General features: G+C 40.4%; 2 protein-coding genes across 4 annotated transcripts; one reads left to right on the top strand and one right to left on the bottom strand.

Annotated features, from left to right (window-relative positions):
- Nucleotides 1-13,847: 13,847 nt before the first annotated feature.
- On the top strand, nt 13,848-23,990 carry GABARAPL1 (GABA type A receptor associated protein like 1). The gene is made up of 4 exons (XM_023195226.2): nt 13,848-14,258; nt 19,399-19,477; nt 21,329-21,447; nt 22,653-23,990. Exons 1-4 carry the CDS (start codon nt 14,169-14,171, stop codon nt 22,716-22,718), a joined length of 354 nt encoding a protein of 117 aa, XP_023050994.1. The 5' UTR covers nt 13,848-14,168; the 3' UTR covers nt 22,719-23,990.
- A 12,335-nt stretch (nt 23,991-36,325) lies between these two features.
- On the bottom strand, nt 36,326-69,670 carry LOC111528483. Of its 3 annotated transcripts, XM_023195223.3 has the most exons (8): nt 69,405-69,655; nt 68,429-68,524; nt 66,580-66,663; nt 59,052-59,126; nt 47,959-48,016; nt 46,346-46,430; nt 40,461-40,571; nt 36,326-37,291 (listed from the first exon to the last, which is right to left on the bottom strand). In XM_023195223.3, the coding sequence occupies exons 1-8, from the start codon at nt 69,484-69,486 to the stop codon at nt 37,208-37,210; spliced, it is 675 nt and encodes a 224-aa protein (XP_023050991.1). In that variant the 5' UTR covers nt 69,487-69,655; the 3' UTR covers nt 36,326-37,207. The 3 variants fall into 3 exon arrangements, with proteins under 3 accessions (XP_023050991.1, XP_026311568.1, XP_023050993.1); XM_026455783.1 differs by lacking the exon at nt 66,580-66,663 and having other exon boundaries at nt 69,405-69,670; XM_023195225.3 differs by lacking the exon at nt 40,461-40,571 and having other exon boundaries at nt 69,405-69,649.
- Nucleotides 69,671-72,089: the final 2,419 nt, after the last annotated feature.

Raw genomic sequence — 72,089 nt, 5'->3', positions numbered from 1 at the left:
GGTATGGCTATAAGATCTTTATTTTATTTTATTTATTTTTTATTTTTTGAGACAGAGTTTCGCTCTTGTTGCCTAGGCTGGAGTGCAATGGCGCAATATTGGCTCACTGCAACCTCTGCCTCCCAGGTTCAAGAGATTCTCTTGCCTCAGCCTCCCAAGTAGCTGGGATTACAGGCATGTGCCACCACGCCCAGCTAATTTTGTATTTTTAGCAGAGATGGGGTTTCTCCATGTTGGTCAGGCTGGTCTCAAACTCCCGACCTCAGGTAATCCGCCTGCCTCGGCCTCCCAAAGTGCTGGGATTATAGGCGTGAGCCTCTTTATCAGTCTGTATCAGTTAATTAGCATTGGCTTGCATTTACTTGCATATGAGAGTACGGAAATAAAGCAGAAACAGGAATTGTTTAACAAATGTAAGTGGCAGGAGATTGAAATGGCAAACTCTGGCGAAGGTATGTTTTGTTTTCTTTTCCTTGGGTAAAGTAGCTTGGCTGGAAGGTAACAAAGAGGTCAGGGCAGGATATCTGCCCTTGAGCAAGCCAACTGGGAAAATGATTTCAGTGATGATTTCAGTGATTTATGGATTGTCTAAGATACATGGAGAGTTCAACTGTGGAAAATATGTAACATGCTGTCACTGAGTAGTGGTGGCCAATGTCCTTCCACTGGCATCTCCACCTTGGTTAACCCAGAATTGTGCTATTTCCCACCCCAGGGTGCCTCACAACTTTAGAAGTCTGGGAAGGGTACTATGAAAGTAAGCAGTGTAGGGCCGGGCGTGGTGGCTCATGCCCATAATCCCAGCACTTTGGGAGGCTGAGGCAGGAGGATCACAAGGTCAGGAGATCGAGATCATCCTGGCCAAGATGGTGAAACCCCATCTCTACTAAAAATACAAAAACTAGCTGGGCCTGGTAGCATGTGCCTGTAGTACCGGCTACTCGGGAGGCTGAGGCAGGAGAATCGCTTGAACCCGGGAGGCGGAGGTTGCAGTGAGCTGAGATCGCGCCACTGCACTCCAGCCTGGGCGACAGAACAAGACTCCGTCTCCAAAAAAAAAAAAAGTAAGCAGTGTTGAAATCTAAAGGATATTTGAATTTTAAACATTAATTACAGGTATAATGGCATTTTCTGTTTATAAGAAAAGATATAAAAAATTACAATGTGAATCATGGAGACTGGCGAAAATTCCAGGAGTGATGTGATAGGAATTAATCTGGAAGACAGGTTGGTTTCTTTTTATGGAAGGCATTAAATGTGAGCTTGAGCAGTTTGGACTTTATCCTGCAGTTGATGAAAGCCATCACAAGTTCTTGAAGAGGAAAAAGGGATAATGTAACTTTTAAGATGCTTTGGTTGTCACTAAAAAATGAATAAGAGAAGTAAAATACAGGAGACAGGGTGACCATTACGGCTAAGGAGCTACCCTAAAGGCAATATCTCTTTAATTTCTATGATAAAATCTTACTTATGGACAAAGTTATGAAATAAGGCAGACTCAGTTAACGCCTCTTCTCTCTCAGCCTCCGAGTACCAAACCTTAAATTGTTTCTGTTACCCTTTGGTTCTTGGTATTCCTGTTTGATAAATGATACTAGTGCTACAAGTATCTAGACTTTTCTTTAATCCAACTTTGTGTATCTTACACTATAGTTAGGAGCTGCTCTCCCCTCCAATATTAATACTAATTACCATAAATGATAAAGTTGAGTACTCTCCTCTCTCTCCCAAAGAGTTGTAACTTCAAACTCAGTAAATACCTAAGTTGATAAATGCAAATCCGATTCAGTGAGAACAAAAGTTGATTAAGAGGATGGGTATGGTGGCTCACATCTGTAATCCTAGTACTTTGGGAGGCCAAGGCGGGTGGATCACCTGACGTCAGGTGTTCAAGACCAGCCTGGCCAACATGGTGAAACTCCTGTGTCTACTAAAAATATAAAATTAGCCAGGAGTGGAGGCGCTTGCCTGTAATTCCAGCTACTTACTTGCCTGTAATCCCAGCTACCTGGGACGCTGAGGCAGGAGAATCACTTGAATCCAGGAGGCGGAAGTTGCAATGAGCTGAGATTGCACCACTGCACTCCAGCCTGGGCAAAAAGAGCAAAACTGTATCTCAAAAAAAAAAAAAGAAGAAGAAGAAGAAAAATCCTGACCTCAGGTGATCTGCCTGCCTCAGCCTCCCAAAATGCTGGGATTACAGGCATGAGCCACTGCGCCTAGATCCTCTTATTTTTTAAGTTTTATTTTTTAAGATTAAATCTATGTATCCTTACAGATTGAAAATTCAAACAGCCCCGCAAGGCTTGTGAAGAAAAATAGCACCTTCCCACCACACACACATTTTCTACTCCCTACTTTTTAGCTGGTATTTTTAGGCCTACAGTTCTTCAAATACTATACATATGTTGCTATTCTTGATTTTTATTTTTGGTTTGGAAACCATCTATTGACTTGCCATTACAGAAGATGAAAATGAGGCTCTTTTTTTACCACCACCTCCACCTTTGCTAGCATCACACATCTGAATATTTCTCATGCCCTCCTATCATCCAAATATGATGATGTCTTAATTTTGATTAGATGAGTATAATTAGAAGCAAGAAAGGGAGCATTAATGGTTAAGAGCCTGAAACTGGGCTTTAAGGGTAAAAATTGTGGCTCTGCTCTTTACTCCCTGTCCAATCTTGCTGTAGTCACCTAATCTTTCTAGCTTCAATTTCCTCAACTGTAAAATGATGAAAAATTAGTACATTATATTATATGAGGACTATAGGAGTTGATATATATATATATTCATATATAATAACATATTTAAAACATGTATATTAATATACTAACATGTATTAATCACTTTCATTATCTTATAGATTATCTTTCATCTCTCATCATCTCTTTCTAAAAGGAAAATTCTGCTTCCTTAATCCCACATCTTTTCCTTTCTTGGTTTATTTTCTCATTGTGGGGGTTCTTAGTGAAAACAAGAACATTAAAAGTAAATTTTGGGGACTGGGCAAGGTGGCTCACGCCTGTAATCCTAACACTTTGGGAGGCAGAGGCGGGTGGATCACCTGAGGTCAGGAGTTTGAAACCAACCTGGCCAACATGGTGAAACCCCGTCTCTATTAAAAATACAAAAAAATTAGCCAGGCATGGTGGCACATGCCTGTAATCCCTGCTACTTGGGAGGCTGAGGCAGGAGAATTGCTTGAACTCGGGAGGTGGAGGTTGCAGTGAGTCAAGATTGTGCCACTGCACTCCAGCCTGGGCGACAGAGCGAGACTCAGTCTCAAAAAAAAGGTGAATTTTGGGAGAGTTTCCATGTCTAAGAATGTCTTGAGCTTCCCCCACACTTAAACAATACTATAGCTTATTATAAAATTATTGGAAGAAAATAATTTCCCTTAAAACTTAAAGGCATAGGTCTTTAAATAAAAGCTGATCTCCTTCTCTTCCGTCATCTCTCTGAGAGTCCTATTATTTGAATGGCGGATTTCTGACATTTCACCTCTTTAAACAAATCTGACCTCCCTCCCCTGTTGCTTCTCTGTGATTCCTCGTATTTGAATGTGGGACTTCTAATTTACCTTCCCTGCCCCCTTTTCTTTTTTTTTCTTTGGTCTTACTGCTTTACTTTCTAGGACATTTCCTTTAACTTTCTTCTAATATTTCTCCTGAATTTTTTCTTCTCACACTTTCAATTTTTAAGATTATTTTCTCTAAATGTTATTTGGCTGAAGCTGTTTTTGTTTCATGGAAGCAATCTTTCCTCTTCTTTTTCTGAGGATGTTAATGATACAATTTTTTGGTGTTTCTATCTCCCTGAGTAATCTTTTATTTTCTTCAAATTGTTTTTATCTTACTAAGTCATATTGGACCTTTTCTTCAAATCCCTGGTGATTTTTGACTACTTGCTGTCTTCTTATATTTGAAAGCAGGATGCTACAAAAGCTCATTTGAAATTCTGCATGCACAGCCCGGTGCAGTGGCTCACGCCTGTAATCCCAGCACTTTGGGAGGCCGAGGCAGGCAGATCACTTGAGGTTAGGAGTGGGAGACCAGCCTGGTCAACATGGTGAGACCCTGTCTCTACTAAAAATACAAAAATTATCTGGGCGTGGTGGTGAGCTCCTGTAATCCCAGCTACTCAAGAGGCTGGGGCACAAGAATCACTTGAACTGGGGAGGCAGAGGTTGCAGGGAGCCGAGATCGCGCCACTGCACTCCAGCCTGGGTGACAGAGTGATACTCTGTCTCAAAAAAAGAAGAAAGAAAGAAATTCTACATGCATGCAAACAACCTTGTAGAATTCTACATGCATCCAACCATGGTCTTCTACTGGGCAGGTTGTTGGCTGGGTTGAGTAACTGGAACAGACTCGAAGGAAGAAGGTTGGGGATTTAGGAGTCAGTATGGAAGTTCTCACTTAATATTCCTGTTTTCAGTATGGCTGTCTTCTACGGAGCCCTTTTCCTCTAGCTTTTCCAATTCATAGACTCTTTGTTTCTTCTCTATAAAGAATAAATCTCAAGACTATATGGGGATGGGAGAGAGGAAATTACATGGCTATATAGGGCTAAGGAGATAACTTAGTAGTAAAAATGCCTGTGCCTTTCTAAATCATCTAATGAGTAGGCTACTTTAGACTTTTTTTTACTGCCAACTTCAGATTCCGTTCCTTAAGTCTACTTTGTAAGTTATTTATCATTTGTTAGCCTTCTTTCTAGAGTTTAAAATTGATTCCTGTTTCCTCCTTTTCTCTGATGTAGTGAGGTTGTTTGTTTGTTTTGAGATGGAGTCTCACTCTGTCACCCAGGTTGGAGGGCAATGGCGTGCTCTCAGCTCACTGCAACCTCTGCCTCCTGGGTTCAAGCAATTCTCCTGCCTCAGCCTCCCTAGTAGCTGGGACTACAAGCACACGCCACCATGCCTGGGTAATTTTTGTATTTTTAGTAGAGGTGGGGTTTCACTATGTTGGCCAGGCTGGTCTTGAACTTCTGACCTCAGGTGATCTGCCAGCCTCAGCCTCTCAGAGTGCTAGGATTACAGGCATGAGCCACCGCACCTGGCCTGATTTTATGAGTTTTTTACTTCCTTTTTTCTTTACAGTCTATCTTTATTTCCTAGAGCTGCTTTAACATAGCACCAACAAACTAGATGGCTCAAACAGCAGAAATGTATTGTCTCACTGTTCCAGAGGCTGAAAGGCTGATATTAAAGTGTCAGCAGAGTGAGGTTCTTCTGAGGACTGGGAGGAAGAATCTGTTCCATGCCTGTCTCCCAGCTTCCAGTATCCTCAGGTGTTCTTTGGTTGTGGATGACGTTCTTCCTGTGCTTCACATCCCTTTTTTTTTTTTTTTTTTTTTGAGACGGAGTCTCGCTCTGTCGCCCAGGCTGGAGTGCAGTGGCCGGATCTCAGCTCACTGCAAGCTCTGCCTCCCGGGTTTATGCCATTCTCCTGCCTCAGCCTCTCGAGTAGCTGGGACTACAGGCGCCCGCCACCTCGCCCGGCTAGTTTTTTGTATTTTTTAGTAGAGACGGGGTTTCACCGTGTTAGCCAGGATGGTCTCCATCTCCTAACCTCGTGATCCGCCCGTCTCAGCCTCCCAAAGTGCAGGGATTACAGGCTTGAGCCACCGTGCCCAGCCCTCTTTCCTTTATTCATGCCTGTTTTTGTGTCCAAATTTCCCCCCTTTTATACGAACACCAGTCATATTGACTACAGTCCACTCGAAAGATCTAATCTTAATTTAATCATCTGCAAAGACCTTGTTTCCAAATGAGGACACAGTCACTGACAATGGAAGTTAAAGCTTCCACATCTTTTTGGATGACATAATTCAACCCATTACACAGTTGTTTTAGCGCCGCCTCAGGAGACAGCAAAGCCAAAAATACCTTTTCATTCCACAGTCTTAAATTAGAAGTCTATCCTTTGCTCCTTTCATGATGCTATATTGTGTATTTTGAGTCTTTGTGTCATGAGTTATCCAAGGCCCTGACAACATAAAAACAATATATGCTGTTTTTGCATTCTTTTATGAGGTAGTCAGTCAGGGAGGACACAAAAGGAGACAGAGGAGACTCAGGAAAACATTTTCTGACAAGTAATTTTTGTTTACTTATGAGTAACAAAGTGGCTGGGCGCGGTGGCTCAAGCCTGTAATCCCAGCACTTTGGGAGGCCGAGACGGGCGGATCACGAGGTCAGGAGATCAAGACCATCCTGGCTAACATGGTGAAACCCCGTCTCTACCAAAAATACAAAAAAACTAGCCGGGCGAGGTGGCGGGCGCTTGTAGTCCCAGCTACTCGGGAGGCTGAGGCAGGAGAATGGCGTAAACCCAGGAGGCGGAGCTTGCAGTGAGCTGAGATCCGGCCACTGCACTCCAGTCCGGGCGACAGAGCGAGACTCCGCCTCAAAAAATAAAATAAAATAAAATAAAAAAGAGTAACAAAGTTTACTCACAAGTTGCAGAGACAGAAGTCACAGCATGCCATACAGGTCACACATCGGAAAGACACCAGGGAGGTCAGGGGAAAGAAGACAGGAGCCAGGGTAAGGTTTAGGTCAAAGCTTTCAATGGGGTTGCCATAGGAAAAACAGGAAAGGGAAGGGTAAACAATTTAGTTTGAAATACTTCTATGGGCTCTAAACCACAAAGGTTGTCCCTGGTTGCCTGGTAACTGGTCCTCCTATAATTAAGGCAGAGAAATGTTGCCTCCTGGAATATACAGGTTGGATATAGGAGGTATAGCTGTAGATTGGTGAGTTTGCATATCAAAGGCATGTTCTCAGCTGAGCCCTTGCTATCTCTAAGAACTGGTTAGCTCTGGTAAAGACAGTCTCTCCCCAGCCAGAATTTTTTTTTTTTTAAATGTCAAACAGCATAATATACAGAAAATAAGAAAAACTATCTCTCTCTCGCTACTGGAAGAGACTATCTGAAACTAGGAACCTGGATGCCATTAGAACTCCCCCAAACTCTGTATGTATCTCTCTCTCTCTCTATCCCTATCATATACCTTGCCTTTCTGAGTGTTATCTTTATCTATCTCATTTATCTGGTGACTGCTTGAGACCAAAACAATAGCAGCCCCTGATCTCATGTCATCCACTGTGGTCTGAATGTGTGTATCATCTCCAAATTCATACACGGAAATCCTAACCCATAAGATGATATTATTAGGAGGTGAGGCCTTTGGTAGGTGATTAAGTCACGAGAATGGAACCCTCATAAATGGATTAGTGCCGTTATAAAAGAGGCCTGAGACAGAACCCTCTTTCTTTCCTTCTGCTAGGTGAGGTTGGAGTGAGAAGACAGCTGTCTATGAGGAAGTGGGCCCTCACCAGATAGTTAATCAGCTGGCACCTTGATCTTGGACTTCCCAGTCTCCTGAACTGTGAGAAATGAATCTCTATTGTTCATAAACCACCCAGTCTATGTATTTTGTTATAGCAGCTGGAATGGACTAAGATATCATCTAAACTTCATCATCAAAGAAGAAGGGGCTTCTTTAGTTCATATGTAAGAAATTCTAAGGAAAAATTCTGATTAATCTCATGGTCAAGGCAGTGAGATTTTATGATTGGTGGGTTCCACTAGAACCATGTGGTGTCAATGTAAAAAGAGCAGTTACCTCTGAAACCATACATATATCCCACCCCCCACCAAAAAAAAAACAAGGAGATGTCATGGGCATCATGTTTTTTTTTTGTTTGTTTGAGACATAGTTTTGCTCTTGTTGCCCAAGCTGGAGTTCAATGGCACGATCTCGGCTCACTGCAACCTCCACCTCCCAATTCAAGCGATTCTCCTATCTCAGCCTCTCGAGTAGCTGGGATTACAGGTGTGAGCCACCATGCCTGGCTAACTTTTTGTATTTTCAGTAGAAACAAGGTTTCACCATATTAGCTAGACTGGTCTCGAACTCCTGACCTCAGGTGATCTGCCCACCTCAGCCTCCTAAAGTGCTGGGAGATTACAGGTGTGAGCCACCACACCCGGCTGGCATCAGGTTATCTAATGAACAATGCATCATTATAAGTGCTATGACAAAGATAAGCACACAATGCTTTGCAAGTGCCTAGAAGGAATTCAGAACTCAGGTAAAGGAGATCAAAAGTTTCCTAGAGAAGACGATGTCTGAACTAAACCCTGAATGTTTTATAGAAACTAATCAGAAAAAAAAAGGGAAGAAAATATTTTCACAGGAAGGAGGCTTTGAATATCCAGTGGTGTGAAACAATAGCAATACAGGGAAAATAATTTAGTATGCCTGAAACGTAGAGTGCGATAATAGGAAATGGCTATATATGAGGCTCAAGAGAGAAACAATAGCCTGACTGTGAGTATTCTATTTCCCTTGTAAAGAATTTGAACTATCTCCCAAAGATTGCAGAGAACGCTGACCACTGAATGATATCAACAAGAGAAATGACACAATGAAATATAGTTTTATTACATTTAGTCTGGCATCAATGAGCTCTCTTTTTCCTAGAAGTGGGAAGGACAAAACTGAACACTATTTACTAATGTGTTTGAGTAATAATGCTGTTTTTTCTTTTCTTTTTCTTTTTTTGAGATGGAGTTTCGCTCTTGTTACCCAAACTGGAATGCAATGCTGTGATCTTGGCTGACCACACCCTCTGATTCCCGGGTTCAAGTGATTCCCCTGTCTCAGCCTCCCAAGTAGCTTGGATGACAGGCATGTGCCACCATGCCTGACTAATTTTGTACTTTTAGTAGAGACGGGGTTTCTCCGTGATGGTCAGGCTGGTCTCGAACTCCCGACCTTACGCGATCTGCTCGCCTTGGCCTCTCAAAGTGCTGGGGTTACAGGCGTGAGCCACCACACCTGGCCCAATAGTGGTGATTCTGAAGCATATTCTCAGATTCTCCAATACTTCCTCCAGGTAAAAGTGGAGTCTGTGGCACCTTCCTTTGAATCTGAGCAGAACTGTGTGACTGCCTTGAGAAACAGAATGAGGCAGAAGTGTCCCTTTGAAACTAAAGTGACTAGATTACAAGAGGCCGTGTGCTTTCTGCTGAATTCTTTTGGCAAATTTGCCCAGAGAGCCCCTAGGCACCATGAAAGAAGTCTAGCTAGCTTGCAGACACTATGGGAAAAGACCCATGGTGAGATCCTACAGAGAAAGAAAGAGGCGGCTGAGGAACGCCAATTGTTTGAGTCTTCCCAGTCCAGCTACCAAAACTGCTAGTGAAGAAGCTTTCTAAGAAGACGCTATCACCAGTCACTAACTAAAACCAAAGCTGAACCCCATTACTTCAGATTGGTGAGCAAAATAGATGATGCTATTATTTTAAGCCATTCTTTTGAGGTGATTTGCTATATAGCAGCAGATAATCAGAGCTAAGCCAAAATTTTTAAAAAATGAAGATTAAACTAAGGTAGTGGCAGCTGCAATGAAGCAATGTGAGCACACAAATTATTAAGGAGGAAGATCCACTCATGTATAGTTCAGGCGCAGGAAATATTTTCCTAGTCTTGGAGTCAGCCAGGCACATCCTGGTGGTGTTTGACACTTGATTTGCGGATGGCAGCTTATTAAAAAATTCAAATTAAGTAATAAAATCCCTTGTTTAAATTCCAAATTTAGCAAGCAAATTTTGAAAATGGCTGTGAATAACTAAACCTCTAGCTATTGTATTTCTCATTGGAGACCAATGCACTAAAATTCTGGTTTCATATATCAATTTAAATGTGATAATATAAGAGACCCTGGGCCTGGTGCAGTGGCGCCTCCCAAAGTGGAATCCCAGCACTTTGGGAGGCCGAGGCGGGTGGATCACCTGAGGTCGGGGGTTCGAGACCAGCCTGACCAACAAGGCGAAACTTCATATCTACTAAAAATACAAAATTAGCTGGTGTGGTGGCACATGTCTGCAATCCCAGCTGCTTGGGAGGCTGAGGCAGGAGAATCACTTGAACCTAGGAGGTGGAGGTTGCAATTAGCCAAAGGGCAAAACAGTGAAACTCCATCTACACACACACACACACACACACACACAAAGACAGAGACCCTAAATTAAAGAAATCAGACTATCTTTATAGTAAATTCCACCTGTTTTCAGATTCAAATGCTTGATTGGGGGAGAAAAAAAGCATGTTTGGGGCAATTGAGGAAATATAAATATAAGCGCTATATTAGATAATGGAAAATATTAGTGGTTTTTAAGGTGTAATAACCATTGTGGTTATGGAGGAACATGTTCTTATTCTCAGGGGGATACAATTTGTATATTGGGGTGGTGTTATGTTTCTAATTTACTTTTTTTTTTTTGAGACGGAGTCTCGCTCTGGAGTGCAGTGGCGCAATCTCGACTCACTGCAAACTCCACCTCCCAGGTTCAAGCGATTCTCCTGCCTCAGCCTCCTGAGTAGCTGGGACAACAGGCACCCGTGGCCACACCTGGCTAATTTTTTATATTTTTAATAGAGATGGGGTTTCACAGTATTAGCCAGGATGGTCTTGATCTCTTGACCTCGTGATCCACCCGCCTTGGCCTCCCAAAGTGCTGGGATTACAAGCGTAAGCCACCATGCCTGGCCTCTAATTTACTTTCAAATGGAAAAAAATCTAGGTGAAGGGTATATTGGTGTTTATCATACTATTTTTCAAAAGTCTCTACGTGTTTAAAAATGTTCATAAAAGACTGAAAAAACTTCTAACCCTTGAAATCATTAAAAAAAGTGCAAGAAATATTGAAAAAATATTCGAGAACATGTGAGCTTTTTAATGTAGTATTTTGGTTTTGGTTAAACAAGACATTTTGAAATATTTTACTTGATTGTGTTAACTTAAAATTTACTTCTTTAGGCCAGATTACACCTGTAATCCCAGCACTTTGGGAGGCTGAGGAGGGTGGATCACTTGAGGTCAGCAGTTCGAGACCAGCCTGGCCAACATGGTGAAACCCCCATCTCTACCAAAAACTACAAAGATTAGCCTGGGGTGCTGGTGTGCGCCTGTAGTCTCAGCTATTTGGGAGGCTGAGGCAGGACAATCACTTGAATCCGGGAGGAGGAGGTTTCAGTTGGCCAAGATCATGCCACTGCACTCCATCCTGGCGACAGAGCAAGATTCCGTCTCAAAAATAAATAAATAAAAATGTAAAAACACACCCACAAAATACAAGCAACTAAGTTTCATTACTGGCACAAGAAAATGAATCATATAGTCCCATTTCCTCATGTTATTTTTCTCCATGGCATCTTTCAGTCTCTATGTATGAAAATCCATGAGGGCAGGACACATTGGCTTGCGCCTGTAACCCTAGCACTTTAGGAGGCCGAGATGGGCGAATCACTTGAGGTCAGGAGTTGGAGACCAGCCTGGCTAGCATGGCGAAACCCCGTCTGTACTAAAAATACAAAAAAACTAGCTGGGCGTGATGGCGGGCGCCTTGTAATCCCAGCTACTCAGGATGATGAGGCAGGAGAAAATTGCTTGAACCCGGGAGATGGAGGTTGCAGAGAACCTAGATGGAGCCATTGCACTCCAGCCTGGGGGACAAGAGAGAAACTCTGTATCAAATAAATAAAGAAAATAAATAAAGAAAATCCATGAGTTATTGTATCACATTATATGTTTATAATTTTTAGGTCTTATTTTCAAATTGAAAATAGTTGAATTTTCAGTTGCTCATTTTAGGTTTTTTTGTTTGTTTTGGTTTTTTTCTGAGATGGAGTCTCGCTCTGTCACCCATGCTGGAGTGCAGTGGCAGGATCTTGGCTCACTGCAAGCTCCGTGTCCTGAGTTCACACCATTCTCCTGCCTCAGCCTCCCCAGTAGCTGGGACTACAGGCGCCTGCCACCACGTCTGGCTAATTTTTTTGTATTTTTTAATAGAGACGGGGTTTCACTGTGTTAGCCAGGATGATGTTGATCTCCTGACCTTGTGATCCACCCACCTCGGCCTCCCAAAGTGCTGGGATTGCAGGCGTGAGCCACCCCGCCTGGCCTCATTTTAGTTTTGATGCAAATATAGCTAAACCCTCCCTGCTTCTCCCTCCAGGGTTCCAAGTGATTCTCCTGCCTCAGCCTCCGGAGTAGTTGGGACTACAGGCATGGGCCACTACGCTCAGCTAATTTTCTTTCTTTCTTTTTTTGTATTATTAGTAGAGGCGGGGTTTCACCACGTTGGCCAGGATGGTCTCTATCTCTTGACCTCGTGATTCATACACCTCGACCTCCCAAAGTGCTGGGATTACAGACTGAGTCAACGAGCCCGGCCTATTTTTATTTACTTACTCTTTTTGAGACAGAGTCTCGCTCTATCTCCCAGGCTGGAGTGCAGTGGGCGATCTCAGCTCACTGCAGCCACTGCCTCCGGGGTTCAAGCGATTCTCCTGTCTCAGCCTCCACAGTAGCTGAGACTATAGGAGCGCACCACCATGCCTGGTTAATTTTTGTATTTTTTGTAGAGACAGGGTTTTGCCATGTTACCCAAGCTGGTCTTGAACTCCTGAACTCAAGCGATCCTCGGCCAGGGCCTCCCAAGGTGCTGGGAGAACAGACGTGAGCCACCGCGCCTGTCCCCCTGTGGGTGTTTTTAAAATTAGAGACACTGAGACCCCGACTGAAGAAGATAGGCCATGGGGCTGCTGTTGTCTAATATTTCTCAGAACTCACCCGGCTTGTATGGGCAACGCAGCCCCTTTTCACTATTCTTTTTCTTTGCAATCTCCACGGTCCTCCCTGTGGCTGCCTACCGTACTGGTTGGAAGGTCTTTGTTCTTTTACTCTAGGTGGGGAAAGCCAGAACCAGGCTTCGCCGCACCTGCCGCAAGGCCCAACGTTCCACCAGCATTCCAGGCAGCGCTTTCTAGTCACGTGAGGGATACCTAACCACTGGAACTAAATAAGATGTGGGGGAACAACTGAGGTCATCACCTAAATTGCTTGATACTCTTCTCCAGAAGACAAGCCTCCTTTCTGAGTTAATGGCAGAAAGTGAATCATTTCTTTCTTTTTTTTCCTTTAAGACGGTGTTTCGCTCTTGCCGCCCAGGCTGGAGTGCGATGCCGCGATCTCGGCTCACCGCAACCTCCGCCTACCGGGTTAGAGCGATTCTCCTACCTCAGCCTCCAGAGTAGCTGGGATTACAGGCATGGGCCACCACGCTCAGCTAATCTTGTATTTTTAGTAGAGACGGGGTTTCTCCATGTTGGTCAGGCTGGTCCCGAACTCCTAACTTCAGGTGATCCGCCTGCCTCGGCCTCCCAAAGTGCTGGGATTACAGGCGTGAGCCACCGCGTCCGGCTAGAAAGTGAATCATTTCTATATTTGTTTGTACGTGAAGCCCTCGGTAGTCCTGACTGACATCACGTCTCCTTTGGACCTTGATTACACTCCGTGTCCTTCATCTGACTCCTCTCTTCAGATTCCTGAGTCACGCTCTGTTTATGTTGCCGTTCAGGAGCGAACTGCGGCGCGGCCCAAACACTGTGACGCCAGCGCGGGAGGAGGGCCGCGGGAGGGGCAACGGAAAGCGCAGAGGGCACGGTGCAAGCACGGGACAGCTCTGCTTTGGCCAAAGGGATCCCAGGAGGCCTGGGCCTCTTTTCCCCTGAGGCTGGATCCCAACCAGCAGGAAAACGCTGGATTTTCGCCTTTTGTATTTGTTTTGGGGCCAAACCAAGAAAAACAGTGGAGGGGGAATAAAACATATTTAAAATTGTTTTTGTCTTAAAACTATCTTTCACGGTCACAAAGTAAAACACAACTAGAATGTTTTGATGTTTGCAGTGACATCGATTTTGAAAAATGTTAGCCAGAAAGGAAACGTAGTTAAGACAGCACTCGGCCTCCCACTGCCCTGGGCGCCTGGCGCGTGGGGGGCGGGGCGGGGCGCGCGGGGTGACGTCACAGCCCGACGCGCCACCCGACTGTTTTTGTGCTCCCAGCTCTGCGAGAAGCCGCCGGTATTTCTCCACCTGGCTCTCCTCTATCTCCAGGCAAGCTCACCCGAGATCCCCCCACACCGAACCCCGTCTGCACGCTCGGCCCAGCGCTATTGCCCCGGGAGCGGACGTTTCTGTAGCTATTTGAGCACACCTTGACGTCGGCTGAGGGAGCGGGACAGGGCCAGCGGCGAAGGAGGCAGGCCCCGTGTGGGGAATCTCGGAAGCCCTGCGGTGCATCATGAAGTTCCAGTACAAGGAGGACCATCCCTTTGAGTATCGGAAAAAGGAAGGAGAAAAGATCCGGAAGAAATATCCGGACAGGGTCCCCGTGAGTGTAAAGGAGCGGGGGGATGGGAGGGGAAGGGCCCCCGGGGGCGGGGGCTGGGAGTCGAGATGGCTTCCCTGGGGCGCCCAGGCGGCTCTGGGGAAGGGAGGTTCCGATAATTAGTTAATCCTGAACGCCCTTCAGTGCCCGAGCCAATGGACGTCCAGACTGCGGAGCTTTTAAAACCACATATGCCTGGGGCCCGAACCCCACTTCAGGGCTGACGGCGTTTTTGGGGCCGCCCTGCCGTCTTCAGTGACTCAGCAACCCACACGGTCTCAGCAATACTGAAACCCTGTGTTGGGTTGAGGTGCACAAAATAGCGCCCCTGTGTGCGAGAGTGGTTAGATCAGGGCCATGGATTGACTGCCATTAAGAACGCGGGGACGTTGTGCTGTGCGGTGAGGTTTGCGCGAACCCGGTCGATTTCTGCCTTGGCTGGTTCTCCTTTAGTGAAGTTGACTTTGGCTGTCATATCACTGGGCTTGGGAGGAAAAGGTTCAGAAGCTATTCGGTTCTTTTCTTGCATTACAGGGGGGTAGGGGAGCACAAGACAGTCCTGGCCTGGAAAACAAGGTCACGTTCTCTGCGCAACAGCCTTCTTGTCTCATCGTTCTAGGCTCCAGGAAATGTGTGGGGACAGCAAGCCTTCCCCGGTATTGATTTCTGATCACCTGGCACCTGCACCGCGATAAGGCAGGACTGAGACGTTTTTTCTGTGTTTTGGATACCGGCTTAAGTAGTTAAAACTAGCGCAGGTAGTGAGTAGAAACAGAGAAGAAATATTAGGTATCTTTCAGCATCCGGGCGTTTTCCCCATTACCCCCTCCCCCGCCCCTTGCCTGGTATTTCTCTAATGGGCTGCGCAGCCGAATTGGAGGGCAGAATATGACTTTTAAGTGGTAAAGGGACCAGCAGCTGTTGGATTTTGGAAATGGAGGAGCGGAGATTTTTAAAATTGTGCTCTTTATCTTCAGGTAGGAACATCAGTATTACATGTCACATCATGGTAAAATAATTGCTGTTATTTGATGTCTTTTCTTGACTCGCAGCCACTCTGGATTTCTTCTCTAATCCTTACCTAACGTTCGTGGTTTTGTAGCTACCAGAAGCCAGCAGGACCTTAGCCCAGCAGTAGAAACCTCTTCTACCCCTTTTCCTTAAAAAAAACAGAAGTCATTAGGGCTCTTCCATTCCCCAGGAATTACCAAAGGGTTTTCAGCTTATAGAGGGGTGAGCTAATCCCTTACTCGGTGAAGGATCCTGTACGAAATACTTTGCTGGTTTCTGGACCTTGGATACCTGAAAATTTTGCCCAGTTCTGGTGATACCAATCTTTCGAGCAATGATACTTAAAAAATAGAGTCGGCCGGGCGCGGTGGCTCAAGCCTGTAATCCCAGCACTTTGGGAGGCCGAGACGGGTGGATCACGAGGTCAGGAGATCGAGACCATCCTGGCTAACATGGTGAAACCCCGTCTCTACTAAAAATACAAAAAACTAGCCGGGCGAGGTGGCGGGCGCCTGTAGTCCCAGCTACTCGGGAGGCTGAGGCAGGAGAATGGCGTAAACCCAGGAGGCGGAGCTTGCAGTGAGCTGAGAACCGGCCACTGCACTCCAGCCTGGGCGACAGAGCGAGACTCCGTCTCACAAAAAAAATAAATAAATAAATAAATAAATAAATAAATAAATAAAAAATAGAGTCAAGTTTTACTAATAGTTTACAGTAGCAGTGTTAAGTACTCAGTCTGTAATCATTCGCTTAATCTTTACACGATTATAATCGCCGTTGTACAGAGTATTCAAAGCACAAGGAAATGCGGTAACTTCCTAAAGGTTCCACATTGCTGATCTGTGGTTGAGCCGGAATTCTAACCCTGTCTGACGGACTGTGGAGCTCTCGGAGACCTTAACCTCCATGCCATACTGTTTCTCAGTTTCTAATATAGTTGTATTAACCAGAATTAATGACGTGCTGTGGACTTCACACTGTTAAGTATTGGAAATAGATAAATACTTAGGTGTATTCATTCTGAATATTTCAGTGCATTCTATTCTTTTCATGCTCATAGTTTGGTGTTAAATGTTTTACTCCTATGATAATCTTTAAGCCATTAAGACTGTCATTCAGATTTCAACTTCCGTAGGGTTATGTTTTAACCAGTGGTGAGCTGCTCCCAAGGTGCTCAGTCTGTGACCTTGTTTCTAGTTATGACGCAGGTTCCTTGATTTGGTTCTAGTTCTGGGAATTCACTGCATCCTTGGGCAGAACTTTTAATCTTGCTGTGCTAGATAGAGTGCCTTGTTTACAGAAAAGAGGATTATAGTAGTGATTCCTAAAGCCCATTCCAGCTTGACCATTGGTGTTATTAAAGCAGTGGCGTATCCTGACTGCTCGCATAACCAGAGTTTAGCCCCACCGATATTTCTTCAGAGCTAACAGTTGAAAAGAAGAGGTGTGCTTGTGCCTTCAGAGAGGAGGGGTTGGTGGGATCTTGAAATTATCTTCAAAGATACAACATATCAAAAAGACTGCTAGAAACAGATTGTCTATTTTAAAAATTCATAGCCCTACTGAGTATTAGTCACATTTTACAAATGAGGAAAACTGAGACCCAAAGAGGCAAAGCCCAGGGTCTACCATAGTAAGGAGTAGAGTTGGGATTCCTGGAAATTTAACCTTGGTTCTGGGAAACCAATCCTTTAATAATTACCCCTCCCCCTTTTCTTCCTCTCCAAACCCCTGCCTTCCTTCCAGGTATTGCGGTCTGCTTTATCATTTTCTTCTTCTGTCTTCCTTTGTGGTTTTTATCTCTTACTGCTAGAGTTCCTTTGGGGCACAGTGCTAGCCTCTTTCTGCCTTTTCCTTTTAATTCCTGGCTTACATTACTCTATTTCAGTTTTTATTTTTAAATTTAAAATGTGATCATGTCCCTCTGGTCTTCCTGGTTCAGGATTTTTTCTACAAGAACACAAGTTTTTTTTTTTTTTTTTTTTTTTAACTAATTTTAATCTATTCCTTTTAATTTAAAAGGTTCAACCCCCCCCAAGTTAATTATGTTAGATAATTCTTTATAATTTATGAAGCATTTTCATGTAAACTTTTATTATTCACATTCATATCATATTAATAGCATGACTTTGTTAAAGATGTGTTAGAAAGTTTTCAGGCTGGGCACGGTGGCTGACAACTGTAATCCCTGTACTTAGGGAGGCTGAGGCGGGTGGACCACTTGAGGTCAGGAGTTCGAAACCAGCCTGGCATCATGGTGAAACCCCATCACTACTAAAAAATACAAAAATTAGCCGTGCATGGTAGTATGCGCCTGTAATCCCTGCTACTCCCGAGGCTGAGGCAGAAGAATTGCTTGAACCCGGGAGGTGGAGGTTGCACTGCACTCCAGCCTGGGGGACAAATGTGACTCTCTACCTCAAAAAAATAAAAGTTACTGGAATACTGAAGCTGAGAGAGAGGTTACGTGACCTGTTGAAGATCACACAACCACTAGAAGTACTTGTACAGTGTTTTTTTCCTGCAACTTCACTTTTTTTTCTGCATTTTCCATATCTTCTAACTAAAATGACTATATTTTCTTTTTTTTTTTTTTTTTTTGAAACCAAGTTTTGCTCTTGTTGCCCAGGCTGGAGTATAGTGGCCCGATCTTGGCTCACCGCAACCTCCACCTCCCAGGTTCATGCGATTCTCCTGCCTCAGCCTTCCTGAGTAGCCGGGATTACAGGCATGTGGCACCACACCCTGCTAATTTTGTATTTTTAGTAGAGACGGGGTTTCTCCATGTTGGTCAGGGTGGTCTCGAACTCCTGACCTCAGGTGATCCGCCTGCCTCGGCCTCCCAAAGTGCTGGGATTACAGGCATGAGTCGTTGTGCCCGGCAGTGATTATATTTTCTAAACTAAAAGTCTAAAGCTCATGATTTTACAATAGGTATTTTCTGTTTGGTAAGTTTTAGTGTATAAAAAAAATCTTTTAAATTTGTATATATCTAGTACAGAAATACATGATTTTTATACAACTTGAACTATATATATATAGTTCAATATAATGTAGACAGAAATCCCTTAAAAGCCTGATAATCTAAAGCCTAAAGCTCATGATTTTACAATAGATATTTTCTGTTCGGGAAGTTTTAGTGTATAAAAATCTTTTATATTTTTATAGATCTAGTACAAAAATACATGATCTTTATACAACTTGAAATATTATAGAAGTATATAATGTGGACATTGAAAATCCCTTAAAGTCCTAACATAATCAATATCTATTAATGGCTGGTACTGACATCGTATTATAGGATGTCATTGTCAGACTTGTTTTAACACTGTTTCTTTTCCATTTAATAGTGTTTGAACAATCTTTACAGTTCTTGGAAATTTTGACGAAGTATAAGATTCAAACCACATTATTGGTACCTTTAATAAATCGTATTTATAAGAAATAATAACTTATAGATGATCAGGATCGTATGAGAAAACCCAGTTTTCTTGATGCTCTAATTAAATACCAGAAGGCGGCCAGGCACGGTGGCTCACATCTGCAATCCCAGCACTTTGGGAGGCCAAGGCTGGCAGATGACTTGAAGTCAGGAGTTTGAGACCAGCCTGCCCAACATGGTGAAACCACATCTCTATTAAAAATACAAATACTTAGCCAGGTGTGGTGGCGTGTGCCTGTAATCCTGGTTACTCAGGAGGCTGAGGCAGGAGAATTGCTTGAACCGGGGAGGTGGAGGTTGCAGTGAGCTGAGATGGAGCCACTGTACTGCAGCCTTGGTGACAACGAGACTTCATCTCAAAGATAAATAATAAATAAATAAATACCAGTAGGCATATGTCCTATAGTAGATCTTACAGATAACCTGTAGTTACTTAAAATCAAAGTTCTTTTTACTTTTCATCATGTACAATCTCTAGTTTATTTTTATTTTAGTAATGCAGCTATAACCTCACTAAGGAAGCCCATTTTTTTCCGTATAATTTTATAAGGGGTGGGGGGGATAAGAAATGAAACAGGTGTCCTAGACAGATTCATTTCCAGTAGTAACTAGGCAACTCTAGGGTGTGGAAGGAAAAATACTAGATTGCTTTCTGTAGTTTTCATTCCTGCTCTCCTCCTCTCCTTCCAGGTGATTGTAGAGAAGGCCCCAAAAGCCAGGGTGCCTGATCTGGACAAGAGGAAGTACCTAGTGCCCTCTGACCTTACCGGTAATGCTCTTTGCCTCCCCTGACCCTTCCTTCCCTGACAAAGCTTTCCAGATCCTTATTACATGCATGAGATTGTGAGAGTGAGAGGCAGTACATACTTGAAAGAAGTAAGCAGGATGCCCCAGAGTTATCTGATTAAAAAATGACCCAGGCTGGGCACAGTGGCTCACGCCTGTAATCCCAGCACTTTGGGAGGCTGAGGCGGGTGGATCATGAGGTCAGGAGATCGAGACCATCCTGGCTAACACGGGGAAATCTCTCTCTCCTAAAAAAAATACAAAAAATAAACTGGGCGTAGTGGTGGGTGCCTTGTAGTCCCAGCTACTTGGGAGGCTGAGGCAGGAGAATGGTGTGAACCCAGGAGGTGGAGCTTGCAGTGAGCCGAGATCGCGCCACTGCATTCCAGCCTGGGTGACAGTGAGACTCTGTCTCAAAAAAAAAAAAAAAAAAAACTCAGTAGTTCTTTCCCATCACCATGTCTTGCTGGATTTTGACACAGCAAAGCATAAGACATTGAAAGAAAGGATCAGAAGCCCATTATTTAAACCCCTTTTATTTTTATTTTATTTAATTGATTAATTTATTATTATTATTTTTTTGAGATGGAGTTTCGCTCTTGTAGCCCCGGCTGGAGTGCAGTGGTATGATCTCAGTTCACTGCACCCTCCATCTCCTGGGTTCAAGCGATTCTCCTGCCTCAGCCTGCCAAGTAGCTGGGATTGCAGGCACCTGCCACCACGCCTGGCTGATTTTTTTTGTATTTTTAGTAGAGACAGGGTTTCACCATGACAGGCCAGGCTGGTCTTGAACTGCTGACCTCAGGTGATCCACCTGCCTTGGCCTCCCAAAGTGCTGGGATTACAGGCGTGAGCCACCGTGCTGGGCCTAAACCAATTTTAAAATTCAGCTTTGGCTGGGTATGGTGGCTGGATGTGATGACGGGCGCCTGTAATCTCAGCTACTCAGGAGGCTGAGACTGGAGAATTGCTCGAACCTTGAAGGCAGAGGTTGCAGTGAGCCGATATTGTGCCATTGCACTCCAGCCTGGGTGACAGTGACACTCCGCCTCAAAAAAAAAAAAATTCAGCTTTGTTAATTGTGATGTCAATTTGTTCCAAAAAGAAAACCAGTCTGGTTTCTTGAGAGGATTATGCTTTAGAGTTTCCTGATTACATCTTCTTAAGCTACATTTTTAAAAAATAAGTTTTGTAGATTTTGTTTGGGATTATAAGACATATATTCAGTCTTCATCTTGAGCCTTAATGGAATACACACTGCATCCAAGAGACCCTGGAAAGATTTTGTTGATGTGCTTCAGAGTTAACAGGTTTGAATATCAGCCATCTAGAAAATTTTCAGTGTTCTCAGGTAAAGGCAAAGCATCGAACCTTCTTTAATGCCCCAACACTGAGTTGAGTGGCTGTGCTAAGATGACCAGAGTCCAGTGGACCCCTTTCATTGCTAAGCTTTTCTTAGGGTGGGTCTGGGGATGGAAAGTGTTTCAAGTCGGGTTTAGACAGTGATGGGAATGTTTTGGTCTGGATGCACATGGTATTCCTTCAGCGTCGTCCTCAGGCTTTGAGTGGATATGCTAACATGAGGTCTGAGATTGAATAAGAGGAGAAAGGAGGAATAAAGTCCACTATGGCATGTCAGGGACTGTGCGGGCTTCTGAGTTTCCCTTTTTATTTTGAAAGCTCCAGGATAATATTTGGCTCTTCTCAGGTGGTATATAAAACTGGTACTGACTCTAAGGGGAAACAATGCAATTGAATTTTTTTCCAGGGCTTACCATTCTACTAATTCCTTGTTTTCTTCCTTTCTTGTCTGCCTTTTTCTTCCATCATCCAGTTGGCCAGTTCTACTTCTTAATCCGGAAGAGAATCCACCTGAGACCTGAGGACGCCTTATTCTTCTTTGTCAACAACACTATCCCTCCCACCAGTGCTACCATGGGCCAACTGTATGAGGTAATGGTTCTAGCCACACAATACTGGATGCCGTCCAGTGCAGTCTGGCATCCTCTAGCCCTTGTTCTAGTATATGTTGATAACACAACTGAGAAGTGGGGCAGAAGGTGTTGTTTATCCGGATCCTCTTACACATGGCAGTGTAAGGCTCTGAGAGATTAGATACCACTTGTTTTTTAGGGATTAGGCACTCTACTAGATTTAATCCTTTTGAAATCTCTTCTCAGTCTTGTCTGACTATAGTGTTTAATGCAGGATTGTTATTGAAACAGCAGGAAGTGATTCCTGATAGCAAAAGTTCCAAAGCATCAGCCTATCGCAGTTCCTGCTATTCTTGTTGGTAGCCTGTAATTTGTAATGCATTCAGAATCCAGTTCATTATTTTACTCCCATTTAGCAACAGATTGAGAAAGTACATAATAGTAAAGCCAGCTTCTAACTCTGAGGCCAGCCTCCACTACAGTCAGCTTCCTCTGTGAACTCTGAAGTTTTGACTTAAGACAACCACATGGATCTATACAGGGGGAAACTTCTTCTTAGAACGAAACTAAAACTGTGAAACAGATTCCACATTATCTGGGCACAATGAATCAGATCAAATGAAATATAAAATTAAGGCAAAGTCTGTAAATGGATTCATTTGTCTTAACAGATAAACTGAGGAGGGATAATTTTTGTGTGATTTGGTTTAATTGGAAGTGTCAGAATCTGGAGAAACTATAGTAAAGGACTTTATTATTACTAAAAACATAACCTAGGATTGTAACTATTATTTTTTGCAGTATTTTGCATAAGACGCTTCCTTCTCATTGTGCCCTATTAATGGATTACATAAATTTATAATAATCCTGAATCTAACTTTTATTGCATAGCATATATCCCGTTAGTATCTGCCCCTTATATATCCCATCTGTGGTGTCTGTGTTCCCCTTGCTAGGACTGAGCTCTTTAAGAGTGAGTACTGTGCCCCAGTCATCTTCATATCCCTGATACCTGTGTGTAGTATGTTTTCAATGAAGGATTTTTGTTTGTGAACTCAGAGCTCAAAGTGTAATTCCAACCACTTCTCCTTATTCTTCGCTCTTCTTTTAAATGGGGACGAATGATACCTTCCACACATGCTTTACAAGGTTGTGTGAGGCTTAGCACCTTAGAGCTAATGAGTGAGTATGTTTCCTAAACTGCTGTCTTATCTCTTCCCCCAGGACAACCATGAGGAAGACTATTTTCTGTACGTGGCCTACAGTGATGAGAGTGTGTATGGGAAATGAGTGGCTGGAGGCCCAGCATTGGGAGCACCTGGACTTGGGGGTAGGGGAGGGGTGTGTGTGCGACTTGGGGAAAGAGGGTGACTCCCACCGCGAGGAGACAGAAGGTGAAGACATCTAGAAACATTACACCGCACACACCGTCATCATATTTTCACATGCTCAATTGATATTTTTTGCTGCTTCCTCGGCCCAGGGAGAAAGCATGTCAGGACAGAGCTGTTGGATTGGCTTTGGTAGAGGAATACAGATGATGTAATTTTACAGCATTCCTGAGATTTAATTTTTGTGCAGTTTCATAGAAGGGTCAGGAGGTGGACAAGTTGGGGCCAGAGATGATGTTAGTCCAGCAGCAACTCCCTGTGCTCCCTTCTCTTTGGGCAGAGATTCTGGTTTTGACATTTGCACAAGACAGGTAGGGAAAGGGGACTTGTGGTAGTGGACCATACCTGGGGACCAAAAGAGACCCACTGTAATTGATGCATTGTGGCCCCTGTTCTTTCCTGTCTCACACTTCTTTTCTCCCATCCCAGTTGCAATCTCACTCAAACATCACAGTACCACCCCAGGGGTGGCAGTAGATCACAACCCAGAAATTTAGACAGCGATCTCTTACCTTTGGAAAATAGGGGTTAGACATAAAGGTGGTTATGATTAAGAAGATCGTTTTGTTATTAAATAGCATTAAACTGGAATTGACAAGAGTGTTGAGCATCTCTGTCTAACCTGTTCTTTCTCTCTGGTGCCCCTTATCTCACCCCTACCTTGGAATTTAAGTCTCAGGCATTTCCAGTTGTAGACTAAAACCACTCTTAGCATCTCCTCTAGTATTTTCCATGTATCAGGACAGAGATGTCTTATGTAGGGAGGGAGCAAGTATGAAGTAAGGTAATTAGATACACCTCTCATTCAGGATTCTTGCTTCCATGCTGCTGTCCCTTCAGGCTCACACGCACAGGAATGCTATGTGATGGCCAGCTGCTTCCCTCCTTGGTTTTCATCCACTGCAGCTGCTAGTTAGAAAGGTTTGGAGGGATGACTTTTAGTAAATCATGGGGATTTTATTGATTTATTTTCACTTTTGGGGTTTTGTGGGGTGGGAGTGGGGAGCAGGAATTGCACTCAGACATGGCATTTCAATTCATCTCTGCTAATGAAAAGGGTCCTTCTTCTTGGGGGAAATCTGTGTGTCAGTTCTGTCAGCTGCAAGTTCTTGTATAATGAAGTCAATGCCATCAGGCCAAGGAAATAAAATAATTGCTTACCTTAAAAATACCCTGAATTCAGCAATGTTGTCTTTATTTTGTATGTATTAGAACAGATGATATGTGGGGCCGGGCGCGGTGGCTCAAGCCTGTAATCCCAGCACTTTGGGAGGCCGAGACGGGCGGATCACGAGGTAAGGAGATCGAGACCATCCTGGCTAACACGGTGAAACCCCATCTCTACTAAAAAATACAAAGAACTAGCCGGGCAACGAGGCGGGCGCCTGTAGTCCCAGCTACTCGGGAGGCTGAGGCAGGAGAATGGCGTAAACCCGGGAGGTGGAGCTTGTAGTGAGCTGAGATCCAGCCACTGCACTCCAGCCTGGGTGGCAGAGCAAGACTCCGTCTCAAAAAAAAAGAATAGATGATATGTGGACTCTGAACAAAAGAACTAAGTGGGGAAAGCTGTTCGTGACGAATGTTCACATATGGTCAGACCCATATATGTTTACTCAGGTCTTTAGCGAGCAGGAGTTGCTGTTCAAGGGTGAATGTTATGCTGGGGCAGTGTGCCTGCTGCGTTGGAGGGGTGTGTGTGATTTTCTCCTCCAAAGATAAGTGCATTGTCACTGTTCTATGTGTTTCTAAAAGCTGAAGGTGGAAGACTGCCTACGTAGAGTGTAAGGGGTGGGCTGTGCTAATTACAAATGCAGATGTCTAGGCCATCACCCAGATTTAGCTGACTCAGAATCTCAGCGTAGGTGTCTAATTTTTAACAAGCTCATATGACTGCTGCACACTGAAGTTTGAGAGTCATTGCCTTTTTTTTTGAGACGGAGTTTCACTCTTGTTACCAAGGCCGGAGTGCAGTGGCGCGATCTTGGCTCACTGCAACCTCCGCCTCCTGGGTTCAAGGGATTCTTCTGCCTCACCCGAGTAGCTGGGATTACAGGCACCAGCCACCATGCCCAGCTAATTTTTGTATTTTTAGTAGAGATGGGGTTTCGCCATGTTGGCCAGGCTGGTCTTGAACTCCTGACCTCAGGTGATCCTCCTGCCTTAGCCTCCCAAAATGCTGGGATTACAGGCGTGAGCCACCACGCCCAGGCCGAGAGTCACTGCCTTTTGCACCAGGTTTTGCTGTAGGTCCCAACCACACCTTACTCTCTCCATTACAACTTGGTCAGTCTGAAGCCACCATCTCCCAAAGCAGCAAATAACACCTAAGCAAGGCTCCCAGCATCAGAACAAGCTTGGTGTCTTCTGACTGTATGAAAGTCTTGTTCAGTCATTCAGGAATGAATATGTGGGTGGGCTATGAGCACGCAAGTTAAATGGGAGAATGGAAAACAGATTAGTGCAAACTTCTTTCATGAAGAACCTTAAAACCCATCTCTAACCCTCTCTAATCTCTTGCAGTCATATCCCCAAGTGACGTCTACCTCTGTAGAGAGTTATAGAATATATCAAGGTCACCAAAAAGGAAGTGGGAAGTTATAAAAGATCCATGCCCAGCAGCACCACATGTAGAAAATTATGTAAGATGATGGAATTTTGATGAAGCCGTTGAAAATGGACACTTGTCCCTACTGACAAAAATATCAAGGTGCTGTTCCCTAATAAAACCAAAAGGAAGCTAATTGAGTTAAGATGTGAACTGTATTTTGAAACTAACAGACTTATCCACTACCTAGGAATGAGACTGGATGAATATTTAAAAGAAAGCAAACATAGCAGATCCTAACCCTCTGCACACATCTGAAACAGTCCCTGTAGAGCAAGAGACTGTAGGCCATTGCTAAACCAAAGAGATCGTTTGAATTTAGGGGCTGTGTCTTTCCCAGGTAGGCTTTGATTATTTTAGGCCTACTTCTGGATTTTCCTAAGGAACAAATTTTTTCCTTGGATAGGACATCACCTATCATTTTAGACAAGCTGTCTAATTTTATGAACAATGGAGTTTAACAGCCAAATTCAGAGGCAAAGCCACACCAGCTGCTTTGGCAGTCTGGATTGGATTTGGCACTTTACTGGAGGTCAGTGCTTCTCAGCGCCACTTCCTTGGTTTCTGCTAGTCAAGCTTTTAATGCTTCTTTGTGCCGTCAGGCCACTGTGAGGCTTGTCATGAGCTAAAAGTAGTTTAAGAAGCCCTTCATTAGCCTGGCCCAATATTCCATGTTAGATTAGATTGTTAGATTGGCTTACTCTGATTGACTTGCTTTGTCCGGGGATAGTGTTTGAAAGATGTGTCGAATGAGATTAGGGAGGCCGGTATGACATGAACATCAAAGATGAGTGAGTCCTTAGCTCTTCGATATACTTTGGTAGAAGGATCTCAAATATATGTAGGGTAAGTATACATCTAATTTGCCAAGGATAGTCTTGAATTAATGCCCATTGTCCTGATTGATTTATTAGTGGTTCCTTATTTCACAGTTACATGATCCCCCAGTGGACAAAATACGTGGTCACTCTGTATGTAGTATAAAAATTGAAACCTCTTCCATCAAGAGACACACACTGTCTGTGCTATCTAGGTTTAGTGCTCCCCAGTATGGCTCTTACCCTGTCAGGTGGAGGGAGACGAGACAAATCGTTCTACTTGTGAATGGCAGACTATTCTGCTTTTGTTGATTTTTCCCCTAATGCTGACTTGTTTTCCTCTTTCAAAGCATCGTGCACTTGTTAATTTTTTTTGACTATATTGTGCAATCAGAAGATTGCAAGAGAACAAAGCAAATTATGATTAATGTACAGTAGTAACCAGGCAGACAAGATCACTGCCTCGTGCACTGCCTCATCACTATATAATGTGAATAGAGCCCCCCAGAGTGATGCAGTGCCGTCCCCTGGTCCCTGCAGTGGCCCTTTGGACACAAATCTTGTCAGTTACAGTTGCCTTGAGAAGGTTACACTTATTAAGCGTACAATTCTGTATTCTATTGGTGGTAGTACCATCAGATAGAACAGGTATGGTGTAATTTTGAAGTATGTGCAGGGGGGCATGCATATCCACCTGCCCATGGGTACAGCATCAAGTCAGCTGTAATAATGAAAAATTCAGTCATTTTGGAAAATGAACTGGTTGATAAATTCATATTAGTTCTTATACAAAATTTATAATGAGCTATTTCTAGCTGTGGTTTCTTTTGGATGTTTTTACTTTGCCAGATTTAAACAAGCTACAAATATTTATTTAACTTTAGTTATTTTTAGCTGCATGAAACTACCAAGTATTTCAGAAACAAGTCTTTTGGTGGTTCTGAGTCCAGGCTATCTGAGTAATGGAGAATTCCCTCCTCGCCTGTGCCCGCTGCCCAGCGGCCCACCCCTTTGTTCACCTTTGAGAAGTAGCTCAACAACAACAAAAAGTCCACACACACAAAAACTAGAATCTCTCTTCCAAAAGCTGTGACTGATGATCTCAGCTTAGATACCCTGTGTAGGGCCCTGCCTCATTTTCTTTTCCTTTTTTTTTTTTTTCCCCTCCCAGTTATGGGCACTTCTTAAGTACATGTACCCATGGCTAGATTATTTTCAGAGTTTGAAATAACAGGAAGTGATCACCCTTAGAAGTAGTCAAATGGTGCAGGTGTGCGTGTTTTCAACAGTGCCTAACAAAAGACAAGTCATTCTCCTGGTGTGTTTTCATCCGTGTGTGGCCATCTATTTCAATAGTTCTGTTTTCAAAAGCAGTGTATTTAAGACCCTTAGGACTTCTGTTTAGAAGTACTTAGCTCCTAGAACTTGAATGAAGTGATCCTGAACTCTTGGGTGAGAAGTTGAAACATGTTTTCTATTTTTACACTTGCAGTAGGCTCAAAGTTGCTTCATACCATTCGGTAAAAGAATGATGATGGCTTTATTGCTTCTTTAAGCAATATGCACCTGGTATTCAAAGAATAAAAGTAACAATAAGCCATATTTTACCTGCTAAAATTGGCTAGTTCCTAACCTTCTTCAAGTCTTAGATACTATGTCAAGGAGACCAACTCTGAACATCTCTAATATTCCAACACCTTCCACCCACTTTCCTTTCTCCTAATCGTTCTCTACCTTGATCTTTGTCTTTTTTTGCTTAGCAGTGATCATCTAACATAATTTTCTAGTTTATTCTGTCTTCTCTCTCTAGATCCTGAGATGCAGGAAGGCAGAAACTTTTTGTGTATTGATATACAAAAATTGGTCAGAACAGTGAATGGCATATGGTTGGCATTCAAAAATGTTGAAATAGTAGTTTCTGATAGGACTGAACACTAGGCAACTTAAATTATCCAGAAAAACACATTACAAACAGACCAGTCAGGTAACTTTGGGAAACCCTTGGAGCTTACTAGAAAGCTGTTCTAGAGGCAGGAAACAACTTGAATCCCAGCTCTGCTGCTTGACTAGAGCTGGGACGTGGGCTAGTCTATCATCTGTACAAACGAAATTTGCATTTCCAGGCTGTTCGCAGTGGCTCATGCTTGTAATCCCAGCACTTTGGGAGGCTGAGGCAGTCGCATCACCTGAGGTTAGGAGTTCAAGACCAGACTGGCCAACATGGTGAAACCCTCTCTCTACTAAAAATACAAAAATTAGCTGGCTGTGGTGGCGCACACCTGTAGTCCCAGCTACTCCGGAGGATGAGGCAGGAAAATGGCGTAAACTCAGGAGGCGGAGCTTGCAGTGAGCTGAGATCTGGCCACTGCACTCCAGCCTGGGCGACAGAGCGAGACTCCGTCTCAAAAAAAAGAGAGAGAAAAAAGAAAAATCTGCATTTGCTTATCAAGTAGATAATTACATCATACATTGTTGCCAATACTAAGTAAATCCTTTGCAAACCTTTAAACGGCATTCTTACATATTAAGATTCATTTTACTTGAAACTGAAATGGCAATAACTGGCCAGGTGCGGTGGCTCACGCCTGAGACCATCCTGGCCAACATGGTGAAAACCCATCCCTACTAAAAATACAAAAATTAGCCGGGCGTGGTGGTGGGAGCCTATAATCCCCGCTACTTGGTAGGCTGAGGCAGGAGAATCGCTTGAACTGGGGAGGCGGAGGTTGCAGTGAGCAGAGATCGTGCTATTGCACTCCAGTCTGGGAGACAAGAGCAAAACTCTGTCTCAAAAATAAAAGCAATAATGGCCGGGCGCGGTGGCTCAAGCCTGTAATCCCAGCACTTTGGGAGGCCCAGACGGGCGGATCACGAGGTCAGGAAATCAAGACCATCCTGGCTAACACGGTGAAACCCCGTCTCTACTAAAAAATACAAAAAACTAGCCAGGCGAGGTGGCGGGCACCTGTAGTCCCAGCTACTCGGGAGGCTGAGGCAGGAGAATGGTGTAAACCCGGGAGGCGGAGCTTGCAGTGAGCTGAGATCTGGCCACTGCACTCCAGCCCAGGAGACAGAGCAAGACTCCGTCTCAAAAAAGAAAAAAAAAAAAAAAAAGGCAATAACTTAGGCTAGCTGGCAGAAATCTTTCTGATTGTTTCTCTTTTATTTATTGGTCATAGCAAATGCAGGATGTGGCATGGATCAAGGAAAACAAAGCAGAATATGCCGAACTGGATAGCTCAAAAGATGGCTTTCTCACTGAGGAGCTCTCTTCCTTTCTGTTAGACGCTCCTTTGGGATGGGTTTTCTTCTCTTTTTTCTTTCTTTTTTTCTTTTTTTTTAAACTTTTTTATTTTTTTTTTTTGAGTCACAGTCTTTATATGCCCAGACTGGAGGTCAGTGGTGTGATCTCAGCTCACTGCAACCTCCAACTCCCAGATTCAAGTGATTCTCCTTCCTCAAGCTCCCAAGTAGCTGGGATTACAGACATGCACCACCATGCCTGGCTAATTTTTATATTTTTGGTAGAGCTGGAGTTTCACCATGTTGGTCAGGATGGTCTGAGCTCGTGGCCTCAAGTGATCCACCCGCCTTGGCCTCCCAAAGTGCTGGGATTACAGGCGTGAGTCACCGCACCCAGCCTTGGACTGATTTTCTTAATGGGAGTAGCTGCTGTGTCTCCTCAAAGGTGATTACCGTGGGCCTCCTTTTCCACAGCAGCAGGTAAAACCTAGATGTGGGACAGAGTACATCATTTTTTTTTCCAGCCTTCTTAGGCTGGAATTAGTATCAACATCATTTTAAGTTTATTTTGATACTTTAGGCAAAAGAGTTACAAAATGTCCAAATAGGCTGTATACACATCAACAAATATAACCAACTCCCATCTATTTTTATATCACCTGGATCAGAATGAACAGGGCGAATTTCTGCCTTCCAAAGAGGGTTAGATCAGATATTCTCTGCAATCTAGAGACCCTGGGCAAGAAGCATTTCTCTCCCTGAGTTCAGTCCAGTGTGGGGAACTGCTAGTTACAGAATGGCAAATTACATGTCTTTTTTCTTTACTTTCTTTTAGTCAACTTTATAATCCCCAAATGGCACATCCCTCAGAGACCCACACTTCAGAAATACCCACAAATAAGCCAGAAGAGAATTTAAAGGAGAAAAGCAGGGAAAGAGGACAAACTTGTATTGATGAATTATTATATATAAATCATTGTGCTAGACATATAATCTTTGAAAATAAACTCTAGGTGAATATTTTAATTTAATTTGGCTACGACAGGAAGGAAGAAGGTTTAGTTTTTCCAAGATTAGGTCGCTGAGTAATGTTGACCTATGTAGCAAGATCAAATCCAGATAATTGCAAATCTCAGGCATCGGTCCTTATCCATGGTCAAAACAAATTAGGACATCTTAATGAGTGCATGTGGGGGTTTGCCAGGAGAGAATATTGAAGTTATAGACTATTTCAGTTTCTGTTTGTCATGGTCCCCTGTTCTCTGAGTTGCTTCTGCTTGCTGTTTACACACAGGCTATTTTACACCGCAGGTTTTCTCTGTATTTTGGTGTCTATCTGGAGTATTCTTCCTTCTGCCATCTGCCCAATGAACTCACTCCAGGAACACCTGTGTGAGGCTTAGGTACAGCTACAAGTGACGGGAAAAACTAAAACAGCACTGGCTCACACAAGATAGTAGTTCATTCTGCTCTCATGTCAAAGTCCAGGTTTCATTATGAGGATTTTCTTCCTGAAACCCAGACTGCTCCTACCATCCACTCCTTCCTATTTAGGTGTGGCCCTCATCCTTAAGGTCAAAGGCAGCATTTCCGTTCACTGTGGTAAGATGGGAGAAGAGGTCGAGAAGAAGACAGACCAACTAAAGAAGATACACATGCTTCTGTCTCAAAATTGTATTATTATGGAAGAAAAGCATAATGGACGCTCTTCTATGAACTGGTCCTAATATCTCCTCCAACACTATCTTGGAAAACTCAGCAACATAATTCTTTGTGCAGCCACTGTATTCTATATTGCCATACTTCTGTTAAATCATCCATACATTCTACTTTGCTTCTTTTTTTCTATTGTTTATTTTGTTTTCAACATATATCACTTGCCAGATTGTATTTTAGGTTCCACAAGGACTGGGATCACATCTTATTTGTCTCTGTGTCCCTGGTAGTCACCAAGCGATGAGGAGCTAATGATTATTAAATGAAGGAATGAATAAAAGTAAGCATATGAATGCAAGTACTAAGAAAAGAGATTTACTTATTAACTTTTAGAGCTTATCCACCTCAACTTTTCAAGTTAATCTAGACTCTTCTTGTTGAAACATTAAGCATTAATTGCTTAACCAAGCAATTAGGAATCTTTTATCTCATATTTTATCTCATAGGCTAATTGATATAAACAAGTTAATTCTGCTTTCTGTGTATGGATCTTGACAATGCTTTTTTTTTTTTTTTTTTTTTTTTTTTTTTTTTTTTTTTTGGTGGTTTGTTTTCTTGAGACAGAATCTCACTCTGTTGCCCAGGCTAGGGTGCAGTGATGCAGTCTCGGCTCACTGCAACCTCCGCCTGCTGGGTTCAAACAATTCTCCTCCCTCAGCCTCTCCAGTAGCTGGGATTACAGGTGTACTCCCATGCCCAGCTAATTTTTGTATTTTTAGTAGAGATGGGGTTTCACCATGTTTGCCAGGCTGGTCTTGAACTCCTGGCCTCAAGTGACCTTCCTGCCTGGGCCTCCCAAGTGTTGGGATTACAGGTGTGAGCCACCACATCCAGCCTGACATTGCCTTTTTATAAGGACATCAGGCTTTGGATTTAAGGCCCAGCTTACTCCATTAAGATCTCATCTTAACTAATTACATCTGCAAAAACCCTACTTCCAAAGAGGCCACCTTCTGAGCCACCAGGTGGACATGAATTGGGGGATAGGAGCACTTCAACCCAGTACAACACATATAAATGGGGTTGAGTAGTAGGCTGATTGGCAAAGAATTTAGAGCCTTAAAGAATCTCATAATCAAAGTGCAAGTTTCCAACATTCCTGGTTTGTTTTTATTCTGCAAAATCACCCCTGTTTTTTTGGTGAATGTCAATGTGTTAGGTCCAGCACTTCAGAAAAGTATCTTTATGTTTAACAATATGTTTTGAGCATATCTAATATCTTAATATAGAAAACTTTACAAGTCATAAGGGATTGTTTGAAATGTAGCTATAGCTTGTGTAAAAAGAACATTACCCACCCATTATGTTTACTGCACACACAGTTTCTTTATAACAGCTAAGTGCCTATCCTGCTTGTTATACTCCATGATGTGTCCCTCATATGAGCAAACATGAACAGTATACAGACTATCAAATGCACGGTTCTGATTTCAGGTTTTACTTACCTTTCTTTTCCTTGAAACATAAGATTAGAATTGCAATTATTTATTTGGCAAGAGAAGCATATCAAGAGACATCCAATAGCAGGGAAAATTTTTTTAAAATGTAACATTTGCAAGACTGTAGACAGAAGCTTGTATTCGTCTGTAGTTCCTTGGAGAACATTGAAAAATAGGACACTTGGTTTTTATCAGGGCTATGATCATCACAGCTGCAACCCTGAGGGATAAAGATGTCACACATTCCCACAGGTAGTGTGCCTGTGTGACTCTCCGTTGCTCAGGACTGCAGAAGGATACTAATCCTTTGGAAGGCCAGAGTTTTAGATTTTAGCTATCTGACCTTTACTTTTTTTTTTTTTTTTGAGACAGAGTCTTGCTCTGTTGCCCAGTGCCCAGGCTGGAGGGCTGGAGTACAGTGGTGTGATCTCGGCTCACTGCAACCTCCACCTCCCAGTTTCAAACAATTCTCGTGCCAAAGCCTCTCAAGAACCTGGGACTACAGGCACCTGCCACCATGCCCGGCTACTTTTTTGTATTTCTTTTTTTTTTTTTGTTTGCTTTCCAAAACAAATTTATTTGCCTGTGGAGGTGGGGGTGTAATTTAAAAGGCCATGAAAACTCTCGAAAGAGAAAATACTACTTTTCAGCATTGGCAAGTTCTGGTATATATATTTTTTTTTCTCAAGGTATTTTTCCCCATTTATATTGCCTCTCAATATGAAAATATGCATTGGGTTGAACAAAAAACAAACTGCACCAAAACATACTTCGTCTCCCTCATTTCCCTAAACTCCCAAGAGGAAATTCCTTTTGTTTTGTTTCCAGAACATTTCCATCCGTGTACAAGCACTTTCTTTTTTAGCCCAAAGTGCCCTTGAACGTGGCTGACGCTCATTACCTTTTAGACAATTGAGACAAATTCTGGAGGTTCCCATCTTGAAGATTTACGTAAAGGCCACGCCTCCTGTTCTTAAACGCACCCTAAACGGTGCTGGAAGTGCGGCGAGGTTGGCCATTCCTCCGCTTGGAAGGGGACCCACGGCCGCCCAGGGACCAGGGGTGGAGTTGAACATCCCGCCTCTCCAGGGGAGCTATCTGCACTCGCTCACCGCTGCCCGGCGCCACCCTTACCGGAAGTGGCCAAGCGAGGCCAGTCTCCGCCGTGCTTCTTCCGGTGTGGGACGCGGGGGAGTCATCATCTCTGGAAGTAGAAGCTAGTCACCGGAAGTGGTTCTCAGGGTCCAACCTGAGACCCAAGCCCCGGTCTGTGTTGTGAGGACGCCACTACGGTTAGGTCGTGCTGACTGATGAAAGCAGCCGATGGAGCCACCAGGCGGGCGCTGCAGAGCTTCCGCCCGCGCTTCCGACTTGCAGTCCGTCCCTGGGATGTATCCGTCTCAAGATAAAAAAAATAATAATATTGGCGAGGCGTTGTGGCTCACGCCTGTAATCCTAGCACTGTGGGAGGCTAAGGTGGGTGGATTGCCTGAGCTCAGGAGTTCAAGATCAGCCTGGTCAACGTGGTGAAACCCCATTTCCATTGAAATACAAAAAAGTATGCTCTTGTGCTTTTTTGTATGTTGATCAGTCTGTTCTCAAACCCCTGACCTCGTGATCCGCCTACCTCGGCCTCCCAAAGTGCTGGGCTTACAGGCGTGAGCCACCAGTCCCGGCTACTTGCTTCACTCTTTTCCATAACACTTACTACTATCTGACACACCTAGAGTTATATGTTTAAAGGTTTGTCATTTATCTCCAGAAGAACATGTTCCATGGCTCTAAAACAGTGACTGATATATAGTTACAGCAGGTTCTTGAATAATATCATTTCATTTGAGGTCTTGTTATGCTGTTGAGAAAAAAAAAATTGCCTCCTGGGAGGATTATTTTCTGTGTAGAGTCTGCACATTCTCCCCAGTCTGCGTGCGCTTCCTCCCACATCTCAAAGTTATGCACGTTTGGTGGACTGGCGGGCCTACGTGGTCCCAGTTTGAGTGTATGTGGGTGCATAAGCGTGCTCAGTGATGGAATGGCATCCAGGCCAGGGTTCCCACCTTACATACACCCTGAGTTGCTGAGAAGAACCTTGACCACCCAGGACCCTGAGCTGGTATAAGTGAGTTGGCAAATGAACGAATGAATGAATGAATGAATGCATACAATGATTGTAAAATAAAAATGTGTAAAGTATATGCTAATCATACAAATACTGAACAATAAAAGATGTGGTCTTAATGTGCTGCAGCAGCTTACCATATTTTTTATTGCTTGTTGAACTCTGTGGTGGGAGAAAGTGCTCCTGACAATTTTCACTTTGCAAACATTTACTCCTCGGTTTAACCCACTGCCACTACTAGGACAACTGTCACTCAGTAATCCACCATAACTTGGGTAAATAGTTATCTTACTTGTTTTTATCAATCTTTCTTAAATGTATGTATAACTGACATTTATTTCAATATTAACTATTAGAAGTGTTGGGGTCTTGGCCGGGCACGGTGGCTCACGCCCGTAATCCCAGCACTTTGGAAAGCTGAGGCAGGTGGATCGCCTGAAGTCAGGAGTTTGAGACCAGCCTGGCCAACATGGTGAAATCCTGTCTCTACTAAAACTACAAAAATTAGCCAGTCATGGTGGCAGGTGCCTGTAATCCCAGCTACTTGATAGGCTGCGGCAGGCAAATCGCTTGAACTTGGAAGGCAGGAGGTTGCAGTGAGCCAAGATCATGCCACTGCACTCCAGCCTGAGCAACAGAGACACTGTCTGAAAAAAAAAAAGAAAGAAAGAAAAAAAAAGGTTGGGTCTTTTCTGACCAGAAACATGCTGTGGGAAAGTAACTCTTGTTTATATCAATTAGCCTATGATCGAATTTGTTTCATTACACGTTATTTTGCTTAAAGTCATAGTTATCAAGAAACTATTGATGTTAAGTGAGGACTTAGTGTACAGGAAACAGCATTTTAAACACAGTTTTATCTATGCAAATAGAATCATGAGACAACTAGATAAAGTGCTATGAATGAGAGAAATTAACAGAAAAATTAACAGTCCATATAAAAATAAATCTACAATCCAACATATCTAGGCCTAACAAGGAATGAAGACCCGGGGACCATGATTCAGGTATGTTTTTTGTAGAACAGATTTATTGGGCCTATCCAAGGAAAATCTAAAAATCCTTTGAGTTTTTAAAATTTTATTTATCTGTGTATGCATGTATGTATGTATGTATTTTCTGAGACACAGTTTCACTCTGTCGCCCAAACTGGTGTGCAGTGGCACAATACTGGCTCACTGCAACCACCGCCTCTGGGGTTCAAGTGATTCTTGTACCTCAGCCTTCCTCGTAGCTGGAATTACAGGCACGTGTGTCACCACGCCTGGCTAATTTTTGTATTATTAGAAGAGATGGTTTTGCCATGTTGGCCAGGCTGGTCTTTTTTTTTTTTTTTTTTTTTTTTTTTAAACGAAGTCTCACTCTATCACCCAGGCTGGAATGCAGTGGCATAATGTCAGCTCACTGCAACCTCCACCTCCTGGGTTCAAGCGATTCTCCCACCTCGGCCTCCCCAGTAGCCAGAATTACAGGCACCTGCCACCATGCCTGGCTAATTTTTGTAGTTTTAGTAGAGATGGGGCTTCACCATGTTGACCAGGCTGGTCTTGAACTACCAGCCTCAAGTGATCCGCCACCTCAGCCTCCTAAACTGCTGGGATTACAGGCGTGAGCCACTGCGTCCGACCTCTTTTAATCTTTTAATCGTTATTTTTTGAAGTTGGATAATGTTGGTTTCTTACAGTCTACTTATGACTGCTGTAATGTTGGGAGTTTTATTTGTTTATTCTTGAAAAAAACAAAAAAAACCAAAAAATACCCCAAAAACCCTGGGTCTTTATTGCTACATTCAAGTAAAATCCCTATTCATCCTGCTGAACAAAATCAAACTCTGCAGTGGTTTCCAACCCTGGCTGCACATGACCATCAGCGGTGAGCTCCCAAAAACGTCTGATGGCAGGGCCCCAATTCTGCATCACTCTTGGGGAGGACACGAGGAGGGTTTGGCAACCGTACATTTTTTTTTTAAATTTTTCCCCCCACTCCCCTCTACGTATGCCATAGGCTCCTTTTTATTGAGGTAAAATTCACATAATGTAAAATTCATGGCATCTTTACTTTTTACAAGCCTCTTAAGTGATATGCATAGCCAAGGTTGTGGTCAATTCAACTGGCTGCTCTTTGTTTAACAACACATTGGGAACAGTTCTGGAAATAGCAGCTTGTGATGGTTAAGTTTATGTGTCAGCTTGACTGAGCTAAAGGGATGCCCAGATGGGTAACGAAACATTATCCGTGGCTGTTTCTGTAAGGGTGTTTCCAGAAGTGGTTAGCCTTTGAATCAGCAGACCTAGTAAAGAAGATCCTCTCCCACCAATGTAGGCAGGCGTCACTCAATCCATTGAGGGCCCCCATCGAACAAAAGGTAGAGGGTAGAGAATCCCTCTTTCTGTCCATGAGCTGGGACATCCACAGCTTGTGGTCTCAGGCCTTTAAACTTGGATTGAATTATACCACTGACTTTCCTGGTTCTCTTGCTTGCAGACAGATGGTGACGTTCCCCAGCCTCCATAAGCCTCCATAAGCCAATTCCTATAAAAATAATAAATCTCTCTCTTTATTTATATGTAGACATTTATATACATATAGGCTTTATATGCATTTATATACAGTCAAGTGCTACATATAGATATTTCAGTCAATGACAGCCTGTATACATGGTGGTTATCCCATAAGATTATAACACCATGTTTTTACTGTACCTCTTCTATGTTTAGATACACCAATACTTACCATTGTGCTCCAATTGCCTGTGTCGTTCAGTCCAGTAATGTGCCACATGGGTGTGTAGCCTAGGAGCAACAGGCTATACTGTACAGCCTAGGTGTGTAGGTGTGTACTGTACAGCCTAGGTGTGTAGGTGTGTATTTGTGTAGTAGGTGATTACACAAATCATCTAGGTTTGTGTAAATACACTCTATGATGTTCACACAATGATGAAGCTCCCAGTAACACATTTCTCAGAACATTTCCCCATCATTAAGTGATACATGGCTATATATAAAATTGGTTCTATTTCTCCGGAGGATCTTCACTAATACAGAGCTCCTCTTCTGAATTTGCCTTATTTTACTTTTAAATAAAAGAAGTAGGCCAGGCACGGTGGCTCATACTTGTAATCCCAGCACTTTGGGAGGCTGAGACGGGTGGATCATGAAGTCAGGAGTTCAAGATCAGCCTGGCCAAGACAGTGAAGCCCCGTCTCTATTAAAAATACACAAATTAGCCAGGTGTGGTGGCAGGTGCCTGTAATCCCAGCTCCTGATGAGGCTGAGGCAGAGAATTGCTCAAAAAAAAAAGAAGAACATAGTTCTTGCCAGATCCATATTTCCTTGTCTGTCATTGTTTGTAGTGCTGCAGAAATTAAGATAATCTTAATTGATAAATTAGATTTCTTTTTGTTGCTGTTGTTTTAAGATGGAGTCTCAGTCTGTCACCCAGGCTGGAGTGCAGTGGCACAACATCGGTTTGCTGCAAACTCCACCTCCCGGGTTCAGGAGATTCTCCTGCCTCAGTCTCCTGAGTAGCTGGGATTACGGTGCCTGCCACCACGCCTGACTAATTTTCGTATTTTCAATAGAGACAAGGTTTTGACACGTTGACCAGGCTGGACTCGAAATCCTGACCTCAGGTGATCTGCCCACTTCAGTCTCCCAAAGTGCTGGAATTACAGGCATGAGCCACTGCACCCAGCCAGATTTCATTATGTATTAGTCTATTCTCATGCTGCTATGAAGAAATAACCAAGACTTGGTAATTTATAAAGAAAAGGGGTTTAACTGGCTCATAGTTCTGCATGGCTGGGGAGGCCTCAGGAAACTTACAATCGTAACAGAAGGTGTATTCTTCACAGAGCAGCAGGAAACAGAATGAGTGTCAGCAAGGAAAATGCCAGACACTTATAAAACCATCAGATCTCATGAGAACTCACTCACTATCACAAGAACAGCATGGGAGAAACCACCCCCATGATTCAATTACCTCCCACTGGGTCCCTCCTGTGACATATGGGGATTATTGGATTACAATTCAAGATGAGATTTGGATGGTGATAGAAAGACAAACCATATAATTCCCCTCCTGGTCCCCTCCCAAATCTCATGTCCTCACATTTCAAAACACAATCATGCCCTTTCAACAGTTCCCCCAAATCTTAACTCTTTCCAGCATTAACCCAAAAGTCCAAGTCCAAAGTCTCATCTGAGACAAGGCAAGTCTCTTCTGCCTATGAGTCTGTAAAATCAAAAGCAAGTTAGTTACTTCCTAGATACAATGAGGGTACAGACATTGGGTAAATACACCCATTCCAAATGGGATAAATTGGCCAAAATGAATGTGCTACAGGCCCCATGCAATTCCAAAATCCAATAGGGCAGTCATTAAACCTTAAAGTTACAAAATGATCTCCTTTGACTCCATGTCTCATATCCAGTTCAGGTTGATGCAAGAGGTGGGTTCCCATGGCCTTGGGAATCTCTGCCCTGTGGCTTTGCAGGATATATCCCTACTCCCAGCTCATTTTAGGGGCTGTTTTTAGTGCCTGCAGCTTTCCCAGGCACATGTTGCAAGCTGTCAGTGGATCACTATTCTCGAGTTTGGAGGATGGTGGCCCTCTTCTCACAGCTCTACTAGACAGTGCCCCACTGAGGACTCTGTGTGGGGGCTTCAACCTACGTTTCCCTTCTGCACTGCCCGAGCAGAGGTTCTTCATGAGGGCTCCACCCCTGTAACACCTGTAATGTTCTGCCTGGACATTCGGGCATTTCCATACATCTTCTGAAATTTAGGTGGAGGTTCCCAAACCTCAATTCTTGACTTCTGTGCATCCACAAGCTCAAGACCACATGGAAGCCACCAAGGCTTGGGGCTTGCAGCCTCAGAAGCAATGGCCTGAACTTTACCTTGGCCCCTTTTAGCCATAGCTGGAGTTTAAGCAGCGGGGATTCAGGGCACCATGTCCCAAGGGTGCACAGAACAGGGGGGCCCTGAACCCAGCCCATGAAACCATTTTTCCCCTCTAGGTCTCCAGGACTGTGATGGGAGTGGCTGCTGTGAAGGTATCTGACATGCCCTGGAGACATTTTCCCCAGTTAGTGATTAACATTTGTCTCCTTGTTACTTATGCAAATTTCTGCAGCTGGCTTGAATTTCTCTCCAGAAAATGGGGTTTTCTTTTTTATTGCATGTTCAGGCTGCAAATTTTCCAAACTTTTATGCTCTACTTCCTTTTGAACAGTTTGCTGCTTAGAAATTTCTTCTGCTGGATACCCTGAATCATGTCTCTCAAGTTCAAAGTTCCACAGATGGCAGGGGCAAAACACCACCAGTCTCTTTACTAAAGCATTGCAAGAGTCACCTTTGCTCCAGTTTCCAACAAGTTCCTCATCTCCACCTGAGGCCACCTCAGCCTGGACTTCATTGTCATATTACTATCAGCATTTTGGTCAAAACCATTCAACAAGTCTCTCAGACGTTCCAAACTTCCCCACATCTTCTTGTCTTCTTCTGAACCCTCCAAACTGTTCTAACCTCTGCCTGCTACCCAGTTCCAAAGTCGCTTGCCTTCTACATTTCCGGGTATCCTTATAGCAGTGCCTCACTTCCTCAATATCAGTTTACTTTATTAGTCCATTTTCACGCTGCTATGAAGAAATATTAGAGACTGGGTAATTTAAAAAGAAAAGAGGTTTAATTGACTCACAGTTTCACATGGCTGGGGAGGCCTCAGGAAGCTTACACTCATTGCAGAAGGTGCATTCTTCACAGGCCGGCAGGAGAGAAAATGAGTGCCAGGAGAGGAAATGCTGGACGGCTATAAACCCATCAGATCTCGTGAGAACTCACTTACTGTCAGGAGAACAGCATGGGGGAACCGCCCCCATGGGTCCCTCCTATGACATGTGGGGATTATGGGATTACGATTGAAGATGAGATTTGTGGGGGGACACAAAGCCAAACTATATCACGCTACGTAAAAGTGGAGGTTATAGCATAAAGCTTCTTTGTACGTCTTTAAGAAAATAAGCCACCTGTCTTCTGTCATCTGTCTTCTATTTTGATCTGACTGAAAGACATTGCTAAGCTAGTTTGCAAAGCAGCTCCCACCTCTAACTCTTCCCTCCTACTCCTTCATAGTTCAGGGAGGCTCCATTTCCAAAACGAGTGTGGTTATTGTACTTATGGCCACTAGGTGGCAGGCCAGATCCACCCAATAACATCACAGCCTTAATCCTCACTGGCAGCAATTATTTTCCTTTTCAATCAATCTGTTATTAAAAATAGTGTCACTTTCTGGTAAACAAAACCACAGAATTTTAACAATAGAGAAAAAATAAGAAGTAAGCTTGTTCATTGTCAATTTTTCTTTTAAAATCTTCCCCAAAAGGAGGAAGATACATTGCACATTTTTGTTGAGCATCTAGATGAAATACTAACACTTCTGTTTTAGAAGAGTAGATATATTTCTTCTGTTCCAAAAGGTAACAGTGGGCTGGTTGTGGTGGCTCACACCTGCAATCCCAGAACTTTGGGAGGCCAAAGCGGGCAGATTACTTGAGGCCAGGAGTTCGAGATCAGACTGGGCAACACGGTGAAACTCCGTCTCTACCAAAAATACAAAAATTAGCTGGGTGTGGTGGCACATGCTTGCAGTTTCAGCTTCTTGGGAGGCTGAGGGGCAGGGGAATTGCTTGAACCTGGAGGGTGGAGGTTGTAGTGAGCTGAGATTGCACCACTGCACTCCAGCTTGGGTGACAGAGCAAGACCCTGTCTAAAACAAAAAGTAACGGTGATGCAGATCCAAGACTGCAATTACTGAAAGAAATAGAAGCACCTAAAAAAATAATAATATAACATAGATTTGTCCCTGCATTTGTTTTGAGTAGGAAAAAGGGGACGAGAAAGGGGAACAAAGAAAGGTTTGATTAACGTTTTAATCCTAGTCATTTTTTACACCTCTGATAGTATGTGTGTTTACCATAAGATGAATTGGCACATACAACTCACTTGAAGTTTTGGCAATAGACTCACTTCAATCCAAAAAGCAGATATCAATGATAAATTCCACTAACAATCTCTGCTATTAGAACTGAGTTTGTTCTCACTCCCTCACTCTATAGGTTGTTGTAAATTAACAAATAACTTCCTTATGCTAAGATGGATAGAGGAGGATGAGGCAGGAAAAGGAAAAGGAAGTCAGCATTTCTGGAACATCTTTTCTCAAATATTCCTTGTTTATTTGGGAGATTATGTTTCTTCTGAGGATAAAAAAAAAGATTAGAAGTTAGATTGGTATTGTCTTAGGGGGAAAACAGGCAAATAGAATGATAATAATAGAACTCTGTTGCCATAGAATATACATCTAAGTAATACTGTTTATAATGTTCCAATTTACTAGAGGTTGTGCATATAAGCAATACTCTGTTTATCTCCCCATCCTCCAATGTCACATGTCAATTGCCCTCTCACTAATTAATCACAAACCACACTGGCCTTTTATTAGTTTCTTGAATGGCATTACATTCTTTCCTGTCTCAGTCAGGGCTGTGCACACACCTGGTATCTTCCACTGAACCACTGCTCTCTTAGCTCTGTATAGCCAGCTCCTTCTCATACTTTGTCGTAACTTGAATATTAATAGAGGCAGGAGGCATAGAAATCCTAGACAGATAGAGATGGGTCCCTGGGAAAACCTTACCTTCAAGTCAAAAACAGCCTGAAACCCACAGACCAGAGCGAGAGCTTCCATTGCTGTTTGCCGGCTCTCTTCTGATGGGTTCTTTCTGAATAATGCCTTTTAACCAATTGAATGTTGCTTTTTCCAATGCTACTGATGGCCTACCCCACCCCCATTCTGTTCCTGTAAAGGCCCCAGTCAGTAGAGGGGAGACAGCCTGACTTCAGGGAGGAGACCGCTTGACTTTGGGGAAAGATGATCTGCTTTTCTTGTCCTCTCTCCAGCTCCCCTCTCTATTGAGAACTGTTTTCATTGCCCAATAACATTCTCTGCTCTTACCATTCTTCAGTTGTCAAGTGTGACCTCATTCTTCTTGGACGCTGGACAAAAGCTTGGGATCCACTAAGTGCAGGTGGAGGCTGTCACACTGGCCCTTTGCCTTCGCAAGTTAAGGGCAGCCACCCCACTGGCAGCTACAGGGTCAGTGGCCGACTGAGCTGCTAACACACAGCCATTTATTGGACTGTGGATGGCAGAACTAAAAGAGCTAATTAGCACACTTACACCCCCTCTGAGGCTTTGGGATTGCAGGCACCCATGCCTGGGTGCCGCCATGTTCCCCTCAAGGTGACATGCCTGGTCTGGCCATGGGCTTTGCATGGAGCTTGCTCCTGTGTTGGTGCTTGGAGTGGCTGGCCAGATCCCTTACTCACTTGCTCATGTGCTACCTCCTTCAAGGGGCAGAGCACGATGGGCTGAGTAGATGGGGCACTACTGCTGGGAGTCTGGTAAAAGGGCCAAGGAAAATCCTGCATCGATATTACAATCTCTGATCATTCAGTTAAAGTTTCTAGGGCCCCTCCACTGTTGCTGTCAATCTCAAATACTTTTTTGTTTCATTTACAACACATATTGGAACTTGTATTATTTTGAGTTTGCTTTTTAACTTAAATGTTATAATTTCTTTTATTAGAATATAGTTTCCATGAGATCAGAGAACATGTCTGTTTCTCTTTTTTTCTTTTTTCTTTTCTTTCTTTTGAGACGGAGTTTTGCTCTTTGTTGTCTAGGCTGGAGTGCAATGGCGTGATCTCGGCTCACTGCAACCCCCACCTCCTGAGTTCAAGCGATTCTCCTGCCTCAGCTTCCCGAGTAGCTGGGATTACAGGTATGCACCACCACACTCAGCTAATTTTGTATTTTTAGTAGAGACGGGATTTCTCCATGTTGGTCTCGAACTCTTGACCTCAGGTGATCTGCCTGCCTCGGCCTCCCAAAGTGCTGGGATTATAAATGTGAGTCATTGCGTCCTGCCCTTTTTCATTCACTGAATAATTTCACTACTTCACAAATATGTGTTAGGCACTAGGCTGGCAGACACACACATAATATTTGTTAAATAACCATACCGCTCTAGAAGGAACTTCCCCTTTAAAGTTTTTCTATATATAATTTGAGAAACAGATAGAAAGAGTGCACATTCTTAGAACTTATTCTTAGCAGATAATTTAATTTGAATCTCAATGAGAATGAAATTTAATAAATATGACTATTAAGAAAGAGACAATCAGAGTCATATTTTTGAAAAGTACATTCACTGACCTAATGACTTATTATATGTGGAGAACATATCACAGAACCAGAAACATCCTGTCCAAAATAGCCTAGCATATTTTAGTTCAACAAACAAAGTGATGTGTTGAAATCTAGTTGGTGAGATGAGACAAAGCCAGCCCATTTGGGTCTAAATTTATGAGATTTTTAGTCCATAACATGATTATAATGATTCTTTCACTTAGAGTTGTATGAATCTGACCTAACCAGGGATAGCAATGAGTAGGGTGAAGATCATATTTATGGTATCTGGACCCTGGATTTTTCCAGTTCGTCCAGCTGCTCGGGCCTTCAAAACCTTGGAAGGGAGTCTTCGGTGTTTACCTTATTGTTATTAAGATGTTCAAAAAGCTCAAGAATTCTAAAAAGCCATACTGAGGGGACAACTTTCACCAAAGACTTTTCCTTTATCTTTTGTTGCATGTGGTCACTTAACTGTTTTAGCTTAATTCAACACAAAAGATGAGAAAATATTTATACAGTATCATGAGATGAGGCTTCTAATGGGCCAGTGGCCAAGGATGGGGAAAAGAATCAAGGACAGGATAAATCTCCAAAGTAAGAGAATCTATTATATAACAAACAAACTTGTATAATTAATCTCTAGGAGCACGGGTTCTAATAAGCCCAGGTACCGTGAAGATGGAGGAGAATTGCTTCTTCTGTCCAGACGAAAGGTGTGACTAAAGGTGTGACTTGCCCTCTGGGAAGGATACCAAGTTGGCGCCAGCTTTTCTTTTCTTTTTTCTTTTCGTTTCTTTTCTCTTTTCTTTTTATTTTCTCCTTCCTTCCTTCCTTCCTTCCTCCCTCCCTCCCTCTCTCCCTCCCTCCTTCCTTCCTTCCTTCCTTTCTTCCTTTTTTCTTTTCTTTCTTTTTTTTTTCAGAGTCTCACTCTGTTGCTCAGGCTGGAGTGCAACGGTATGATCTCGGCTCACTGCAACCTCCGCCTCCTGGGTTCAAGTGATTCTCCTGCCTTAGCCTCCTAAGTAGCTGAGATTACAGGTGCCTGCCACCATACCCAGCTAATTTTTGTATTTTTAGTAGAGATGGGGTTTCACCATGTTGTCTAGGCTGGTCTTGAACTCCTGACCTCAGGTGATCCGCCCACCTCGGCCTCCCAATGTGTTGGGATTACAGGTGTGAGCCACTGTGCCCGGCCATAAATATACCTTCTGCTTGATGATTGCACTTTTTGTTTTCTTTGAGCCATATGCTTAGATAGAACATCATAACCATTCTGTTACAATGGAGATTTTAACACGTTCACACTTGAAAATACCAATTTTGATTCCATTTGCATCTATAATTATTCAGGTATAAACTCACATACAATAAGCTATACATGACGGATAATGTGTACTCTATTAGTCTACCCATAAACAAAGTAAATGTATTTCCAAGTATGGAGTCATTGGCATCAGCCAACCAGTTGGGGAGAGTCTAAATTAGGCTTAAGAGCGGACAGGGGAGTTCCTAACATCCCTTATAGTAAACAACTGAGGCAGTCCTTGATTCTGCCACATTATGAGGATTTTATAAATAAAGTATTTCATGAAAGAAAAAGAAATCGTAAAACTGCACCAAAGGAGAAAGAATATTGAATTGCAAACAAAGAAGACACAAGAAACAATAACAACAGTTAACAATGTTTTCTCATTCAATCCCTAGAAAAACCTTGTGATGAGGATACTTTTATCCCCTTCATTTTACACATGTGGAAAAGGTAGATTAGGGAATTCAACTGGACCAAAGTTATAAATATAATAAGTGACACAACTCAAACTAATATGTTGCCTTATCTGGTATCAAATTTGTGTCCTTAATCATAATATCAAAATGCTTCCAAGAAAATTAAAGACATGGTTTGCAACCAGTGGAGAAACTCTTGGGGAAATCGTCAATTTTTTAAAAAAGAATTTATTGAGAAGCAACCTTGAAAACACTTGACAAAAAAGTAAGAAATTACTTCATACTTAATTTTCTACAAAGAACAAAATAATGAATCTCACATTTATCACACATATGCAGTGAGAAGGTGTCCTGGAGGCTCTAGCAGTCAATACCTTTCACACAGGAAGGGACTCTTACTCTAAACTCTGCAAAGCAGAAGGGTGGTCGTGCCTCAGGGTGGCTCATAATGCATTTCTTGACCCAATGACTTCCTTTGTGGTTTCATCGGAGTTCACAGGAGCTGCCATCACTCTAGCTTTATGGTTTTCAGCTCTAACAAAGTGAGGAGTGTAGTAGTCCTTTTGTTTTCTCGAAGACCAACTGGTAGGATCACTTATTGTACATACCTTGTCCGTCATGCTCAGATTTCCTAGGAATTCAACTTCTGTCCTGATCTCTGTCTTTATTTCTATCCTGGTGCAGGCTGTCAACCTAGAAGGAAACATTTACATCTCCTCAACCACTCTCTCTCTTGACATTTCCTAAGGTGGTGATAGCTTTTTTCTTTTTCTTTTTTTTTAGGGGGCTGTTATGAGTTGTGCTGGAAACCAAGAAAAGATAAGCAAAGAAAAAAGTTCCCCTGAGTCATTTGGCCCCAAACATTTTAGCATACCCAAAGGCTCCAGAGCCCTTTCAGTAATATGTATTATTCCTATTAAAGATCCTACCCTTTGGTTTGGGTTCTGTAGCTAGACAAAGAGAAGGTTAAGAACATCTGCTTCTGTGTTACATTGTTCCAAACTTTTCCTTTCTTTTCTTTCTTTTCTTTTCTTTTTTTTTTTTTTTTTTTGAGACAGGGGTCTCACTCAGTCGCCCAGGTTGGAGTGCAGTGGCAAACTCTCCTGCTCACTGCAACCTCCACCTCCCAGGTTCAACTGATTCTCCTGCCTCAGCCTCCAGAGTAGCTGGGACTACAGGCACCTGCCACCACGTCCGGCTCATTTTTGTATTTGTCCCAAAGTTTTCTACTTGACCTAGATAAAACTTGGGTATTAATATCAGTTACCTTTTAAACACATTTTAAAGTTTACATTTGCCACACCCCTTTGATTATTAACTTCCATTATATGTTGAAGCTAGTCAGTACAAAGTGGTTTCAAAGTCACGTAATACTTTAAAAATGGATAGCTTATTAAGGTAATACAAAGGGTCTTGGGTCTGTGAAGCTAGAGAAGATCCAGACCAGGAGTCTCAGGTATTTAAGAGCATGTTTTCTGGTTAAGGAAAGGATGACTGAAAGCAGTCACAAGCGCCATGTTTCATCCATTTACCATCATTATCAACGACTTATTTAATGTAGTAATAATTTTATAATTGAGATTTCTAAAGTCCCATAAACTGGAGCTAACATATATTGCCTTGCTAGCATTAACTACAGATGTTAATATATTAACCTTTCATTCTGGAGTTTGGGACAGTGAGTGATTATTTGTTATTATACTATTTTTTTTTTTTTTTGAGATGGGGTCTCACTCTGTTGCCCAGGCTGGAGTGCAGTGGTACGATCTTGGTTCACTGCAACCTCCGCCTCCCGGGTTCAAGCAATTCTCCTGCTTCAGCCTCCTGAGTAGCTGGTATTACAGTCAAGCACCACCAAGCCTGGCTAATTTTTGTATTTTTAGTAGAGATGGGGTTTCACCATGTTGGCCAGGCTGGTCTCAAACTCCTGACTTCAGGCGATCCACCTGCCTCAGCTTCCCAAAATGCTGGGATTACAGGCATGAGCCACCATGCCCAGCCCTTTTATACTATTTCTTTGGCAAACACAAAAAGGAATGGTCTGGTCCAGTGGTCCCCAACCTCTTTGGCCCCAGCGACTGGTTTCATGAAAGATAATTTTTCCATGGATGGGAGCAAGATGGGGATGGTTTGGGATGATTCAAGCGCATTACATTTACTCTACACTTTATTTCTATTATTATTACATTGTAATATATAATGAAATAATTCTACAACTCACCATAATGTTGAATCAGTGGCATCCCTGAGCTTATTTTCGTGCAAGTGGATGGTCCCATCTGGGGGTGACGGGAGACAGTGACAGATCATCAGGAATTGGATTCTCATAAGGAGCGCATAACCTAGATCCCTCGCATGCGCAGTTCACAACAGGGTTCATGCTCCTGTGAGAATCTAATGCCTCTGCTGACCTGACAGAGAGCAGAGCTCTGGTGGTAATGCCAGCAATGGGGATTGGTTGTAAATACAGGTGAAGCTTTGCTCCCTCCTTTCTCATTCACCTCCTGCTGTGCTCCGGGTTCCTAACAGGCCACCATACTGGTCTGTGGCCTGGGGCTTGGGGACCTCTGGTCTGGTCAATTACACATTTCTCCTGAATTCTGGAGAGACAACATACCAGTTCCTCAGAGGAAACAAAGATTTTCTTAAAAATCACATCAAATTAAATTACTGCTTTTTGCTTACTGAAGTGGATAATCTTACGCTTGTTTTGTTACTGAAAAGACACTAGGCCAGGCATGGTGGCTCATACCTGTAATCCCAGCACTTTGGGAGGCTGATGTGGGTGAATCCCTTGAACTCAGGATTTTGAGACCAGTTTCAGCAACATATTTATGTTCTATAAATATATGTTCTATAAGTAATACAAAAATTAGCTGTGTGTGGTGATGTGCAGCTGTATTATGTATGTTCTATAAATAATACAAAAATTAGCTGGGCATGGTGATGTGCACCGGTAGTCCCAGCTGCTTAGGAAGCTGAGATGGAAGAATCACTCAAGCCTGGGAGGTTGAGGCTGCAGTGAGCTGTGATTGCATTACCGTACTCCAGTCTGAGCAACAAAATGAGATCTTGTCTCCAAAAAACAAACAAACAAACACCACCACATTTTCAAGTTATAAGAAGTTAGTTCTTCTTCTCTCATGTTACTTAAGATTTGAATTCATGATTGTATAGAATCATTAGTTGTCTGAAACAAGCAAGGGCACTAAACAAACAATCATTATAGGGAAGACAGTGGATTCCATGAGAGGATGTGTCTTGAGAACGTAAGAACATGAAGACTCTTCATCTTTGAGAAAGAGGAATAACTTTCAGAGGAAAGTGATTTAAGTGAACCAAGACATGACACTGAAGAAGAATGGTGGGGTGATAGGGAGTAAAACTATCGCAGCTGTCTGTACACAAGAGGGAATGAACCAGGGTTGGGAGTGCAGTGGTGTGAGGTGTGACTTGGGCCTAGAATGCTTGATTGAACATAGCATTACTGGCTTTGCTGTCCTGAGTGAGTCAGTGGGCAGTTGTTTAAAAAAAAAAAAAAAATCAATAATTTAACTTTTAATAAACAAAGTTTGACGATCCCAGCATAAAACATTTCACATCTAATGCTTTAAATACTTTTTATCACTAGTTTTGAAGAACTTAATTATAATGTACATTTGAGTAGATTTTCTCATGTTTCTTTTGCTTGGGGTTCATGGGCTTTCTAGATCTATATGTTTATAGTTCTAGAAATTTGGAAACATTTCAATTTCACTATTTAAATCTCAGTTTTCAACTATATTTCTTTGAATACTTTTTACCCCCTCCTATGTATCCAGAGACTGCTTTTATGCATACGTGGGGCCTCTTGCAGCTGTCCCACAGGTCACTGATACTCCATTCATATACTTTTTAAATGCTCTTTAATGTGTTTCATTTTGTTTAGTTTTCATTGCTATGTCTTCAGATTCAGGCATCTTTTCTTCCACAGTGTCTTTTTTTTAAACTTTTATTTGAGGTTTGGGGCTACCTGTGAAGGTTTGTTATGTAGGTAAACATGTGTCACAGGGGTTTGCTGTACAGATTATTTCATCACTCAGGCATTAAGCCTAGTGCCCAATAGATATCTTTTCTGCTCCTCTCCCTTCTCTCACCCTATCCCCTTGAGTAGACCATAGTGTATTTGGTTTCCTTTTTTGTGTTCATAAGTTCTTATCGTTTAGCTCCCACTTATAAAATGAGAACATGTGGCATTTAGTTTTCTGTTTCTTCATTAGTTTCCTAAGGATAGTAGCCCCCAGCTCCATCTATGTTCCTGTAAAAGGCATGATTTCATTCTGTTTTATGGCTGCATAGTATTCCATGGTGTATATGTACCACATTGTCTTTATTCAGTCTGTCATTGATGGCTATTTAGGTTGAATTCACGCCTTTGCTATTGTGAATAGTACTGTAGTGAACATTCACATGCATGTGTCTTTGTGGTAGAATGATTTATATTCTTCTGGGTATATATCCAGTAACAGGATTGTTGAATTGAATGGTAATTCTGTCTAAAACTATAAAAACATGGGAAAACAACCTAGGCAATACCATCTTGGACACAGACAGGAATGGGCAAAGATTTCATGACAAAGACACCAAAAGCAATCGCAACAAAAGCAAACATTGACAAGTGGGATCTAATGAAACTTAAGAGCTTCTGCATAGCTAAAGAAACTATCCACAGAGGGCAGGGTGTGGTGACTCACGCCTGTAATCCCAGCTCTTTGGGAGGCCGAGACGGGCAGATCATGAGGTCAGGAGCTCAAGACCAACCAGACTAATATGGTGAAACCCCGTCTCTACTAAAAATACAAAAAAAAAAAAAAAAAAAAAAAAAAAAAAAATTAGCCGGGGGCGGTGGCGGGCGCCTGTGGTCCCAGCTACTCCGGAGGCTGAGGCGGGAGAATGGCGTGAACCTGGGAGGCGTAGCTTGCAGTGAGCTGAGATCTGGCCACTGCACTCCAGCCTTCCAGCCTGGGTGACAAAGATTCCATCTCAAAAAAAAAAAAAGAAAACTATCAACAGAGTAAACAGACAATGTACAGACTGGGAGAAAATATTTGCAAACTATGCACCTGACAAAGGACTAATATCCAGCGTCTCGAAGGAACTTAAACAAGTTTACCAGAGAAAAACAAACAATCCCATTAAAAAGTAGGCAAAAGCCTGGGCGTGGTGGCTCACTCCTGTAATCCCAACACTTTGAGATACTAAGGAGGACGGATCACCTGAGGTCAAGAGTTTGAGACCAGCCTGGTCAACATGGTGAAACCCCGTCTCAACTAAAAATACAAGGAAAAATTAGCCAAGCGTGGTTGCACGTGCCTGTAACACCACCTGCTCTGGAGGCTGAGGTAGGAGACTCATTTGAACCCAGGAGGTGGAGATTGTAGTTAGCTGAGATTGCGCTACTGCACTCTAGCCTGGGCAACAGAGTGAGATCAGTCTTGAAAAGGAGGGAAAGGACATGAACAGGCACTTCTCAAAAGAAGACATACATGTGGCCTACAAGCATATGAAAAAAGCTCAGTATTGCTGATCATTAGAAAAATGCAAATCCAAACCACAATGAGATACTGTCTTACACCAGTCAGAATGGCTATTATTAAAAAGTAAAAAAGTAACAGATGCTGGTGAGGATGCGGAGAAAAGGGAGTATTTATATACTGCTAGTGGGAGTGTAAATTAGTTCAACCCTTGTAGAAAGCGGTACCAAATAGCTAAAATGCAGGGTCTTATATTCTACTAGTAATTTGAGGACTTTTAAAAATTATTCATTGTAGCTAAAGTTTACTAATATTGTTAATCTTTTCTAAAGTCCAACTTTTGGCTTTTTTTATTTTCTCTATTTTTCCACTCTATGTACATATCTTCTAATATTTATTATATTGTTCATTTGGCTGGTGTTGGGTTTAATTTCTTTTCCTTTTTCTAGTTTCTTAAGGGATTAAGTTAGGTTGTTGGTTTAAGAATTGTACATTCTTTCCAATGTACGTAAAGATATAAATTTGCCTCTAAGCACTACTTTTGTTGCATCCCATATGTTTTGATATGTTGTGTTTTAAATTTCATTAGCCTTAAGGTATTTTCTAATTTCCCTTGTATTTTTTTGACTCATTGGTTATTTAAAAGTGTTGTTTACATTCCACCTAATTTTCAATTTTTTAGTTTTACTTCTGTTAATTAATTCTAGTTTCATTCCATTGTGATAGGAAATAATGCTTTCTATGAGTTTAGTTGTTTAAAATTAATTAAGACCAGCTTTGTGGTCTAACATATAGTCTGTCCTGAAGAATTCTCCATGTGCACTTAAAAAAATGTATATTCTGCTGCTGTTGGATGGAGTGTTCTATATGTCTTTTAGGTCCCACTGGTCTATAGTGCTGCTCAAGTCCTCTACTTTCTTATTGCCCTGGTTGATTTTTGCATTATTGAAAGTAGGCATTACATTATCCAAGTATTATTGGAGAGCTGTCTATTTCTCTCTTCAGTTATGTCAATGTTTGTTTCATATATTTAGAGGTTCTGATATTTAGTGCCTATATGTTTATAATTGTTATTTATTCTTGATGAATTGACACCTTTATTAATATATGATGTTCTTTGTCTTTTATATATATATACACACACATTTATTTTATCTGACATTAGTATGGCCATCCCAATTTCTTTTGGTTACTATTTGCTTGGAATATCTTTTCCATTCTTTCATTTTCAACTTATATGTGTTTTCAGATCTGAAGTGAGCTCGTATAGACACCTTCTTGTTAGATCCTGCTTTTGCTATCAATTCTGTCCATCTATGCCTTTTAATTGGGAATTTTAATTCATTTATATTTAATGCAATTACTGATGGGGAAGGACTTATATTTTCCATTTTCCTATTTATTTCAGGGTGTCTTATAGTTATTTTCTCACTCATTTTTTCCATTATTGCCTTTGTGTTTAGCTGTTTTTTTTTTTTTTTTGTAGAGACACATTTTTATTATCTTCTCCTTTCCTTTGTGTATATTCTATAATTTGTGTTAACTTAAAGATTATTTATAATATTTACATTTTTAACAACCTATTTTTAATGAATACTAACAACTTCAGTGGCAAACCAAAACTCTACTCCTACACAGCTCCACCCCTCCGCTTTATGATATCAATATCACAAATTACATCTGCATTTATTTTGTTACCATTAACGTAGATTTATTATTATATTTACTCGATTGCTTCTAAATCTTATTAAAAAAAAAAAGTGATATTACACACCAGACTCTTAACGATGCTGAGCATTATATTTTGCTGATGCATTTATCTTTACCAGAGATCTTTGTATCTTTATATGATGATGATGAATTATTGTTTTGCATCCTTTCAGTTTACTCTATAGAACTCTCTCTAGTTTTTCTCGTAGGGCAGGCTTAGTGCAATAAACTGCCTCCAATTTTATTTTTATCTTGAAATAGTTTAATTTCACCCTCCTTTTTTAAGGACAGTTTTGCCAGATAGTAAAATTTTGATTGACAGTTTTTTTATTCATAAGTTCAGATATACCACCTTTCTGTCTTGCAGCCTCCAAAGTTTCTGCTGGACACTCCACTGGTAATTTTATCAAGGAGCCCTTGTTTGTGACAAATATTTTCTTGTTTTCTTTTCTTTCCTCCCTCCCTCCCTCCCTCCCTCCCTCCCTCCCTCCCTCCCTCCCTTCCTTCCTTCCTTCCTTCCTTCCTTCCTTCCTTCCTAGATTTGCTTCTTGGCTTTGGGGCTGTTGCCAGTTTGATTATATCTTTTCGTGGATCTCTTTGCATTTATACTACTTGGAATTCATTAAGCTTTTTAGATTTGTAGATTCATTTTTTTTTAAATCAAATTTGGCAAATTTCTTCATTTTTTAAATACTGTTTCTTTTCATATTCTGTGACACTTATAATGGGTATATTGGTCTGTTAAATAATGTCCCTTAAATCGGTTAGTCTCTGTTCACTTTTCTCTATTCTTTTAAAAAATTCCTTGTCTTCTGGCTTAATAATTTCAAATGGGTTACTTTCCAGGTAGCTGATTCTCTCTCTCTCTTTTTTTTTTTTTTTTTTTTTTGTAGTAACAGTACATTTTTCAGTTCTGTTATTTAATTTTTCATCTCTAGAATTTGTTTGGTTTATTTTTATATTACTATTTTCTATTTGTTGATATTCTCATTTTGTTCTATGTATCACCCAATTTTCTTTAGTTACTTTTCTGTTTTTTTCTTTAACTTTCTGAGCATATTTAGTACAGTTATTTTGAAGTCTTAGTCTACTAATCTGATATTTGTGCTCCCTCATGAGCAATCTCTAAAGATTCATTTTGTTTCTTCCAAAGGGTTGTGTTTTTCTGTTTCTTTGTATGCCTTGTGATGTCTTTGAAAATTGAGCACTTGAAAAAAATAGCTACCTCTCCCAACCTTTGAAGACTGGCTCTGTGCCAAGGCAATTCTCTATTTATTAACTATGTACTTTAGGCTTTGGGATTAGCCTTAGGTAAAGGCTTGAGATCTTCTCAGGTCTTTTGGAGCATGAATTTTTCCTGGGTCTTTGTGTGGCTTTTTGTTTTCCCATATATATGGCTACTTTTGAATGTCTTAATGTCCTGGAGAGTCACATTCCAAATTTTCTTGACTTCTTTACTTAACATTCTGAGTATTTTTATAATTGTAGGGAGACAAACTTGCTAGCCTGCTGATGACCTGGTGTATCTAGCTTAGGTCAGTTTTTCCTTGCTTACCCCAATACCTCTATAAACATGAGTCCAAAGGAAACAGAATTTCTTTTCTGTAGTAAAATTTATACTGTGTTCAGTTGTGCTTAGCTCAAGCTCACCTCTTTTTGCTCTGACGAGTTTCAGTGGCACCATGCACTACCCCTGTTTTTTATCTTGTATCATGAGTCATTTGTGGTGTTTTTATTATTTCATTAGTAGACAGTGTTCAACACAGAATATAAACTACTCTTTCTGAATAATAGGCTTTTGGAATTAGAACATATTCACATATTCTCTCCAACCACTTTGGGATAGGAGGCATTCTCTTTGGGGGAACAATAATGGGGAATTCAACCAAAATAGAATAGTCAGTGATAAGTTGTTCATAGGAATTATATCTGGGGACTACAAAGTCCTGGAACAAAGGATCTATTGAAAAATAGAAATTTAGATCATGACTATGTTTGAAATTTCAGCTATTGAAAAAATTGGAAGAATCAACTACCACTAAGTCTACCTGGAGACAAAGTAGTCCTTCCAAAGACATATATGTCTCAGGGGGAAGAAACAGAGCTAAATGGGGACTTTGAACGTTTAATTCATGTCTTCGCTTGTCACTGAATGAAATAGAGAGTGAAGAATTATGTGAAGATGAGACTCTTAATATGACTTCTTCACACAAATGCACATGGCTATCTTTCATTAGAAAAAGAGGTTGAAAAAATATGTATGGTTTCCCAAGCTCTAGATATATACACCAAACCTTGGGAAAAGGAAATCCATAAGACCTATGAGGAAGCCAAAGAAACTTAAATCATTTGTAGACAAGGAGCAATGAGCAGAGATAATTAGAACTAGTCTGCAAGCAAGACTTAGTTGATAGGAAAGAGGAACACAAGGAAACTGATTCTGAGGTACCTGGGATGCTTCTACTTTTGAGATCAAAAGCATTTATTCGTGATATCCACCTTGAGTAACCCATGGCCTCCTGAATACCCCACTAAAGACACAGTAGATAGTTCTTGCTAGAATGCCTACAGCCTTCAGCATAAAATTCTAAGAATGATTCTAATATATTTTCTTCTTATTGACTTAATTAAATATTGTTCTAGTGATTGATAATTACTCCATTACATTACTGTTCCATTTCTAAGATGCATTCCTCCATCATCATCATAGTTATATAGAGTATTTTGCTATTATTTTGGTCATTTTCTGAAAGTCATAATATTCATCCTTGACTTACTAATGTCCAATATATATACTTTACATCTTCCCAGCCATTATAAGAAACTTAGAGCTTTTTAGTTGTATGTATTACTCTTTTGAGTTAAAATGCAACTCTTATTTTAATGTAAGTGAATGTAATGTAGTAAACTTTAGTTTTATGCAATTAAAATAGTAGACATTATTTATGGTTTCATATAATTGCTATTCATTTAGACTTACATCTGTATTTACCTATTTAATTGTCTTTTATCCAGAGTCTTTGAGGTCTTATCTGAGATCATTTTCTTAAACCAAAAGAATATTCTGGGCCAGGCACGGTGGCTCACGCCTGTAATCCCAGCTCTCACGAATCACCTGAAGTTAGGAGTTTGAGACCAGCTTGGCCAACATGGTGAAACCCGGTCTTCACTAGAAATACAAAAATTAGCCAGGCATGGTGGCATGTGCCTGTAATCCCCGCTATTTGGGAGGCTGAGGCAGGAGAATTGCTTGAACTCAGGAGGCGGAGGCTGCAGTGAGCCAAGTTCATGCTACTGTGCTCTACACCCTGGGCCACAGAGTGAGAATCCATCTCAAAAAAAAAAAAAAAAAAAAAAAAGGATATTCTTCTAGTGTACTTTCTTAATACAGATATAAAGGTAATACATTGTTTTTGTTCTACTTAAATGATCTTTCTTTTACCTATGGAGTATAATTAAGATGCTCATATCATTCACATTTGATTAGATAGTTGCCTCTGAGAATAGACTTTTAGTTTGGCAGTTGTTGTCAATCAGTAATCATATAGCCTTCATTTTCTTTTTCTTTTTATAGGTTAGCTGCCATTATAATTGTTGCTCCTTTGAAAGTAAACTTTGCTTCTTCTCCTATCTTTAAGTTTCTGTTTGTCTTTTTTTCCAACAGTTACATATGATACACCTAAGTTGTCATTTTATTCGCCCTACTGGAGTTCATAAGCCTTTGATAATATATAGTTTGATATTTTGTATCAGTTGTGAAAAATTCAGATATTATGTCTTCTACTCTAGGTTATGGGGAAATTGTGATTTATAAAAACAAATTTTGGGCCTGGCGCGGAGGCTCACGCCTGTAATCCCAGCACTTTGGAAGGCCAAGGCCGGCGGATCAGGAGGTCAGGAGATCAAGACCTTCCTGGCTAATATGGTAAAACCCCGTCTCTACTAAAAAATACAGAAAAATTAGCTGGGCGTGGTGGCGGGCGCCTGGAGTCCCAGCTACTCGGGAGGCTGAGGCAGGAGAATGGCGTGAACCCGGGAGGCGGAGCTTGCAGTGAGCAGAGATCCGGCCACTGCACTCCAGCCTGGGAGACAGAGCCAGACTCCTTCTCATAAAACAAAACAAACCAAAACAAAAAAACAAATTTTGAGGTAATAGATCATAGGAGCGATTGCCTTAGCAAATTCATTGCTCTTTATGTGCAGTTTTTGCTTGCTTTTGCTGAAAGAGCTCATTGCTGATGTGTATATACAAGTTCACTTTGAAGCACCATATGTAGATGAGATGAGAGTAATTCAATTGGAAGAGACTTTCTGGTATGCTCTGTTGAAAGTTATTCAAAGTGAAGTCTACGCTCAGTAGGGAAGGATATTGCAATTATGAACAGTGCCTTCTAAGAACACTGTATGGAAATTTTCAGCATATATGCCGTAAGTTTATCGTCATTGATCTGCATTGAAGTCTTCATTAAAGGCAATAACAGAACTTCAATACAATGAAAAAGAAGAAATGATATAGAGGTAATAGTCACATAGTAGAGGAGAACAAAAATATAAAAGACATCTATATTCTTTTGGGTTGTTAGGATCTACTGGGGGGAAACATTACTGCTGTTAATGTCTTTTATTCACATTCCAAACAATAATTCGTATCAAAATAGTCCTTATGAAGAGCTATTATTCTTTTTCTCACTGTTCCTCTTTAGAAGATACATCCAGGGTGGGAAAATGTAAATCTGCTTGTATAAGCAGCTCTGACTATTTACAAAGAAGCAATGTTCCTACAATTTGATTCATTAAGATTTTTTGTTCTGGGGTCAGCATAGCATAATGGCTATGTTCCTGATCTTTAGAGTTAGACTCTTTTAGCTTAAATCATAGTTTAAGCACCTAATTCTTACTATTTCTGATACCCAGAAAAACAGTATCATTCTCTCTGGGTCTTGGTTTTCTTATTAATACAACAATGGCAATGATAATACTTGTGTCATAAAATTACTGGGAAAATACATGAGTTAATGCCCACAATCATTGATGTAGTACCAGGAAGCAGCATCAATAAATATTAGCTCTTTTTTAGGTGCCACTTGTGACCAGATTCCCTTTAGTTTCTATGTCTATGTGATTTCTTCCCCCATTATTAGCCAACGTTTGAAATTTCTTATATTTGTGTTTACTTCTGTATGCAAATATATTTAAAATCTAAAATCATTTTAAGGTCATATTTTGATCTTTTGAGTTTGATTGAGATGTCTCCAATTTATAAAATGTTGAGTTTAGCATGCTTAAATGAACACAAGATGTTAAAAATTCTCTATTTATAATTATATGATGTGTAAGAAAATATAAGAATGAATATCACACGAAACACTTCCAATTCTTCATTATTTGCCTTGGTGGGACTGGAGCTCAATGCTTCAGAACAAATTTCCTTGATGCCAAGATTTTATTTTCAGTAGATATAAAATGTCAGTTTTCTTCGGAGGACGACCAATTACCTTGACAAACAAAAAGTACATGCAAGAAGATAACTTTGTCACCTACGGTCATTCAGTGAATTACAATTTTTGCATTATTGTTTTCTTTTCTTTTTTTTTTTTTTTTTTTTTTGAGACGGAGTCTTGCTCTGTCGCCCGGCTGGAGTGCAGTGGCCGGATCTCAGCTCACTGCAAGCTCCGCCTCCCGGGTTTACGCCATTCTCCTGCCTCAGCCTCCGGAGTAGCTGGGACTACAGGTGCCCGCCACCTCGCCTGGCTAGTTTTTTGTATTTTTAGTAGAGACGGGGTTTCACTGTGTTAGCCAGGATGGTCTCGATCTCCTGACCTCGTGATCCGCCCGTCTCGGCCTCCCAAAGTGCTGGGATTACAGGCTTGAGCCAGCATTATTGTTTTCAATTGTCCTCCCTAACGGCAAGAGAAGTCCTGATATATGAGAGTTTTTCTGATAAGTACACCATTGTTAACTAACTTTGGTCTTACATTTGCAAAGTGAATATTTACCTAATACATATTTACATATATTTACAAAATATGTCTAGACTTAAACAGCTTATGTGTGATAGATACCAACATTCCCATTGTAAACCAATACTTACCTTTATTTTGTGATATTATGTTGCAATGTGCAGTCTCAGTGTTTGCCTCATGCAGGATCTCCTCAAGACAATGAACTGAAATTCACAATATTTGCAAAAGAAAATACTATTATCACTTTCAAACATTTGGGATGGCAAATAAAACAGATATCCAACATTTCTTAAACACCATTTATGCATTCATTATTTTAATTGAATGAAGAACAAATAGTAAATTATTATTGGCAATTTATATTAAGGTATGAACTTTTACTTATGAAATATATTTATGAGTCAATGGTGACTTAATAAGCACATGTTTGTCTATATGATTGATGTTATTCTAAGCAGTTAGTTAACCTAGGCAGTCAGGAAAAAACAACCTATGCTATTTTTGCAGCAAACACCTTAGACGTAGCATACATCTGATTAGTCACAAAGTACTGTTTATCATGACAATGCTTCATATATCTGTTTCCTTCTTCACAGTAACATAACTTTTTCCTACTCAGATTGTCATTATTTTTATGCTGAGCTATTTTAGTATTATACAAACTCTCTTTCTCGAGTTTTCCACTATTACTTTCCAATATTTTCTATAAATTATTTCCAGAGTAAGCACCCCCAGACCATACCTTGAATAATGGTACCCTTTCAGTCATCTTCAGAGGCTATGAATTATTTATATGCTAAAATTCTAATTCATTAACATTAAACTTATACAAAATTGTACCATTTGCACAACTGTACTATTTTTTATCAGTTATATTTCTAACTACCTTCATATATAAAATCTTTAAACTATGTGATTTTGCATTGATGTGTTTTATATTTTTATGACTCTGGCACTAAAGATGGCACAATTTGAATTTTTAAAATAAGAACAAATATCCCTAATTTGAATTAATTTCAGTCTTAATGGTCCATGGTCACGTATAAAATATTTGGGAGACTTGACATGAATTGTAGAAGAAATCTGTCTGCATTTCTGCTTTACTAAGATCAGATCTGATCCCTGTCCAGTAACAAAATCTTACAATATTTTTCCCACAAGGTTTTGGTTTAGTCCTGTACAAACTCATATCCCCATGATTTTAAGTTATCTGAACCAAGTTATTCCAGCTTGAGTACCAGATGCATTGCTAGACTCATGGAAATAAATGTCATAAGTATTGCTGAATCGTTCCCTCGCCAGATCCAGAGTACTGAAGTTGAGTATTTTTCTTATGATGATTTAATGGAAAAAGAGGAAAATATTGTCACCAGTTTTCCATTTGCTCAAATTTGCAATTTTCCATTTGTTCCCAAATTGGGTTAGTCTGTATTTTAAATATATTCTCATAGGATGGATGTGGCTAGTCATGAACATGATCTTAGTTGAACGTGAAACAACCATTTCCCTATCTTGTTCAAAATGAGAAACCAAATAATCAAGCTAAGTCTTAAGGCATCACCGCATAAGCAAGCCATGCATGAATTATTTTTCTACTCAAGAATATTCTTGTTTATTTACCATTTCCTCCTCTATTTCTGTCATATTTTTAATGATTTCTGGTTCATTTATGCTAAGCCCTTAATATCCACTGAAGGTTTCCCTTCTAATTGGTAATTCACATATAGGATTAGCTCATTTGATGCAGGGAACTACTTCTAATGGTTCAACTGCTTCTCTCTTACCTTTTGGTTATTAGGACAAAGTTTGATAATAGTAAAACAGAGGGAAAAGCATCTGTTTATCAGGATATTTTATCAATTTATATTTTATTGCATTTAAAAGTAAGTATTCACTACACTTAAACTATGCTAGTGTTCTCAAACATTACCAAGGTGTAATTATCAAAGTAGTATGGCCAATTGCTGTAAAACACAGCTTGGCTCTAGCAATAAAATAGTCTTCTATGTGGAGTGGTAATTCATTTTATTGAATTGTATTATTTTCCAGCATTATTTAAGTATGACTGACAAAAATTGTATATATTTAGGGTGTACAATGTGGTATTTTGGTATAAGTAGACCTGTATAATAATTCCCACAAGCAACTTAATATGTCCATCGCCTCACATATTTACCGTGTGTGTGTGTGTGTGTGTGTGTGTAGTGAGAACACTTAAGAGCTACACATCTACTCTCTTAGCTAATTTCAAGAGTCCAATACATTATTGTTAACTATAATTACCATGGTGAACATTACATCTCTAGACTTTATTCATCTTTTAACTGGAAGTTTGTATCCTTTGACCAATATCTCTCCATTTCTTCTACTGCCTAGACTCTGGAAACCACCATTCTATTCTGTTTCTCTAAGTTCAACTTAAAAAAAATAAAGATTCCACATATAAGTGATATCACGCAATATTTTCTGTGTCTGGCTTATTTCACTAAGCATAATATCCTCCAAGTTCATCCATGTTTTCCAAATGGCAAGATTTCCTTTTTTTTTAAGGCTGAATAATACCTTCTCTCTCTATATATGTACACACACATGCAAACACACACATGCACATATTTCCTTATATTTTACCTGTTAATTTTAGCACCATAATCTACCTAGAAATTATTTTTTATTTTTAAAAAATTATTTTTCAAAAATTATTTTTTGCTTTAAAAAATTATTTTTCAAAATCTATTGTTAAATATCTGTCATTCTGAAGAAACTATTGTATAATATTATATATAGACATACACATATATATGCACACATTGACTTTATTATTAGACTCATTTCTTTTATTTGGATATATTTACTTTATAAACTTATCATGTGAAATTACTCACAGCCTTATTTCTAGAAAGGCTACATCCCTACCTGTCTTGTTAATACATTTCAATGTATATATCTGGACTGTAACAGCACAACATCATTACAGAGGAGCATCCATTAGAATCTTAGGCCATATGGCAGGGCATGATGGCTCATGCCTGTAATCCCAGCACTTTGGGAGGCCCAGGCAGATGGAGCACCTGAAATCAGGAGTTCAAGACCAGTCTGGCCAACATGGTGAAACCCTTTCTCTACTAAAAATACAAAAATTAGCCAGGCATGGTGGCACGTATCTGTAAGCCCAGTTGCTCAGGAGGCTGAGGCAGGAGAATCACTGGAACTCAGGAGGCGGAGGTTGCAATGAGCTGAGATTGTGCCACTGCACTCCAGCCTGGGTGACAGAGCGAGACTCCCTCTCCAGAAAAAAAAAAAAAAAAAAGAATCTTAGGCCTAGGCCATACCTCTACATTTGCTATTTACTACCTTGTGTGTGTCTGACATGTCCCTGTACAGATTTTTCATTTCTGGAGTATAATTTCCTCTTTCAATTATTTTCTCTTTTAAACAAGTAACACATGAATTTACTTTACAAAAGACATTGAATATATACTGTAAAAAGTGAAAAACACCTCCCTATGGTCCCTCTGACACTATTTACTTCAGCAAAAAAATAAAAGCAAAAATCAGTGTAAAATGCCGTGTGTATATATTTTTTGACCATTTTTAATTTTTTGCATGCTTATGAATAAATTTAGTTAATTCTTGTTTCCATAGCAAACAGATTATTGATTGCTTCCATACTAACACTTGCTTCCACATTAATAGATTATTGCAAGTCTTTCTGACTTAACTGGGTAAATTTATACATGTGCATGTGTTTGTATGTGTACATACATACTTTTTTCTTATTTTTAAAGTATAAGTAAATGTAAAATATAACTTGACAGTTTCATACATCAAATTTGTATGAGAGGGTCCGTTCTCCACACATGAATCTATGAGGAAAAGTATTATTTTTGTCAATTCAATAGGCAAATGATGTATTTTAAAATTCATTCTCATTTCCATGAGAATGTCCAACCTTTGAAGCTGGACATTTTTCCTACTTATGTATCCTTGCCTCATCTTTTAAAAAAAATTATTTGTACTTCTTTGACTGTTATACTTTTGATAATATTATATGGATTTGAATATGTGTTCAAACCATTTCAACATTTTTTTTCCTGGTCTGTTATTTTTAGTACTGTAATCAATCTAGAAATTATTTTTTAGTTTTTATATTCTTAAAAAAATTATTTTTCCATGCCTATTGTTAGATAGCTGTCATTTTGAAGAGCCTACTGTATCTTATTTTATTTATATGCATACACATATATATGCACACATTATTTGTACACAGGTGCATATGACTTTATTATATATTATTTGTACATATTTGCATATGACTTTATTAGTAGGTTCCTTTCTTTTATTTTGATACATTACTTTATAAAAGTATCATGTGAAATCACTTAAAGCCTTATTTCTAGAAAGGCTAGATCCTTACCTCTTGTGTTAATATCTGTCAATATGTATTTTGTTAATCTCATAAAATTTTAGTTTAATGTATAGTTTACAATGAACTGATTTATCATGAAAATACACTTGCATTGAAATTACATGAGTGCTGGATGAATTTAGAAAAGTATTATCATCTCAGCGTTCATCTTCCCACCAAGGTACATTTAATATATATTCAATTTGTAATAATGTCTTCACTAATGACCTTCTTTATGCCTTTTAATAAAGTATCATAGTCTCTTATATATATGCCAAATACATTATTAAGTATGTCAGTTTATTAAGTAAAAATATTTCACTAAATATTTACAATGTGTCAACATACTATTCAAAAGCAGAAGATAAAACATTGAACAAATAAAGGCAAAGGCTCTGTTCTCATGAAGATAATCTAGCAGAAGTCAGCCATTGAGTACATAATCACAGAAATAATTATACACATGAGACTGGAAAATGCTACAAATGACTGGTACATAAGATGTCATAACAGAGAAATTTGGCCTAATTATAAGCGAATAATTTGAATTCTCCTTTTACCTGTCACAGAATGAAAAAAGAGCAGTCTGTGCACATGCTCTGTGGCAAGAAGGATCATGGCTAAAGTTACAATTCACACAAATTTTCCCAGAGAAATCCTGACTTATGCCTGTTGTCCCAGAGTAATTGTTAATATGATCTGCTGTCATTCTTATGGTTATCCTGGTTTGCACAATAGTGATGCAGTCACACTACCGATGTTAGATGTTACATTCAATGAACTAAAAGACAACAACTGTGGCTGAAGGCTGGTTGGGGAGAAAGGGTGTGCTTCCAGCTGGGGAAGGGAGCCGTGGACCAAGTATGGAAGGGTGGAAGGGCCTTGTAAACCATGTTCAGGCTTTTAAAATTTACACTGAATCCACAGTGTGAAGAAACTAATCATTAAATGTAAGTGAGTTTATAAAATTTGCATTTTGAAGAGGCAATTCTGGAAATCGATTAGAAAGAATCAAGGGTAGGTATAGTAGTCTCACTTGGGGGTTTAGGGAGTAGACAGAGCAGGAGATTATTGCCTCAGATTAGATGGGTAGGAGTGCAGATGTGGAGAATTACACTGGCTCAGTGAGCCAAGATATTCAGTGGCTGTGAGATAACACAGATGGCCCCCAGCGTCACCTCACTAGACATTCGGTCAACAGATGCAGAGAAAGTTAACAGTATTAAAGTATCTGATTTTTTTCTTGATCCTAGTAAGGACCAGGGCTGAGAATATAAAGTGTTTGTTTGAAAGTAATGTACCAAGCATTTTTAAAGCTATCTAAGAAGAAATGTCAAATAAAAGGCTTGAAAAGTGGACCTGGAAATTGGATATTATATCTTGCTGGTATATAACAGAGTTTTTTAAATTTTGGATTGAGTTTACTTATTGAACTGTTCTTTTTATTGTGATTGTTTCTTTCTTTCCAGTAGTTTCTTTTTTAACCATCTGGATAAGAAAGCGCATCATCTGCATACAAGTGCAGTTGTTAATTTCAATTCCGGTTTATATTATGTCTAACTAGGTTTTCTTACATTGTGACTTTTCCTTGCCGAAGACATGCAAAAAAATGTGGAATCCTAATAGTTATAGCAGTCATCCTTGTCTTCCTGATTTTATTGAAAATGATTATAATGTTTCACTATGAAAGATAATATTTGCTGAAGGCTCTTATAAATACTCTTAATCAAGTTTAATATGTTTGTATTTATTTCCTTTTCTCCTATTGAAACGTCTCTTGATAAGTGAACAAATTTTTATCCCCAACTTAAACCAGAATTTTATCATTATAACAGTGATGTATTATGTTGGCTCTTTTATGTAGAATTTTTGTTTTTCTGTTTGTAAGGAATATTGTCCTAAAATATTTTCCTGTATATAGAAATAATCCTAAACTAATTTTACTGATTTTAGGTGGGGTGGCATGAGAATCTTCCATCCTTTGGTAGGTATTGAATAGTTTATCTAGTAGTCATTTGCTGTTATTAAAATATATGTGAGTTCATTCTTTTTTTGTGTGTGTGAGATGGAGTCTCACTCTGTCACTGTGGCTGGAGTGCAGGGGTGTGATTTCGGCTCACCGCAACCTCCACCTCCCAGGTTCAGGCAATTCTCCTGCCTCAGCCTCCCGAGTAGCTGGGATTACAGGCGGCTGCCATTGTGCCCAGCTAATTTTTCTATTTTTAGTAGAGACAGGGTTTCACCATGTTGGCCAGACTGGTCTCGAACTCCTGACCTCAGGTGATCTTCCTGCCTCAGCTTCTCAAAGTCTTGGGATTACAGGTGTGAGCCACCACGCTCAAACTCAAATTCATTCTTTAAAAATTATCAGCCAGGTATCTATTTGGAGGCACATCTTTGATTAACTTACTTATTTTTTCTGCAGTATATAGTAATATTTATTCAAATTGTCTCTTTTTTCCTGGGTCATTTTATCATAGTATGTATCTTCACAGGAAATCATACATTTCAAAAAAGTTTATGTTTATTACTAAAAGTTACATATTTTTTTCTGTACTAGTATAGTTCACTTTGACATTAGAATTGCTTTATATCTATTTATGCCTCCATGTGTTTTGGGTTGTTTTTCTTTTTTTAATGAATCAAATTCATCTTAAGTTTCTATATTAAAAGAACTTCATCTTTCTAGTTTTCTTATAGTACGGAGTATTTTATAAATTTATTATTTTAAAGAATTATATATTTTATAATATTAAGACAAATTTGGTGCAAGCAATATGCAAACTCGGTTTGATATCTTGATCATTTTCTTTCATTTTTTGATGATTCTCCACCCACCATCTTCTATTGATCTATTAAATTGCTCTTTCAAATGATCTGAACTTGATATCATAATAAGTTAACTTTTAACTGCCAAACCAATAATATCTATAAACATTTTCACATTTTATTACATCTCACAGCTTATGAATCTAATGTCAATAACAATATAATAAAATATAGAATACTGGTACTATTTTCCGTTTCTGTCAAAATACTCAGCTATCCACTAACATCTTTTGATGAAGACACCTGGGCCTATGCCATTGCTGATAACTCAAAACACTGAATTGATGAAATTACTCTTAAATAACTAAAATAACAAATGAGAAAAATATCTTGATGAAAACCTTAGAACCAAATTTAAAGGCTATTTAAAATTATATTTTAGTAATTAAAAAATTAATGAAATTGCTCTAAAAAATACTTACTCTTAGCTACCATAGCTGCAACTATTACCAGAGTAATTATATAAATGAAGGCAAATATCACAGCAGCAATGCACCACGGAGACACTGTTCAAAAAGAGAGAAGTTGGCTAATGTAATCAAAGGAAACCAGATTCAGGAGTTGATACTAAAAATAACTTTTGCCAAGAATATTTAACCCACTTGAATTGGTCTGAAATCTAAGCTCATGGGAGCACCGTGCTGTGTGAAAATACCTCAGCCTGTTGGGGAGTAATTCTAAAAATTATTTTGCAGATTTAGGTGCATCCTGGGAAGATATTAACATTTTGATGTAGATATGAGCTGTTTATGAACTAACAAGTTGCCCTAGTAAAGAACTCTTCCAAAGGCTACAAAAGAGCACTTCAGAAATCCTACTGTGGATTTAGTTCATTTCCCTCCTGTAAGTTTTTTTTTTTTTTCTTTTTTGGGAGGGAATCTTGCTGTGTCACCCAGGCTGGAGTGCAATGGCACGATCTCGGCTCAGTGCAAGCTCCGCTTCCTGGGTTCAAGCGATTCTCCTGCCTCAGCCTCCCGAGTAGCTGGGATTACAGGTGCATACCACCATGCCCAGCTAATTTTTGTATTTTTAGTAGAGATGAGGTTTCATCATGTTGGTCAGGCTGGTCTTGAACTCTTGACCTCAGGTGATCCGCCTGCCTCAGTTTCCCAAAGTGCTGGAATTACAGGTGTGAGCCACCACGGCCAGCCCCCCTCCCTAATTTTTTTTTTTAAGCTTTTTCTTTCTTTTTTTTTTTTTTTTTTTTTTTTTTTTTGAGACGGAGTCTCACTCTGTCCCCCAGGCTGGAGTGCAGTGGCCGGATCTTGGCTCACCGCAAGCTCCGCCTCCCGGGTTCACGCCATTCTCCTGCCTCAGCCTCCCGAGTAACTGGGACTACAGGCGCCCGCCACCTCGCCCGGCTAGTTTTTTGTATTTTTTAGTAGAGACGGGGTTTCACCGTGTTAGCCAGGATGGTCTCGATCTCCTGACCTCGTGATCCGCCCGTCTCGGCCTCCCAAAGTGCTGGGATTACAGGCTTGAGCCACCGCGCCCGGCCATAAGCTATATCTTTCATCTTTGTAATAGAACTAGGTTAAGAAAAAAACTCCAACTTTTGCTGTTGGCTAGACAGGTATTCTGTGACGGTTTTAATAAAAGTTCATTCACCATGTTCATCATGAGGTATCTCACATCCTCCATTTGTAGAAATACTGAAGCACTAAAAAGACACTTAACTTTTTCAAAATTAAAATATCAAACCAGGAAATTGTGTATGAAACATTCTTTTTTTGTTTGTTTCTTTGTTTTGAGATGGAGTCTTGCTCCTTCCCCCAGCCTGGAGTGCAGAGGCCCGATCTGGGCTCACTGCAAGCTCCGCTGACTGGGTTCAAGCGATTCTCCTGCCTCAGCCTCCCGAGTAGCTGGGACTACAGGCGCCCGCCACCATGCCCAGCTAATTTTTTGTATTTTTAGTAGAGACGGGGTTTCACTGTGTTAGCCAGGATGGTCTCGATCTCCTGACCTCGTGATCCACCCACCTCGGCCTCCCAAAGCGCTGGGATTACAGGCGTGAGCCACCGCGCCCGGCCTGAAACATTCTTTTTCCATGACCTTGGTACACTGCTCTAAGTCACTGTGGCTATCACTGCCTTGTTGACCATTCTCATTTGCTCTTAACAGAGCGCTGTAGGTTCCTAAGACCCGTTAAAAAGTGTAGGGACAAGAAAAAAATCCTGATTCAAACATTACCCCGAGAATATCTGTTTTCATGATTAGTTCATTAAAATATTTAAGCCAAAAAGTGAATCTAGAGTTTTAAATGTTTTTTACCTTTTGTTTTCGAAGTTTTAGTTATTTTTCCGTTCTGGGTATTTGAAGAACAACGAACTTTGAGGTCTGAGTATATTATACTTTCCTCAGAAAACTCTAAAAAATATTAAAAAAAAATGCATCCAACAGCTATAATCCAGATATATGTATATATACATACTTATATGATACATGAACATATAATTACATGGCATATTATACGTGATACAAATTGTCAAATTTATAATCATAAGAAAGTTTTAAAATTGGCTCCTTTTTTTTTTTTTTTTTTGCTTTGTGAAATGTGGTAAATTCTTACTCTTTTAAAAAAATTATTAGTTCCTTGATATGTAATATACAGGTAACAATACAATAATCATTTATAGATATATTGTAGAGATTAAGTTAATGTATACAAAGTCGATAGCATATGCTTGAAACATATTAACCACTCAATATGTGTTTTTCTTTAGTAGTAGTAATAACACCAGTGGTGTAGAATAGTAATTGTAAGAATATAATGGGCATTGGCATCTACAGTAAAATTGGAAATAGAAGCAAGAGTAGAAATATTCAAATTAATTTAAATGCCTATTTCTGCTTCTTCTTAGAGTTGAATTTAATCTTAATGAAAGGAGCACGAAAAGCCTTTATCTAATTCTCACTAAATAAACTCTCTCCACAGCATATTGCATGTATTTCTTCAGTACAAGTGAAGAAGAACTCATAGACACCAAAAGTCAACGACATTCACTGAAAGTCAATAACATTCCCCTAAATATATTAAACCTAGTGCAATTATAAATATTTACTTACCAAACTGTAATTTTCTGAGATTTAAATCCCCTTCAATTAGAAAATCTTAAACTCATTTATAAAGACAAAAGATTTTGAAATCCTCCTCTAAAAGCACTTGGTTATGAACTCACTATTTTTAATATTATTTTATCATCAAAAGAAGAGATTATTTAGCAATAACAGCAGAATTTGGTTTTACCTGTATTTATTTCATGAATTGCCGCTGGCGAAGGATGAAGATCATCAGAGAGCCTGGACAGTGCTGATGTCTCTGGTTCCATTGTTCAGATCAAAGTGTAAGGGCCAATGAGCCCAGGGTCAGAATGAGATGGCACCAAGGCAACAGAAGTCTTAACATTGTGACGTCAGAGAGGATGTTTACACTGATGCTAATATGTAAACTGTTTTTGACTTAATTAAAGATAATGTACTCTTACAGATTAAATTTGTTTTTTCTTTTATATGATGAACCACTTTTTGATTTCTAAAGATAAATTTTTAAATATTAACCATAAAGATTTCCTCTTTACCTTCATTGCTATTTTTTAAAAAATGAGAAAACAATAGACTAAATAATGCGAAATAAATAAATGACATTGTGTTTGAATGATTGTAACAGATACTGATTTTCAGAAATATCTTTTTTGTGATTATAAATGTTTATGTTCATTGTAAATGATTCAGTGAACACAACATGTAACCCTAGTCCCTCAATATAATCTCTAACATAATTATTCATAGCTTTATCTAATTTTTCAAATGACCAATGGATGTTTTACTTTAAAAAGTAAAATAACTGTCAAAGTAAATGATGAAAACAATTATTACTCATTTCTATGTAATAAAATTATTATATAATATAACTTTACATTTTGGTAGAAAGAATTCTATAATTATATGTGTGTTTGTAATAGAATAACGTTATGTTTCTGACCTGATAAGATTGTAATGTAATAATATTTTGGTCATTAACTTGTTAAATTTGTATTTTTCATATGTGGTTTTCTATTTTTGTGTTACTGTTTCTGATGAGCATAATTTATTTTTATCATTGAAAGGATTAAAGTGTGCATATGTGAAATTCTTTTATAGTCTAATGGGTGCTCTGAGACATACACACCACAGTAACCACAGGTCAACTGCCCTCACCTTTGATGGATAGAAATAAACTTCATAACAAAAGCATATAATTTGACTGGCAGGCTATGGAGCATTGTTGGGTCTTAAGTTGTTTTGGAAGAGTGCAAAGATGATGATCAACTTCAGATATTAATAATTCACATATACATGGATTAAATTCTAGAGTGAGTAATAAAATGATGAAAAGAAAGTACAATTTCAAAAATTATAGAAAAAAAATAGATTGAGAAAAATAAGTACCTCCAAAAGAAGTTATAAAGGTGGGTGGAGTGGAGGATGTAAGATCAGGCAGGACAAGTAGAAAGCATAAATTTATGTAAATTATAGTAAATCAGACATATCAACAGTAAAGGTAAACTCTGTAAATGTTCCAGGAAAAAGCATTTAAAAATTATCACAATGAGTTCTTAAAATTTTTTAAATGTTGGCCGGGCACAGTGGCTCACACTTGTAATCCCAGCATTTTGGGAGGCCAAGGTGAGTGAATCATCTGAGGTCAGGAGTTTGAGACCATTCTTACCAGCATGGTGAAACCCCAACTCTACTAAAAACACAAAATTAGCTGGGCGTGATGGTGCATGTCTTTAATTCCAGCTACTTGGGAGGTTGAGGCAGGAGAATCGCTTGAACCTGGGAGGCAGAGGTTGTAGTGAGCTAAGATTGCACCTTTGCACTCCAGTCTGGGTGACAGACTGATACTACATTTCAAAACAGAAATTTTTTTTTTTAAATGCTACAGGTTATTTACAAAAACTACATCTGGTAGATAGGGATGTGAAATGGTTGAAAATAGAAGATCAAGATTTATATAATGCAAACATTAATCAAACTAAAGTATCATAGCTCCTGATATCTGACAAAACACACTTTAAGAAAAAATGTAGTAAAAAGATAGGTCTTTTTTTTTCTTTTTTTTCTTTTCTTTTTTTTTTTTTTTGAGACGGAGTCTGGCTCTGTCGCCCAGGCTGGAGTGCAGTGGCTGGATCTCAGCTCACTGCAAGCTCCGCCTCCCGGGTTTACGCCATTCTCCTGCCTCAGCCTCCCGAGTAGCTGGGACTACAGGCGCCGGCCACCTCGCCTGGCTAGTTTTTTGTATTTTTAGTAGAGACGGGGTTTCACCATGTTAGCCAGGATGATCTCGATCTTCTGACCTCGTGATCCGCCCGTCTCTGCCTCCCAAAGTGCTGGGATTACAGGCTTGAGCCACCGCGCTCGGCCTGATAGGTCTTTTAATAATAATAAAAGTTTCAATTCAACAGTAATATTCACAATTTTAATATAACCCTTTAACACAATTAGATTAAATTGTGCTACCTGGAGGTATTTGTCTAAACTGCCGTATGTTTGATTTCTTTTTCATGCTGTCTTTTTGTCTCTATGGGCTGTATTTTGAAAAATGACTTCAGAAATGTCATTCAATTCATTAATTCTCTCTTCATCCATATCTAAGTAGACATTAAATATATCCAACATATTATTTTGTCTTTCAAACAATTATATTTAGTTCTTTTACAAATCCATACATTTATGTATTTTAAAGAGTTTTTTGTTTTCTAAACACATTTCCAAATTTGTCTTATGTTCCCTTAACCATGATAAATATAATTAATTTATACCATGTGTCTGATTATTGACATAATCATTGTTTTGTATCTTTTTCTTTTTTTTATTTGGAGATGGAGTCTTGCTCTGTCCCTCAGGCTGGAGTGCAATGGTGTGATCTCGGCTCACTGCAAACTCCACC

This window comes from Piliocolobus tephrosceles, chromosome 10 (genome assembly GCF_002776525.5).
Source record: "Piliocolobus tephrosceles isolate RC106 chromosome 10, ASM277652v3, whole genome shotgun sequence".
Classification (NCBI taxonomy): domain Eukaryota; kingdom Metazoa; phylum Chordata; class Mammalia; order Primates; family Cercopithecidae; genus Piliocolobus; species Piliocolobus tephrosceles.
The sequence above is the reverse complement of the archived record's forward strand: the minus strand, read 5'-3'. Positions and strand labels throughout refer to the sequence as shown.

Excerpts from the sequence above, each read along its gene's own strand:
- GABARAPL1 (XM_023195226.2), top strand. The coding sequence starts at position 14,169 with ATGAAGTTCCAGTACAAGGAGGACCATCCCTTTGAGTATCGGAAAAAG. Across the intron at positions 14,259-19,398 it reads AATATCCGGACAGGGTCCCC|GTGATTGTAGAGAAGGCCCC; the intron begins GTGAGTGTAAAG and ends CTCTCCTTCCAG. Across the intron at positions 21,448-22,652 it reads CCATGGGCCAACTGTATGAG|GACAACCATGAGGAAGACTA; the intron begins GTAATGGTTCTA and ends CTCTTCCCCCAG.
- LOC111528483 (XM_023195223.3), bottom strand. The coding sequence starts at position 69,486 with ATGGAACCAGAGACATCAGCACTGTCCAGGCTCTCTGATGATCTTCAT. Across the intron at positions 59,127-66,579 it reads TGCAGCTATGGTAGCTAAGA|TTCATTGTCTTGAGGAGATC; the intron begins GTAAGTATTTTT and ends TGTGAATTTCAG. Across the intron at positions 46,431-47,958 it reads GCCACTGATTCAACATTATG|GTTGACAGCCTGCACCAGGA; the intron begins GTGAGTTGTAGA and ends GTTTCCTTCTAG.